This window comes from Chionomys nivalis, chromosome 20 (assembly GCF_950005125.1).
Source record: "Chionomys nivalis chromosome 20, mChiNiv1.1, whole genome shotgun sequence".
Taxonomy (NCBI): domain Eukaryota; kingdom Metazoa; phylum Chordata; class Mammalia; order Rodentia; family Cricetidae; genus Chionomys; species Chionomys nivalis.
Window position 1 is genome coordinate 32164277 of NC_080105.1, and position 71853 is coordinate 32236129.

The 71853-nt window shown below is 41.5% G+C and overlaps 3 protein-coding genes across 4 annotated transcripts in view; all 3 read left to right on the plus strand.

Annotated features, from left to right (window-relative positions):
* Tlr3 (toll like receptor 3) overlaps nt 1–11035 on the plus strand; it is an 11382-nt gene extending 347 nt beyond the window's left edge. Inside the window, exons 1-4 of the mRNA XM_057752891.1 lie at nt 1–97; nt 6066–6257; nt 8677–10529; nt 10755–11035. The exon at nt 1–97 is cut by the window's left edge and continues 347 nt beyond it. Coding sequence (XP_057608874.1) covers nt 1–97; nt 6066–6257; nt 8677–10529; nt 10755–10983 — 2371 coding nt within the window. The 3' untranslated portion in view covers nt 10984–11035. The remainder of the gene's footprint in view (nt 98–6065; nt 6258–8676; nt 10530–10754) is intronic.
* A 13203-nt stretch (nt 11036–24238) lies between these two features.
* Nucleotides 24239–54130, plus strand: Fam149a (family with sequence similarity 149 member A). Of its 2 annotated transcripts, none has more exons than XM_057752881.1 (14): nt 24239–24849; nt 37780–37887; nt 38125–38263; nt 39473–39615; nt 40784–40909; nt 42022–42192; nt 43701–43891; nt 44233–44387; nt 46480–46592; nt 46878–47081; nt 47528–47648; nt 48823–48951; nt 49038–49116; nt 51633–54130. In XM_057752881.1, the coding sequence occupies exons 1-14, from the start codon at nt 24266–24268 to the stop codon at nt 51704–51706; spliced, it is 2337 nt and encodes a 778-aa protein (XP_057608864.1). In that variant the 5' UTR covers nt 24239–24265; the 3' UTR covers nt 51707–54130. The 2 variants fall into 2 exon arrangements, with proteins under 2 accessions (XP_057608864.1, XP_057608865.1); XM_057752882.1 differs by lacking the exon at nt 24239–24849 and adding an exon at nt 34823–35240.
* A 4547-nt stretch (nt 54131–58677) lies between these two features.
* Nucleotides 58678–71853, plus strand: part of LOC130862763 (cytochrome P450 4V2) — a 21780-nt gene continuing 8604 nt past the window's right edge. Inside the window, exons 1-6 of the mRNA XM_057752565.1 lie at nt 58678–59384; nt 63341–63453; nt 67543–67628; nt 68281–68471; nt 68870–68939; nt 70847–70973. Of these exons, the coding sequence (XP_057608548.1) occupies nt 59171–59384; nt 63341–63453; nt 67543–67628; nt 68281–68471; nt 68870–68939; nt 70847–70973 (801 nt within the window). The 5' untranslated portion in view covers nt 58678–59170. The remainder of the gene's footprint in view (nt 59385–63340; nt 63454–67542; nt 67629–68280; nt 68472–68869; nt 68940–70846; nt 70974–71853) is intronic.

A 71853-nucleotide genomic window follows, 5' to 3' on the forward strand; every position in this document is an offset into this window, starting at 1 on the left:
CGATAAAACTTTCTTCTTCTGCAGGAACCTGACAGAACTCTACCTAATGTCTAATTCAATACAAAAAATTAAAAGCAACCCTTTCAGAAACCAGAAGGTAAGAAGCATGTGTTTCTTTTGTTCTAAGAAATGCAAATATTATCTACAGTTACATGAAGTTAAGTTTTTAAGTTACTGAATCATCAAAGTCTATATAAATATCAAGGTAAGGGTACAAATGCTGATCAACCCTCTTCATGACTGCTGGGTCACACCTCTGCATGTGGGTATTGGGATATAAATCTGCTCAAAATTACAGTCTTAAGTCTATTTAAACGTTAAGAGAGCTTCCTCTCTTTCGTTGTCTCATTTGAAATAGGACACACAAGAGAGACATCATGACCAGAAATGCATCTGTCTATCCCATGGGGAACATAGAAAATAAACTCGGGAGCTTCTGAATTTAGGAGGTGAATAAGAAACACAATGAGTCCAAATTCTGACTTAAATACAAGTAACAAGTTGATACAATGGTAAAGCAGACTGTTGGGATAAATACTTTGGAGCTTAAGAAATCTTGGAACATTGCCTTTTCAATGAGTTCTGCCTTTTCTTTTAAATGCTTTGCTTAAATTTTAAATCGGTGACAAGGGTGTGTGTTATTGGCGGGTAACCTCAGCAACCCTTAAGTGCATTTTTTAAACCAAAGTCATTTGCAAATCGATTTATTGTCTTTAATATATATATTAATATATATGTAATCTTATTCCTTCTTAGATGCCGAGGACATAAGGTAGTAATTTAAGCATACTGACAAGCATTGATAAAGTGATATGTTTTCCAGTCTTTGAGCCTTCTTAAACCAGAGAAATTACTAGAGAAAGACATTTTTGTCTTTTTAATGCATACATGGAAGTCTTATTTCTTTAATAGAAATTCCGTTCGATTTTCCCTAACAAACATCACTAGTTTTCCTGCTTTCTGCCTGAACTTGAAGCTTACAGGAAGATGCCTTGGTTCTCTGGCTTTTATAATCTTCTGGCTCCTTCTTCCAAGATGTTCCCTGAGCTTTAACTATAGGGATTGTGTTATTTTCTCTTTCTTTCTTTCTTTCTTTCTTTCTTTCTTTCTTTCTTTCTTTCTTTCTTTCTTTCTTTTTCCTTATTTATTGATTTACTTATTTTAAAAAAGAAACAAACTATCTTTTTTTCATTATATATACCAATTCAAGTTCCTACTCCCATTCCCTGCACATACGACCCCTCCCACCCTCATCCAATCCTCAGAGAGGGTATGGCACATTGTTTTGGGGAAGGTCCAAGGCCCTCCCTACTATATCTAGGCTGATCAAGGTATCCTTCCAAAGAGAATGGGTTCTCAAAAAGCCAGTACATGCAGTAGTGATAAATCCTGGTGCCACTGCCAGTGGCCCCTTAGTCTGCCCCAGCAATGCAACTGTCAACCACATTCAGAGGGACTATGCTTGTTCCTTCCCAGTCTGACTGGAGTTTGTGAGCTCCCATTAGCACAGGTAGACTGTTTCAGTGGGTGAACTCATCATGGTCTTGACCTCTTTGCTCATATTCTCATTCCTTCCACTCTTCAATTGGACCTTGGGAGCTCAGTCCAGTTCTCTGATGTGGCTCTCTGCCCCTGTTTCCATCAGTTGCTGGACAAGGACATCAATCTGACTACAGGGCAAGTCAAGATCAGACCCTCTCTCCTCTACTGCTTAGGGTCCCAGCTGAGGTCATCCCTGTGGATTCCCGGGAATTTCTCCAGAGCCAGGTTTCTTGCTAACCCTATAATGGCTCCCTCAATCAAGATATCTCTTTTCCTGCTCTCATCTCTGTCTCTCCTCCCTCTTGACTATCCCATTCCCTCAAGTTCTTTCCACCCCACCCCTTTCCTCCTCCTCTTCCCCTTCTACCCTCTATTTTCTCCCCACCCCCATGCTCCCAATTTTGTCAGTCAATCTTGTCTGTTTAGACTTTCCAGGTGGATCTATTTATGTTTTCCTTAGGGTTCACTAATTACTTAGCTTCTCAAGAATCATGAAATACAGGCTCAATATCTTTTGTATATACCTAATATCCACTTATGAGTGAATATGTACCATATTCACCTTTTTGGATCTGGGTTACCTCAGTCAGGATAGTGTTTTCTAATTCCATCCATTTGCATACAAAATTCAAGATGTCATTTTTTTTTTACTGTTAAGTAGTATTCTAATGTGTAAATATGCCACATTTTCTTTATCCATTCTTCAGTTGAGGGGCAGCTAGGTTGTTTCCAGGTTCTGGTTATTACAAATAATGCTACTATGAACATAGTTGAATAAATGCTTTTGTAGTATGGTTGAGCATCTTTTGGGTATATGCCCAAGAGTGGTATTGCTGGATCCTGAGGTAGGTTGATTCCCAATTTTCTGAGAAACAGTCATACTGATTTCCAAAGTGGTTGTACAAGTTTACATTCCCACCAGCAATGGATGAGTATTCCCCTTACTCTACATTCTCTCCAGCATAAGATATCATTGGTGTTTTTGATATTAGGCATTCTGACAGGTGTAAGATGGTATCTCAAGTTTGTTTTGATTTGCACTTCCCTGATGGCTAAGAATGTTGAACATTTCCTTGAGTATATTTTGGCCATTTGATATTCTTCTGTTGAGAATACTCTGTTTAGGTTGGTACCACATTTTTAAATTGTGTTATTTAGAATTTTGATGTCTAATTTCTTGAGTTCTTTATATATTTTGGAGATCAGTCCTTTGTCTGATGTGGGCTTGTTGAATATCTTTTCCCATTTAGTGGGCTGCCTTTTTGTCTTATTGACTGTGTTCTTTGCTTTACAGAAGCTTCTCAGTTTCAGGAGGTCCCATTTATTTACTGTTGCTCTCAGTGTCTGTACTACTGGGGTTATATTTCAGAAGTGGTCTTCTGTGGTCATACATTGAAAACTATTTCCCACTTTTCCTTCTATCAGGTTCAGTGTGGTCGGATTTATATTAAGGTCTTTAATCCATTTGAACTTGAGTTTTGTGCATGGGGATAGATATGGATCGATTTTCATTCTTCTAAATGTTGACATTGAGTTAGGCCAGCAAAGTTTGTTGAAGATGCCTTCTTTATTCCATTGTATAATTTTAGGTGTTCATAGGTATGTGGATTAATCTCCGGGTCTTCGATTCAATTCCATTGGCCAACCTCCCTGTTTTTATACCAGTACCAAGCTGTTTTCATTACTGTAGCTCTGTAATAGAGATTGACATCAGGGCTGGTGATCCCTCTGGAAGTTCCTTTATTGTACAGGATAGTTTTGGCTATCCTGGGCTTTTTGATTTTTCCATATGAAGTTGATTATTATTCTTTCAAGGTCCATGAAGAATTGTGTTGGGATTTTGATGGAGATTGCATTGAATCTATAGATTGCTTTTTGTAGGATTGCCATTTTTACTATGTTGATCCTACCTATTCACGAGCATGGGAGATTTTTCTATTTTCTGGTATCTTCTTTAATTTCTTTCTTCAAAGATTTAAAGTTCTTATCAAATAGGTCTTTCACTTCTTTGGTTAATGTTACCCCAAGATATTTTATGTTATTTGTGACTATTGTGAATGGTGATGTTTCTTTGATTTCCCTCTCAGCTTCTTTACCATTTGCATATAGGAGGGCTACTGATTTTTATTTTTTTGAGTTGGTCTTGTATCCTGCCACATCACTGAAGGTATTTATCAGCTATAGGAGTTCTCTGGTAGAGTTTTTGGGATAACTTACATATACTATCATATCATCTGCAAATAATGAAAGTTTGACTTCTTCCTTTCCAATCTGAAGTCCCTTGATTTCCTTTTGTTGTCTTATTGCTATAGCCAGAACTTCAAGAACTATGTTAAAGAGATATGGAGAGAATGGATAGCCTTTTCTTGTTCCTGGTTTTAATGGAATCGCTTTGAGTTTCTCTTCATTTAATTTGATGTTGGTTGTCGGCTTGCTGTGTATTGGTTTTATTATATTTAGATATGTTCCTTGTATCCCTGCTCTCTCCAAGACCTTTATCATGAAGGGGTGTTGTATTTTGTCAAGTGAAATGAAATGATCATATTTTTTTCTTTCAGTTTATTTATATGGTGGATTACATTGATAGATTTTTATATGGTGAACCAGCCCTGTAGCTCTGGAATCAGCCAACTTAATCATGGTGGATGATTTTTTTTTTAAATGCGTTCTTGGATTCGGTTTGCCAGTACTTTATTGAGTATTTTTGCCTCCATGTTCATGAGTAAGATTGGTCTGTAATTCTCTTTCTTGGTTGAGCCTCTGTGTGGTTTTGGTATCAGGGTAACTGCAGCCTCATAAAAAAGTTTGGCAATGTTCCTTCTGTTTTTATTATGTGGAACACTTTGAGGAGAGTAGGTATTAGCTCTTCTTGGAAGTTCTGGTAGAATTCTGCACCAAAGCCATCCAGCCCTGGGATTTTTTTTTTTGGTTGGGAGGTTTTGATGACAGCTTCTATTTCTTTACAGTTTATAGGTCTATTTAAATTGCTCATCTGGTCTTGATTTAATTTTGGTATATGCTATCTATCTAGAAAATTGTCCATTTCTTTTACGTTTTCCAATTTTGTGGAGTACAGGTTTTTGTAGTATAACCTAATGATTCTCTGAATTTTGTCAGTGTCTGTTGTTATGTCCCTCTTTTCATTTCTGATTTTGATGTTCTGAATTTGGATGTTCTCTCTCTGCCTTTTGCTTAGTTTGGATAAGGGTTTGTCTATTTTGTTGATTTTCTCAAAGAACCAGCTCTTTGCGTCATTGATTCTTTGTATTGTTTTCTTTGTTCCTATTTTGTTGATTTTATCCCTCAATTTGATATTTCCTGTTTTTTACTCCTCCTGGATGAGTCTGCTTCTTTTTGTTCTAGAGCTTTCAGGTGTGCTGTTAGGTCACTGATGTGAACTTTCTCCATTTTCTTTATGTGGGTACTTAGTGCTATGAACTTACCTCTTAGCACTGCTTTCATAGTGTCCCATAGGTTTGGATACATTGTGCCTTCATTTTTATTGACATCTAGGAAGTCTTTAATTTCTTTCTTTATTTCTTCCTTGACCCAGGAGTGGTTCAGTAGTTCACTGTTCAATTTTCATGAGTTTGTAGGCTCTCTGAGAGTAATATTGTTGTTAAATTCTAACTTTAATCCATGGTGATCCCGATAAGACGCAGGGGATTACTCCAATTTTTTATATCTGTGGAGGTTTGCTTTGTTACCAAGTATGTGATCAAATTTAGAGCAGGTTCCATGAGGTGCTGAGAAAAAGGTATATTCTTTTGTGTTTGGGTGGCATGTTCTATAGATGTCTGTTAAGCCCATTTGATTCAAGACGTCTGTTAGTTCTCTTATTTTTCTGTTAAGTTTCTGTCTGGTTGACCTGTTCATTGGCGAGAGTGGAGTGTGTGGGGTTTGATTGCATTTTAAGTTTTAGTAATGTTTCTTTTACATATGTGGGTGCTCTTGTATTAGGGACATAGATGTTCAGGATTGAGGCTATATCTTGATGGATTGTTCAAGTTCAGGCAAAAAGCAGGAAAACCAGTGACGTTTGTTAGGGAAAATCTAATGGAATTTCTATTAAAGAAATAAGACTTCCATGTATAAATTAAAAAGACAAAATGTGTTTTTCTAGTAAGGCTGACCACTCTGCATTGACAACCCAATAAGGGAGCTCAACCCAGAGAGAGGCTAAACTTTCTTCTCTTAGCAGCCATTAATACTCTGCAGGTCTTTGTCTAGGGATGGGCCCCTTGAAATTTACCCCTTTCATGTAACATGTCTTTTGATATTGCCAGTCTTTTGATCTTGTTTACACAGCCATAGGAAAGACTGCTTCACAGCAGGCTGGTACAAACATTGAGAAAACACAGGTGAAAAGTTTGTAACAATGATGGTGTTTTTAATTGCAACGAAAGTTATCCTGTCCTTCTGCATAATAGAGAGAAAAGTCAATTTTTTCCTTTGAGATACCTCCAAGATTAATACAGTTGGAGAGAGTCTCTAATATGCATGTATCTATTTTTCACTCTCAGAATTTAATCAAATTAGATCTGTCGCATAATGGCTTATCATCTACAAAGTTGGGGACTGAGGTCCAACTGGAAAACCTCCGGGAGCTCCTCTTATCGAAAAATAAAATCCTCGCACTAAGAAGTGAAGAATTCGATTTTCTTGGCAATTCTTCTTTACAGAAATTGGACTTGTCATCCAATGCACTCAAAGAGGTAAGAAGTCAAGGACAAACTGCTTCCTAGTCTACCTTTAGGTATGTGTGGTCTCTAACCATGCTGTACAGAAGGGAATTTAGGATTTCTAGTGAAACGCAGTGATGAGCTCTGCCATGTCTTTAAGACATCCTTCAACCTTTGTTGTTAGAAGCCACTGTCACGGGCACTGAAGAAGAGTTGAAAAATTGCCCGTTGGTGGAGCCAACTCTGATTCCCCTGCCACTGCAGAGCTGTTCTTTGATTTCTGAAGAGTCTGACTTTAGTTTCCTAATTAGATAGTGAAAATCAAACTCCTCCTCCCGCGATCTCCATACAAATGAAAACACTATGGTGGTTAAGAGCTCAGGCCTCCTACTTGGCTTAGCCACCCCTACTCAGGCATTGTGTTTTGATAATTGGGTGATCAGGTACCTCATTCAAGTGTTCTGGGCTTCAGCCTTCCAAATCTGAGCTCTTAAAGCACTACCTCATGGGACTATGAGGCGAAAGAATTTAGGATTGCATCTGTCCTGCAGCAGTTCTTAGTATAAAACATTCCCTATAATGAAATATTTCTCATCCATCTTGCTCCTCTTTGGCCTGTGGTCTATAGCTGAACTATTTTCATACAAAGCTATGAATATATTACATGCATTTGATAGTCTTATGTTCATTAAATATTGCTCATATGTATGTGTTTAGAACTGACCACGTGGTATTAAATAACCAATTAGGGGCATATCCCTGGGGAAGACTCCCCTGCTCTCACCAGTCATTAACTGCCTGGAACTCTTCATCTAGAGCATTTACAAGCTGTGAGAGTATGGGAAATCCTTAACAAACACTGTTTTACAAAGGTATTTTTCAGATATAAGACACTGTGCAAAAAATTATTCCAAAAGAATAATGAAATCATTTGTGTATGCTACTCACTTGATTTTTAAAATATTTTTTCTGATTAGAACATTTATTGCCATAATCTTATAAAATACATAATCAAGGAGTATAAATAAAAAATCACTTAAAGTCTGCCATCATAAAAAACATTGCTAGTATTTGTGTATATCTATTTACAATTCTTCTCCAAATAAGTATAAGAAAACCAACAACAGCTTAATGTTAGAACACTTAACTCAGTATTAACACTGTGAAAATTATTTCTGTATACTTTGTATGATATTCAGAATATATGACATGGTCTTCTTAACTGATTATTTTTACACAAGAGTAAATTAAGACAAAAAAGGGCAGGTGACAAGGTGGCATTTCTGATATGTTACCCAGGACTATGCTTTTGTAAAACGGCACCAGAGGGAAGCTGGTGGGTGAGGTCCAGAGGCCTCCCAGTGGACTGGGGACAAATAAGCCATGTGGGGAGTTTATTGAGAGAAGGGTAAAGGGGAGAGAGGAGGGAAAGAGTAATACAGAGGAAGCGGAAGAAGAGACAAGGACCAGCCTATCTCTTCAGAAGAGCAGCAGGGGGGAAAAAAAGGAGAGCAGAAATGGGCGGAGCTTCTCTCTTAACAGGACCTTACCTGCCTAGTGATGTAACAGCCATAGGACCCTGAGCTGGCCAGGGTACTGCCTAGGTTCATCCTGCTAGGTGACAGGGACGAGCATAATGCCTGAACCCTAACAATGCTCTCCACAACCATGCAATACTGACTCATGGGGGTAAAATTAATGTCATATCATTGAACATCTCCCACACAGTAATTAATACTAATACTACTAATAAGAATCATAATAAAAACACCTTAACTTTAACTGCAAACAATATTCAGGCAAATGTACCATAACTTAATAATTGCCTGTCTTCATTTTAACTTCCTTTAAAAAAAAGAAGAAGAAAAAAAAAGCACACCTCTTTTCTTATTCCTAGTTAATTTTTGCTCCATTAGCCCAAATTTGTTACAAGCTACATATAAGAAAGCCAAGCCCCTTAGCTCTCAGGTAAGGGCTATAGCCGTCTGGAGTCCCTCTTTTTGTCCCAGGACAGCTGAGACTTCTGATAATGGAAGTAAAATAAGTAGAAGAAAGTTGAAAACTCTACCATAAAATAAAGGAAGAAGAAAGCCTGGAAAGACGAAACTCTAGAATAGAAAATACCATCATGATCTATTCACTTGTGGCTCCTGAAAACAGTCACTCAGGGTCTGGCCCATCACTGTTTCCACACATAGTTTTTTTAAATTCAACTGGACACAGTGTGGTTTAGGTAAAATGCTGGGAAATGCAACTTTACCTGCGAAGCCTGGGAAGACCCTGGAATGTGGGTGGTAGGGAGATGGGAGGGTGGCTACAGGCACAGAGTGAAGAAGGAGCCATTTACTAGAGGGATAGAGTGGGCTGCCCTGCCCAAGTCACATGCTGCAAGGGGCGGGGGAACTGAGCAAAGATGCAGAGCCTGTTACATCTGTTTGTTTTGAACCCTCAGTTTTCTCCAGGGTGTTTTCATGCAATTGGCAAGTTATCTGCTCTCCTTTTGAACAACGCTCAACTAGACCACCACCTCACAGAGAAGCTTTGTTGGGAACTTTCAGGCACAAGCATCCAGAATCTCTCTCTGGCTAACAATCAGCTTCTTGCAACCAGAGACACTACATTGTCTGGACTGAAGCTGACAAATCTCACCTGGCTGGATCTTTCCTACAACAGCCTCCGCGATATCGGTAACGATTCCTTCTCTTGCCTCCCACACCTCAGGTACCTGTCTCTGGACTACAATAATATCCAGAGTTTGTCTTCTCGCTCTTTTTACGGACTTTCCAATCTGAGGTACTTGAATTTGAAGCGAGCATTTACTAAACAAAGTATTTCACTTGCTTCACACCCCAAGATCGATGATTTTTCCTTTCAGTGGCTAAAATGTTTGGAATATCTCAACATGGACGATAATAATATTCCGAGTACAAAAAGCAATACGTTCACGGGCTTGGTGAGTCTGAAGTACCTAAGTCTTTCCAAAACTTTCACAAGTTTGCAAACTTTAACCAATGAAACATTCGTGTCCCTTGCTCATTCTCCTTTGTCCACCCTCAATTTAACGAAAAACCACATCTCAAAAATAGCAAGTGGTGCTTTCTCTTGGTTGGGCCAACTCAGGATTCTTGATCTTGGCCTTAATGAAATTGAGCAAGAACTCACAGGCCAGGAGTGGAAAGGTCTGAGAAATATATTTGAGATCTACCTGTCCTATAACAAAAATCTCCAACTGACTAGCAATTCCTTTGCTTTGGTTCCCAGTCTTCAACGGCTGATGCTCAGGAGGACGGCACTTAAAAATGTGGAGCTGTCCCCTTCGCCTTTCCGCCTGCTTGGTAACTTGACCATTCTGGACTTAAGCAACAACAACATAGCCAACATAAACGAGGACTTGTTGGAGGGTCTTGAGAATCTCGAAATTCTGGATATTCAGCACAACAACTTAGCAAGGCTCTGGAAGCGTGCAAACCCAGGCGGTCCTGTCAATTTCCTGAAGGGCCTATCTCACCTCCATATCCTGAATCTAGAATCTAACGGCTTTGATGAAATCCCAGTCGAGGTGTTCAAGAACTTATTTGAGCTGAAGAGCATCAATCTAGGGCTGAATAATTTGAACATACTTCTACCGTCTACTTTTGATGACCAGACGTCTCTAAGGGCATTGAATCTTCAGAAGAACCTCATCACGTCAGTTGAGAAGGATGTTTTTGGGCCAGCTTTCCAGAGCCTAGATAGTTTAGATATGCGCTTTAATCCGTTCGATTGTACGTGCCAAAGTATTGCCTGGTTTGTGAACTGGATTAACCAGACCCACACTAACATTGCTGAGCTACGCACTCATTACCTCTGCAATACTCCACCTCAGTACCATGGCTTCCCAGTGATGCTTTTTGATACATCATCCTGTAAAGACAGTGCCCCGTTTGAACTCTTTTTCATGATTAGTACCACTGGACTCATGGTTTTTATACTTTCGGCATTGCTCGTTCACTTTGAGGGCTGGAGGATATCTTTTTACTGGAATGTTTTAGTACACCGGGTTCTTGGTTTCAAGGAAATCGAAGCACAGCCTGAACAGTTTGAATATACAGCATACATCATCCATGCCTATAAAGACAGAGACTGGGTTTGGGAACACTTCTCCCCAATGGAAGAACAAGACCAAACTCTTAAATTTTGTCTAGAAGAAAGGGACTTTGAAGCAGGTGTCCTGGGACTTGAAGCCATCGTCAATAGCATCAAAAGAAGCAGAAAAGTCATTTTCGTTATAACAAACCATCTATTAGATGACCCTCTGTGCAGAAGGTAGGGGAATTTGTGAATGTCTTATGTCTGCACACGTTTTTCAACTGACCTTGCAAAATCGCTACATTCACAATTCATAAAATTCGTAACAGCAAAATTGATGGGGGGGATTCTAATTTTTAGTGAAAGTGCAAATAAATTCCAGAAATAATTTTAGATTGTTAAGCTTTTAACTTTTAACAACTATGTTCATTACCTAACTATTCATTCTCATCTTTTGTTTAGATTCAAGGTCCATCATGCAGTTCAGCAAGCAATTGAGCAAAATCTGGATTCAATTATATTGATTTTTCTTGAGAATATTCCAGATTATAAACTAAACCACGCACTCTGCTTGCGAAGAGGAATGTTTAAGTCTCGCTGCATCTTGAACTGGCCAGTTCAGAAAGAACGGATAAGTGCCTTTCATCATAAACTACAAGTAGTACTTGCGTCACGGAATTCAGCGCATTAAATTGTTTCTGTAGATTAAGTTGATAAAGGGATAGATCCAATTTATAAAGGGCCATCAAAAATCTGAGTTTTACTTGAAAGTTTTGTATGTTTATTTATATGCATAGATGGTGATGTTGTATCATAATCAAATCTCGTTTTTTGAAATTTTTTTTTAATTTCTGGTCTCTTGTCAAAAACTGGTTTATTTATCCACTCCAAATAAATACCTGGGGAGCTAAGTGCATCCTCTATTAATATGAATTCACAGTTGATTTCTGAAGTGTATCATGCCTTCTAGGGGGTTTTAAAATTGTCTTTATATGAGTAAAACTGCAAGTTTTATAGGTGTGTGTGTGTGTGCGTATGTGTGTGTATATTTTAAATATGAGGTTTTACTATGTAACTTTGGCGACCTGTAAATTACTATGCTAGAGTCTGGCCTTGAACTCATGAAATCATAAAGATCTTCCTGCCTCTATATTGATGCTTTTTTCTTTTCTTTTCTTTTTCTAATACAAGACTTCTTTCTCTGTTTAACAGCCCTAGCTGTCCTGGAACTAGTTCTTGAAGACCAGGTTGGCCTCAAACTCACAGAGATCCGCCTACCTCTGCTGCCCGAGTGCTGGGATTAAAGGCGTGCGCCACCACTGCCCTCCTTGAGTGATGTTTTTAAAGGCATGCAACACCAAACTCAGTAAATGAGATTTTATAATATTCACATTTTGAGATATTTATAGAATGCAAGATAATTGCTTTTATGGTATAAGGCTACTTCAATGCTAACAAGAATAAAAATATTTATAAACAGTTGGCTTTTATTTTCAGTTGAAAAGCTTTGTATTTTATTTGATGTTTGTTTTGATAGATGTTAGGTAGCTTTTAAATCTGCATACCCAATAGCAGAATATTTTCATAATCTTCATGGTGTAACAGGAACCCAAATGTTAACACGACTGTCTCCATGATGGAAGTACCATTTAGGCCCTAAAATTCAGCATGAAGACAGTACCATCAGCCAAGATGAAAACAAATTCATCACAGTTCTGGGAAATTCTCTAAATGCAGTAACCTTGCCTTTTGGCTTCTGTAGTTCTGCTTCTGGCTAACTACTTCTGACTGAAGTATGTCAACACAGAATATGTTCTTTATGCTTAAAAGCTCACTCTGAGAATGGCTTGGAGCTATCCACACTGGTATCCCAAAAACCCAGTGTGGTCACTGGCTTGCTAATAAAGACTTTCTACTGGCTTAAACCCATGTCCAGACAACCTTTTCTGGTGGATACCTCATAACAGATGACTGTTATTACTTGATAAAATAGATGCTAGAACAAATACTTGTATTTTCCTAATATTTCTGTGTCTTTTGTAAGAGAATTTAAATACTTTTATTAACTATATTATAGAAAGGCTTGTCCTTGAACACTGGTCAATTGATTGCTTTTATGGAAAACAGCATTTTCCTCCTTGGGTCACAGACTCTTGAGGTGACTTTGATCGAATCAGTTGGTCTCAGTGGGGTTCTTGAACTCTTCACCTACAAAATTGTGATATATAAAACCTCAAATAATTAGATGATGATTTTGATATAATATATTGGAATATATAATATATATGGAATATTCATATGGATATGTTATACCATGAGATGATATTCAATAGATAACTTAGTCCCTAAGAAAAGACCGTTAGATTGTGTTTTATTTTTAGTAAAAATAGAGCCTTTACTGTAGTATGAATTCTAATTGGTCTTAATAAAAACACAGAGTCAGATGTTAAGGGATGAAGGTTGAAAGATCAAAGAAGCAGAGAAGCTAGCCACTAGGTTTTACCTTTACAAAATCCTCATACCAAATGGGGTATCCTTCTATACAAGTCCTTAGACTGAATGCTCAGAGCTCTTGTCTCCTCCCGCCTTGTATTTCTCTCTCTGCCCAGCCATATTCCTTCCTGGCTTCATCCCCCTAGTGCTGGGATTAAAGGTGTGTGACTACCAAGTACAAGACAATTGTGAGCTACCATTGTCTGGCTCTGTTTCTCTTTTAATTCAATCTTGTGTAGCTCTGGGTGGCCTTGAATTCACAGAGATCTGTCTGCCTCTGACTTTGGAGTTCTGGGATTAAAGGTGTGTGCCACCACCACTGCCTGGCCTCTGTGGCTAACTAGTGGCTAGCTCTGCACTCTGATCTTCAGGCAACATTGATTTGTTAGATCACAAACAAAATATCACCATACTTTAGTTTCTTTTTTATGATAAAAATAATAATCATCTTGGAAATTTACATTAAATGCTTTTTGAAATATCTCTTGCTCTGGTACCAAACATAAGACAAGGTGTAAATTAAAGTGTTAACGAATATTTTGCTGACAGCATTAGCCATCTTTCTCTATTGTTGGGCTCCTCTTTTCTCATACCATATCCTTCAGGATGAACTGACTTTGGAAATCCCACATGACTTTTAGGTGATGTGGGATTCGCTCTGTATGCTGTGAATACCATTGGTTAATAAAAAAAGCTGTTTTGGGCCTGTGATAGGGTAGAACAGAGCTTGGCGGGGAAAACTAAACTGAATGCTGGGAGAAAGAAGCAGAGTCAGTGAGAAGCCATGTAGCCCTACCAAAGACAGACGGCAAAACTTTACCCAGTAAGCCACGGTGATACCCAGATTAATGGAGATGGGTTATTTTAAGATGAGTTAGCCAGAAATATGCTTAAACAATTGGCCAAACAGTATTGCAAATACACAATTTCTGTGTGGTTATTTTAGGGCTAAGCAGCCAGGAACAAACAAGCGGCTCTCCTACTACATTTAGAGAGAGAACAGTCAATGGTGATCAGGAGAGAGGTTAATAGGTGGTAGAAGACTATAAAGAAGTGGCATTTGCATTGTGCTGTGAGTAGGGGGAGCCTTCCAGAGCCTGACAAGACAAAGAATTGGTAACTATGCTCCTCAGGGCTGAACATCTACAAAAGTCACTTGTAATTCTTCCTCATGGCAACTTTGCTCCGTTTGTCTCACTTGTTCACTTTTTTTTTTTTCTTTTTTTTTTTTTTTGGTTTTTTGAGACAGGGTTTCTCTGTAGTTTTGGAGCCTGTCCTGGAACTAACTCTTGTAGACCAGGCTGGTCTCGAACTCACAGAGATCCGCCTGCCTCTGCCTCCCAAGTGCTGGGATTAAAGGCGTGCGCCACCACCGCCCGGCACTTGTTCACTTTTTAAAGTCAGTATGGACTGAATGTAAACTTGTGTTTTGTGTTAAAGAACTATTGGATTATTGTTTTCTCAAATTATTCAGCACTGGATTTGGGGAGCCCTTCTAGCAGTCATTTGTACATCACCCACCCTGGTGTGTGTGTGTGTGTGTGTGTGTGTGTGTGTGTTTGTGTGTGCATGTGTATGTGTATATGTGTTAAAACTTACTTTTTGGAATTGCATTTTGCTTCAAGGTATTCTTAGATGTCACCTTGCTCCCTGCTTAAGCAATCTACAAGGAGTCTTGGCTCCTTTCAATCAAGAAGAGTATTATTATACCTTGATGTGTTTGTTAGTAAGTGGATGCCTTCTGTGCTTCCAGAGCAAGCAATATGAATGAGAATCAACTCATAGATATGTACATATCTACAATTATTTCCATATCTATACATGTCTAATATGTATATTAAATTAACTGATGTGAATGTTAAAATAAACAGTAGTGTATTTTGGTGTCTCCAACTCTAATTCATTATCACACTGATCATCTTAATCTTCGCCATGCTTTTCTGTGGCTGTCCACTCCAATACAGATCACTGTCTCTGTCCTTAATCATTCAGTTCTATATATACAGTATCAGAATTGCTAAACAATGTGCTGTGGAAAGCAACTTTTATAGCTACAGTAAATGTTGATATGCAAAACATTTTGTATTAGTTTTACATTCTGTTTCCAAAATTGCTTCAGGTAGAACCCCCTCGCCCCCCCCACTCCTTTCCATGAGGTTAATACGGTTTTTTGTAATATAGTTAGATTCTATTGTTACAGTCTGCACTCTACCCTGCAATTTCTGAATCTCTGGAATTATTTTGGTTTTGTTTGCTTACACAAAAGTTTATTCTTTGTGTGATGAGGTATTATGGCTTTTGACAAATGCATGACTTGTTAAACTATCAGTTTGCATTCTTATGGGATAGTTCTCTTACCATAAAACATGGCCTATAAATTATCATTACAAGAGGCCGAAGCAGTAATGTAATGGGTAAGGGTGCTTGCTGCTCTTGCATCTATAACTTCATCTCCAAGATAGCTGATGCCTTCCTCTGGTCTCTGAGGACATCCACATGCAAATGTGCATATACATATACATACACAGACATATAAATAAAAATAAAACATTTAAAATTATCTATTCAAATGTGGCTTCTCTTGGAACTCTTATCAACTACTATAGCCTATTAACTAATTTTGTAGGTTGATGTTTTATATAATGTCATATGAATAAAGTCATAGTATGTAGCTAAAAACTGCTGAGTTTTTAAAAATTGACTTATCTGGAACATTGTTATTTGCTGAATTTAAGGAACAACTTGCTGACACATGCAGGTACTTGGATGTAAATACTTCAGCACTCTCAGGATGAACAGCATCAAGGCAGACTACATGGCAGACAGAAAACAACAACTGCATGACAACCACAGGCTGATGCAATAGATTGGGTCACAATAGAATGCCACATGGCCACTGGAAACCACAGAGAGTAACCTGGCCAATGGAGATGACTGCTAACTGTCCTTTGCTTCTTTATAATCTGGTCTCCAGTCGTTAGCCAGTCCTGCAGAATTGTCTGTTCTCATCGTTCACTGGGTGCCATGACTCATCTGAAAATCCCACTTGAGGACGGAAAGGGGGCATAAATCCTATCCCAGGAATTCCTGTCTTCCATCCACCTTAGTCATGAGTAATCTCCTCCTTTACCTTGACCATATGATGCACCATCTACACACCCAGCAGACGTAGACGTATGCACTTTGAGAATGCACTTGTGCCTTAAACATGTGCTTTTGTTCTATGATGAAGCTTCCAACCCCTTCTTTTTTGTCTCTAGAGTCTTTCCCAGTCTGTTTGAGACCCAAGAAACACTGAGTAGGAGTCTCCCTCTCACCCGTGTCTCTCTCTCTCTCTCTCTCTCTCTCTCTCTCTCTCTCTCTCTCTCTCTCTCTCTTCTCTGAGGAAACCTCATCCTTACCCCTTATCAACTCTTAGTTCTGAAGGAGTCTACACAGTCTGAGCCTACAGTCATCCATAGCATGACTCTATGGAGAAAGATTTTAATTTTCACAACATCCACCACCATTACTTCTTAATACTTATTTCTTCAGCATTTTAGGTGAGATTTATTTTTTAGTGCAACAGCCTCCTCTATTTGGGCATCATAAAGCGAACATAATACTTCTTAAACACAAATACAACTACCTCTCATCTTGGTAATATTGTGTGTGCTGTCTCTCAGAATGTTTTCCTCTTCACTTACATATTTTCCAATTGTTTTTATAAATTATCATTGAAGAGGCAGAAAAGATTTTTGTTTTTATTTTCCTGTCTGCTTTAAGATGGCTGATCAAATGGCCACATTTAAACTGAATTCAAATATAATTTTTTTACTATTGCTTAATATTTAATAGATTAAGACATAGAGAGCGACTTGTTTAAACAAATACAAATAAAACTTTAAAAAGGTGTGGAAATTCTGACTTGCATTTGACCTGCACAGGAAGCAACATTTTAATGTCTGTGTGCTATCCTTTATAATGGTCCTCAGGAGGAGTCTTCATCCCTTGGGTTTAAGACAAAGGGATTGAAGAAACGGATGTTTGTCTGACCTCTTATTCAGTTTCTGTAGAAGACTTGTCTTATTTAATGCTCTCAGGTTCCCACCATGCAGTCTTTACTCCAGCTTCTTGTTTGCAAAACAAAACTCACCTGAATCTATGTGGAGTTTAAATTAATTCCAAGTATTTAGGTTTTGCATAAAAATGATATCCTTTTGAATTGAGCTTAAAAAAAATAGGATAAATTTTCTTTCAAACCACCACAGCACTAAAGGGAGTCTATTCTCAGGTTCTCCCAGCTAACTCTAGCCTGGCGGTAATAAGGAAAGCATAACTTTCTGCAGAGGTAGCTTTCTGTACTTCCGCAGCGAGAATCTGTGTCACCCTACAGGAAACCCTTGTGAGTGACAGGAGAACACCTGAGGGCAAGTTCCTTCAGCTTGAGGCTATAAGACAGAGGAGGAGGGGGAGGAGGAGAAGAGGGGGAGGGAGAGGGGGGAGGAGGAGGGGGAGGAGGAGGAGGAAAAAATGATTCAGTTGGAAATGACAAGCTGTGTAGAAAGAGAACATTGGAGCTGACTTTAAGAAAGGTAGGATAACTGAGCTGTTTGACAAAGGTTGGAGTTGACCCTGTTTACACAGAACAAAATCCAGATAACTGAGTATATCATTTAGTAGGGCTTTTTCACAACTTCATGGAAATCATCTCTTTGCCTTGATTTTTATTTTTAATTGTAGCTTATTCATTTTCTCCTTTTTTGATTAAATGTGCAGTTCTAAGAGTGAGTTCAAATGTCCAGGTACTATCTTCTCCTAGAATTCTTTTGAATCACACCTGTTCTTTGGAAGACTCATTAGTTAGACTTTAACATTGGGTGAGATTGACACACACACTGTTGTTAGTGCAAGGAACCACCCAACCCTGGCTACACTTTACCTTGGGTGTGTCACTTTGGAGGCACTGGGACCATGCCTTCCCCTTTTATCTCCCACCCCTGAAAATAACCATTCTGCGTCACAGGCTTAAAGAGCTGTTCTGCTCAGTCTGTTTTGGCAGAAAATGATCTCAGATGGAAAAACATTAAGCCAAGTGAGATCGCCCTTCTTTGGAGAAACTGTTTCCTAAGCAGTTGTAGGAAACAGAGTCCCTGCAGACTTTGCTGATAACAGTTCAATCTGGCAACTCAATGATTCTACAGTCTCTTCTGATGTCACCTATCTCAGGTGGCTTCTGTGATACTATGTGGTCTGGAGGTTTGTTCTCTTCTATCCTATCCCAGTTTAGAGGAGAGTGGAGCCAGCAGGATGGTCCCATCTCCACATATTCGCTTGTTAGGGATGCTGGTGGCATCTCAGCACACCGAGAGAGTATACAAAAGAGAGAGATGACGTTTACCGGGTGCTCCAAGGCTGTGTCCAGGGTGCCAGGTTTCCTGTTGGTCATGGCATAGTGGATCCTAACACTGTACCTTTGAATACATCCCAGAAAGTGTCACAGCACACACTTCAAACGTTAAGGATAGAATCAGCAGTTTTATGCTATCTTTCACAATCCTTTTACTCTTACCTCATTTTATTTATTTAATAATTTTTTTTCTGTTTTCTGTTTTTCTAGATTCACTTATGTCCAACTGGAGACATGCGGCTATGACTTGGCTGTGTTTCTGAAGAGTCTAAGTATTCAGAGACTTGCTCCACAGGAGAACAGTATTAAGAGATACAGTGACACATTTAAGAGGCAGGTCCTGGCAGAAGGTCCTTAAGTCAGGCTTTCAAAAAGGACTAAAGTAGTTCTTATCTGACTCTTTTGTGGTTCTATATAGAGGGCATTTATGAAACAAGACCAGCTCCTTGTGCTGTCTGATTCCTTGCTCAAAAGGGAGCCTTCCTCCATAGAAATTCTTCCAACCACCATCTTCAGACACAAGCACCTCCACCATGTCGTTTTGACTCCCAGTCTTCAAAACTATGAGTGAAATAATCTTTTCCCTGCAAAACGATCCCATCTCAGTTAACTAACATTTGAGAAGATCCTGGGAGGAAGCAAAGAAGCATATGAACATAGCAGCTATTATTTTATGACACCACAGAAATGCTATGTGTGCCATGGCCAGTGTCATCTAGAAGTGTGATAGTTGAGTTTGAGAAGATTTGATGAGAGGATCTGAAAGGATGCAGAAATGCTACTTGTATGACTGATGTTGACAGAGTATAAAGAGAGCTGTGAATTAATAGTTTCCCTTCTCATCTGATAATAGCAGACCATCAGCTACCCACTGCTTAAGTAACAGAGCTCAAGAGAAGAAACATCTCACTTGGCTCAGTGCTTATTTTGGCAAGAGTTTTCTCAGTGCATCAGACTGAATGCATCTTGAAGGTGCTTTCACCTGCAGCAGCTCCTGCTTATTTTCCACACAGTGAGCGCCTCTGCCTCTCTTACTCTGTAATGCTTAGACTGTTGAAGTGGCAATAGGAGGAACAGGGGAGCCCTCCTCTGATGCTTGGGGATGCAGCTGGTCATGCTAATTCTCTCTATGCCTGTCATTAGCTCAGGAAGGGCTTTGATCTAGTTCTTGACAATGAGGCCTGAATGGAAGTTAGCTTAAGAAACTTCTGGAAAGTATTTTTACTCAAAAGACCGAGTAAACTAAATCTTCCTCGTGCTTAAAATGTAACTATTGAGGGAAAGATGGCTGGTGTTGTAACACCCTGACAGTGTGGGAACAAAAAAAAGAGAGAAAGATTTTAAGTCTCTGGTGACATGGATAACTTACTTCAACAATCCCAGAACCAACAAAGGAAAGGTTTCCTGTCCTGTGGGTGACTTAAGTACATGGTTTTCAGAGCTGTGTAGATAGGGACTTTCTCTATGACATGGACTTTCTCTATGACATGGGACCCAATGCACCTGGATGGCTTGCTGGTCTGGTCCTTTGTCCCTTCTGCTACATTATATCTACTGGGGCATCCAGTGTATATTGTGATCCACAAGTAACTTCTGTCTTAATACAGCTTGTTGATGACCCCAAATGTGTTTGTTTCTTGTTAATTTAATAGTTTACCCTTGGTGGAACACACAGCCTTTAATCAAATATTAAGAAAATTATCCCAGGGCTTTGCTAAAGTTTACATTTGATGTGTTTATCATGGAAAATAGACACACTTATTGAAAGCAGTCAATTTGTACGAAAATGAATCAACTTAGAAGTGAATGTAGGGCTAGAGAGATGGCTCAGAAGTTAAGAGCATTGGCTGCTCTTCCAGAGGTCCTGAGTTCAATTCCCAGCAACCACATGGTGGCTCACAACCATCTGTACTGAGATCTCCTCCTCTGGTGTGCGGGCATACAACCGAGGCAGAATGTTGTGTACATAATAAATAAATCTTTTTTTTTTTTTTTTGGTTTTTCGAGACAGGGTTTCTCTGTGGCTTTGGAGCCTGTCCTGGAACTAGTTCTGTAGACCAGGCTGGTCTCGAACTCACAGAGATCCGCCTGCCTCTGCCTCCCAAGTGCTGGGATTAAAGGCGTGCGCCACCATCGCCCGGCCATAATAAATAAATCTTAAAAAAAAAAAAAAAAAAGAAGTGAATGTAGCTGTGTTTCCTTACAGTTCTTTGTCTTTGGGTATTCTCTGTCACCTGGCGTCACAAAAGAAAAGTTAGCCAAATAAAAGTCACCAGCTAAGCTCCATTTAATGCTCTCTACCCCAAAAAGAACTGTAACTTCCAGAAGATGTTCCTATTTGAGATTGACACTTCATAAACAAATTCATTTCTCTTGTTTGTTTTGATCAAATGTCAAATTTCCAGAACATAAAACTTTTTCCTAGAAGTACCATTATAATTTCCTAATACTTTTTCAATGCCATTAGCTAAGCATCAGGAAAAAAATAGAATCAAACACTTTGCCCTTCCTAACAGCCTGTCTAAAATGAGTACAGTCCCAGAACCCGAATGATTTGCTTTCATTGCATTATTCTTGAAATAATGGCTTCAGGCAGAGCACCATGGTCCACTGCCTAAGGCTCACATCATGAAAACTGCATGCTGCTTGTAATTAAGGATTGGCCTGGTAGCATCTCACATCTGTCTGAAAAGCTGTTGATGGATGAACAATGGGTGTAAAAGACTCAGCATCTTGCTTAGAAGGGTTTGCTATGCTTGCAATTACAGGTGGTTTTCAAAAGCAGTACCTGCAAACAAAAGGATCAGTCATTCATCCATTGTCCCTTTTTCATGAAGTTAGCTTTTCTGGAAGCTGCATCCACCAATTAACTGACAATGGTACTTCCTACAATGTCACCTCCCTTCCAATTGCTTTAGCTCTGGATTAAAGACCATTGTTATCATCACTTGAATTTATAGCCAGCTGTTTAGAGCCTATATACCCACTGAATGCTATTCTAGAATTACAAGTAAAATAGTGCGATTGTGAGGCGTTCCTCTCCAATTAATTAAAACCCTAATCATTTCCTAGGGTTATCATAAGAAATTGCCATTACTGGATGGTTTAAAATAGCACGCATCTGCAGACTACAACGCTACGCTGGGTATCTGCAGAGCTGTGATCCCTTTGGAAATCTACAAATCAGGATTTTTCTCTTCCCCTTTCATCCTGGACAGTAATTTTCAGCTATGGTGGTGTTCTACACCTCTGTCACCACAGGGCTGGGGTGTTCTTTTCCAAGTGACTGACCTCAAACCATTTTTTCTTCACAGTAAATCATCCTATTTGATTAGGGTCCATGCAAATCACCTCATCTGAACTTGATTATACTATAGTCCTGTCAACCAGCTTTTCATCTTATGGTTTCAGTTGAGGTCAACTGTGATCAGAAATATTACTGTAGTATAAATAGAAATTATATGAGTATATGTATGCAATATATAATTAATATGTTATATCTATCAACTATCTATCATCTATCTATCATACACACAGATAGATAGATAGTTGATATATATATATATACACATGATATATATATATATATATATATATATATATATATATATATATATACACACACACACACACACACACAGAGATAGATATAGAGAGAGTAAGAACAAAGGACCAGCCATTCACCCATTCACATACATTCATTGCAATTCTGAGGAGCTATATGAAACAGCTCAATGCTCTGATGAACCTTCCACACTTTGGGGACCACCTGGCAAGTTGCAACATATGGAAAATGCCAAGAATATGGGAAGTGGTGATTGGACAATGCCAGTCTGCTTCTGGTGGTCTTGCATCATTCTAGAGTTGGCACAACGATGTGGGATATCTCTCTATATGCTGTGAATATGTTTTATTATTGGTTAGTAAAGAAGCTGATTTGGCCCATGGCAGGGCAGAATATAGCCATGCAGGAAATCCAAACAGATATCGGGAGAAAGAAGGCAGAGTCAGGAGATGCCAGCAGCCTCAGGGGAAGCAAGATGTAAGGTAATGAGCCATGAGCCTCATGGAAAAATATCAAATAATAAAAATGGGTTAAATTAAGTTGTAAGAGCTAGTTAATAAAAAGCCTGAGCTAATAGGCCGAACAATTTGTAATTAATATTAAACATCAGAGTTTCAGGAACTGGTGGACAGGAAAGAATCCTCCAGTTACAGCACAGCTTTTCTGGTCTGGCTCTGGCACCTCCATCTCTAGGGTCCGCCACTGCTGCTCTTTGTTTATCTGCCACTTACTCATCCTGATCCTTACTGCCAAGCTAGCCATGTTGACAAATACATATTCTTTGTATTCTCAGAATCTGAGACTGGGACCTTATTGCTCACTCTTTCTTTTTCTCTATGCAGATGCTCACTTAAATGGTGGACATATGCTGTACGTGTTTCTCAGGGCTTTTACCGGCCACACTATATGATAGATAAGAAATTGGTTTTTTGTTTTGTTTGTTTTTCTATACTTAAGGAAGACCATATCTCCTTGCCTCTCAGTGCTTAATGAATCTTGAATTTGATAAAAGTGCTTCCGGCATGCTTATTAGTAGGGTTGGAGGCAGTAAAATGATGATAACCGTTTTCAATATGAGAAGCACAAAATGAGCTGCCTATGGGAAAACATAAAGCTTGGCACTCTTATTGTGTTACACTTTGAGAAGAAATACCCTGAGAGGTCCCTGTGCTGAGGGCTTGGCCCTCATTGGAGAGTACTATTTTGGGAGGTGCTTGAAATTTAGGAGGTGGAGCCTGCCTGGATGTAGTGGGTTTCTGGTAGCATGTCCTCAGGAGTTCTGTCTTGCTAGGATCCCTTTGATTATCTGTTTCTTGCTACCAAGAAGCAGTGTCATTCTTCCAAATGTTCCTAGAGATGCTGCCTCGTCTCAGGCCAAAATGATGGGAACCGAGCAACCATGACCGGACACCTCTGAACCAAACTCCTTTAAAGGACTTCTTTTAAAAAATGACATAGTAACAGCAAGTAAAGAAGCAAAGCAGACTAGTAGGCTAAAAGCATGGATCAGAAGACCACTTGTTATCTTGCTAAAGACTAAAGTATACAGAGGTCAAAGCTGAACACTCCTCATATCAATGGATAAACCCTGCCCATGGCTTTTGCAAAACCTGCACTCACACAGACCACACCCTGATGCAGGTGTTCACGTGCATACTCAATGTTTCATATATATTCTATTAAAAGAAGTGAAACACCATCCACATAAGCTCTTTTAATATGCCCAGTGATAACCATAAAATAATCTCGGGGAAAGGGAAGTGGACCCCGTTTAAAACATCTTTCCTCAAATTGCCTTCTTGCTCACCCTTTCCACACAGAAGAACGGGCTATGAGCGTAATGCATTTGTCCTTGTCAAAGGGAATGAGTTCCAGAACATTCTGGAATGGATGCTTATGCTTACGTTCAATGCCCTAGCTCCCAGGCACTCTGAAGCTGTAAGGATGACGGAGAAATTTGAAACTGTTTCTTTAAGGCGGGAGTCAAGGAGGGGAGCTGGTGTTTCTATTGTGGTTGCAGCCCAGGCTACAGTCTGGAGTCCAATTAGCAGAGAGCTTAGCAGGGGTTTTGTTTAGCTTAGCAACCGCCTGTGCTGCCCCAGGGGCCAGACAGGGAGGGAATCTCCAGTGAGCTCAGGCCATAATCTGTGCACTAAACACTAGTCCTCTTCTTTATCTCCATGACCCTGGTCCCTTAGAGGTCTCAATACTCTGTGGGACAGGAAGGATTGCTACTTAAAAAGGGTGACCTGACTCTTGTGTCTTGGCCGCCACCGTTCACAACTTGAGCAATCTGTGGTTCCACTGAGGAGGATCTGTCAGACCCCTGAGGAGCTAAACAGGTGCCTGTGGTGGAGAAAGAAGCCTCAAGGGCACTGCTTACCAGGACCCCAGGACCCTGCTCTGCCCCAGGGCTGCCTGGTCCAGATCGCTGCAGGTGGTGGTGGATGGAGCCCTGCAGCCCAGTGTCTGGTATCTTTGACTTTCCGGTGGTGGCAGCAACGGTGGCCTCTCCAGGATCAAGGCATGAAGGTCGCTGTGTTGGACCTGGGGTCTCTCTTTGCCAAGATTTTCAAGACCTCGGCGTCCTCTGCGGCCCCCAGCCACCCTGGAAGCTCCACCGCCACAGGATCAGTGGTCTCTGATTCCAGCGAAGCAGCGACATTGACTCTGCTCCCATCTCTGCCTCCAGACATTACGGCCTCACGGGAGCCCTCCACACCTCTGCACACTGCCTTGCACCCCAGGAGCTCCGCAGTCACCCGCAGGGCGGAAGCAGTAGGGTGCCCGGGGTCTCTGCCTGGCAGCCCGGGAGCATCCAGAGCGCCGCTCCTAGGCCGTGGTAGTGGCTCTGCGGGCTCCATGGCATCAGTGGCTTTGCCCAGCCCAGGCACTATCTGGGCGACCCTACCCTCTGTTACCATCCCTGTGGGCAGCAATAGCAGTGCAACCTCCAGTCCAAGGACCCCTCGCCAGCTGCTGGGTCCCGGAGAACGAGAGCCCAGTGCGTGGATGGCCCAAGGACCTGTCCCCAAAACACTGTTTTTCACCCTGCCGGACATTGGGGAGGAGTGGGCCTCCGACAGCGACTCCCAGGAAGATCCAGAAGGGTGAGTCGCAGTTTGTCCATCCTCTTGATCCCCACCTCTGCCTGCTACACATGTCTTCCCAGGTTCATTTCCTCCCATTCCCAGACTTTCTGGTCTTTTCCATCACACTACGAGAAACTTTTCCGTAACATCCTCGGAGTGAACTTCTGTTAAGGTGGGGAGAAAAAGAAGGGAGGGAGAGGACTGTATGCTAGGTCTTTGCTACCGAAAGCGTTGAAATCTAGACTATGAGTTTTCACAGGGCTTTCTTTCTTCTAGCACTGGTCCTTGCGACAGGAGCTGCTCAGGTGACCCACTCTACACCATATGGATGGATTTTAAGAAACTGTCAAACAGCGCTTACATAGTGTCTAAGGATCAGCCAATGTTTTTCCGATCCCAAGTGGAATGGCTTTCTTTTCGGTGACATCTAGTTAATTTACATATGCATCGCATCATCCCTCACAAAGGAGACCTGTGATGCTTAGGATTAAGTCTCCCTGAGGTCTAGAGTTCCATCTTGGGGCCCTGGGTTACTACAGAAACATGTGCTGACTTCACCATAAATGGGAATTGGAGGCTACTTTCCTCAGCAAATGCACACACACACACACACACACACACACACACACACGCCCCTTTTAAAATCAAAAGCACAATGAACACATCATTCTTACAAAAAATCTAGACTCTAGAATTACAGTGGATTCTATTTTTTTTAGTGAGAAGAGCATATTGCTGTTTTTAAGTGCATGCAATTATTTTTTTGTCGTTTTGAATGCTTATAAAAGAAAAGTAAAATTCCAGATCCCAGAAGCTCCTTTTCAGACAGGTTTTGGCATGAAGAGTTGGGTGGTATAGCTCAGGTATTTGCCATTGTCACCTAACAACGTCCCTACTAAATCAAGACTGATTCTAATTCCTTCACAGTATAAATAGGTACAGTTTCACCAAAGTGCCTGACATCCTCATCAATGCTTAAGCCAGGAATTGTGCCACGGTAAGTTAAATTAAGTCATTCATTTGAAATACTATGTTACAAAATTTGTTCGCCAACCAATCCCCACCCGGAAGGAAAAACAGTTGCACTTGGAAAGCTGCTCCAATTACCTAAGGAATTAAGCCTTTGTTATTAGCAACTGGTCCTTAACAGTCATACAATTAATGTTTTATGAGCAAACAGACCTACGCAGTGACCTTAAACTCGAGGCTCGGTGCTTTTAGCAAACAGACACTGAAACAGGCAGAAAATCCAGGAAAGGAAGTGTCTTTCACCTTGATTCATGCACACATTAGTTCATATTTGTATTTTCCAAAACCTTTACAATAACCATTGTTTTCAATAACTGTGCATTTGGTGTGATTTGCAGAAAATACTCTGCAGCTGGTTCCTAGGGAAGCATTTTTCTCCACAGATAATTCTAGTTTTTATCAGCTTGATGTAATATTAGCCAGCACATCTACTTACCACGTGTGTGCTATGTGTAAGATGGCCAGAACAGCGTATTAGACCCCCTGGAACTAGAGCTATGGCCGATTTTAAGAGGCCGCGTTGGTGCTGGGAATCAAACTCTGGTTTCTGAAAGAGCAGCCAGTACTCTTAACTGCTAAGCCTTCTCTTCAGCCATTCTATTATGCTACATTTTGATTTAAAAAAAAAATCCACTAAATACATCCTGCCTATGTCTGAGAATCAAATCATCAGCGGTAGGAAAAAAAATGTTTTTTTTAACCCCAGGAAGTGTGATGGCATATGCCTCTGAGACTAGTTTTGGGAGGCAGATGCTAGGATATCATGGTTTGTGGCCAACCTAGGAAACATAAAAGAGTGAAGTTTAGTAAAGTCTGAGTTTTTTGTGGGGTATTGCTTTTGAGACAAGATTTCAGTGTGTTCCCCAGACTGGCCTCAATCCCCACCCACCCAAGTGCTAGTATTGGAGGCATGTGTGCAAGCTTCTGGTTCTTTGCAAAATTTGCTTTTCTTTTATGTTCTGTTATGAAGAGAAAAAAAACACCTCAAATTATTTACAATACTTGGTCACTTTGAATGCCAGCTTTTCCTTCTTTTAGATTTGCTCAAAATTTTATGAATCATGAATATTTATGGGCTTATATAAAAGGAAAAATACAACCCCAGTGAACTCCCCAATGCTATTAGTAAGTGATTCCACGGATCATTTTTCTGCTTGGCATTTAAAGTCCTCATTTCTCAGTCACTATGTTCTGTGCTGGCGAGACACAGCAAGGCGGTGTCGTAAGAATGTGTTGAGCATCAGAGCCACAGCTAATTAATCTTTAAGTTGGCTTTGCAGCTGTGTAGGATCAGGGTCCATGTGCTGCTGTTGAGGGGTTTGGATAATGTGTGTTTCCCTCTTGTTCACTCGTTTCTAGCGTGCATATTGGTAATGATTAATCAGATATCTTTGTTACTTTCCTATTGCATTGTGCTGATAAAACTCCATGACCAAGGCACCTCATAAAAGAGAGCATTTAATTTGAGGCTTCTGGTTTGAGAAGGTCAGAGTCCATGACGGCGTCAGGGACAACTGGGGACTCACATATTGATCCCCAAGTAGGAGGTGGGAAGTGGCGGGGAATGGCACAAATCATATGAACCCTTAAAGTCTGACTCCAGTAACACTCCTTCTCCTATAAAGCCACCCTCATGTCATTCCCAAACAACCACACCAACTGGTAACAAAATATTCAAACTTGGGGGCCTACGGAGCCTTTCTCATTCCGACCACTACAACATGTGTAATATCCTACATTATTCCTAGACTTCTTTCAAGTTGGAGATACTCTGAAAGCTGGGAAGTATATGTATGTGTATGTATATGTATATCTGTATGTATGTATATATACACACATACATATATATGTGTGTGCGTGTATGTGTGTGTTGTCCTGGAACCAGTTCTTGTAGACCAGGCTGGCCTCATCCTCACAGAGATCCCCCTGCCTCTGCCTCCTGAGTGCTGGGATTAAAGGCATGCATCACCACCACCCAGCTGGGTGGTATATTTTTAAACTGCGATAAATACACATATCAAAAGTATTATTTTAATCATTTTTAAATGTAATTAGGGAGTTGGCCAGATTTTAGTGCTGTGCGACCACCATCACTAGCATCCATCTCCACACCCTTCCTCTCCCCCTCCCCTCTCTCTCCCCTGGAAGTACCATTCTGCTTTCTTCCTCTGCCTCACAGTTGTAGAACTATGTGCCACTTTTTTCTTTCATGTCTTACTTAGTTTACTTAGCATCATGCTTTTTCAACTTTAGTTTACACTTTTGCGTTCGCTGTGTGTGCTAAACCGAACATAACGGATTCATGTGAAGCAGGAGCGTGGTGGCGGGGGCAGATGACCTCTGCCAAGTTTCACGACAAGCACTTCAAGGTTTGCACCCAAGTGTTTGGTGTCCTGAGACGCTATAGATGGTAGACACACCCCAACCTCCCAGCTGAAACAAGAAAAGCTGTGGCCCTTATTTTCTATTTCCAACCTCTTAAGCATTTGGTGGTTGTCAGCTAGAAAGAAAGCATTAAGTAAAGTAGTATTTGAAATGTTTCCAGGCCTGGCTTGGTCGAAATGCTGTCTGTGCACAGTGGGGGAAGAGTGGACTCTCACTTCTCATGAGGCAGGAAGCAAACACCAAGAGCCCAGTCACCCCTGGAGTCTTGTAAACTTAAGTTCTCCTTTCAGCTTTGCTCAGCTAAGGGCCCCACAGCAAGAAGAGGAACTTCTGTGTTCTCTCAAGCGTACTTTTCCTGAGCCCGGCGTATTCCCTAGCTACCCTGGCCTGATGTAGAATCCAACAGTTCTGTTCTGTGGCTGGGAAGGGCCTTCTGCAGCTTGTGTTCCCACCCAAAGGCAGAGTGGGTTTTACTTAGGGAGATGGTCGCCAATTATTTCAGGAAGCCTGGCTGAGCACTTCATATGCTAGAGCTAGGGTTCATGTGCCTGGCTTGGAGTGACAGGTTGTGGGCCTCATTTTCTTCTGTAACAGAAAAACTCAGTGAGATCGTCTTCAACGTCTGTAATCAGAAGTCTAGGGGCTGGCAGGATGGTTCCGGAGGTAAGGCCGCTTGCCGCCACTCCTGAAAACCGAAGTTAGACTCCTGGGACTCAGATGGTGGAAGAAGAGAAGCAACTTACACAGTCGTCTTCTGACCTCCTCATGTGTGTGCACTGGAATGCTTGTGCACACACACACACACACACACAATTAGCAAACAAAATACAGTAATTAAGCAACTAATATGTATTGAGAGGCGAGAACAGGACAACAGTGACACAGTTCCTGGGCTCGAGTGCTTTGAGGAGTAGGGTGTGTCTGTGAATTGACATGAGAACTATCAAACACATGAATAGGAGCCATGGTTCTCACAGTCTCAGCTTGGGCCCACAGAGGGCAGGACCCCTGAGATTTGGTGAGAAACCCAAATTCTCACCCTGTAACTGCTGAATTGGAAAGAGTAAGGCAAGGTCTAATGACTCGCATCTGACCCGTGCTCAGGGGATACAGGTGCAGGTGAAAAACCGAGGCCCTACAGAGCTCAGTTGTAATCTATGAGAGCAGAAGTCAGTGGGCACATCGGATTCTGTACGTGGATTCTTAGACTAACTGTAATGTCTATGTTATCTCAATTTTCAGGTTTTTGGAAGTATTTTTGTGCTTGTCTTATTATTTATTATTATTATTATTATTATTATTATTATTATTATTATTGGTTTTTCGAGACACGGTTTCTCTGTAGCTTTGGTGCCTGTCCTGGAACTAGCTCTTGTAGACCAGGCTGGCCTCGAACTCCCAGATATCCGCCTGCCTCTGCCTCCCGAGTGCTGGGATTACATGTGCTTGTCTTATTTTAAGAAGAGTTTGAAGGTAAACAATTGTAAATGAAATTGGCATTTCATTTGTATTTTAATAAATTAGGCTTGTGTAAAGATCAGAGAGTCAAACAGCTCCACTGATCAGCCTTACAGACGAGGCAGTGGTAACACACATCTTGAATCCTAGTAGCCACACTAGTTGCCATAGAAACCGGGCAGTGCATGCCTTTAATCCCATTCCTAGAGAGGATTATAAAACAGGAGGAGACAGTTCTCAGTCACAGTCCCATTCTAAGATTCCTGGAGGCAGGATCGCCATTTCAGACTGAGGTCAAGATAAGAGTCAGTAGCTGATTGCTTTGCTTTTTGGATCTTCAGGCTGAACCCCAATTTCTCTCTCTGAGCTTTTATTAATCATGCACCAAACGACAGAGTTTGAAATGCTTATATGGTAATGGTTATAAGTATGAATAAAAGTACAGAGTGGGTCTCCTTATGCCCTATAAAGATGTCCCACAGAGTTATAGTGAGGCCAGACAAAGCACACCAGTATGAGGAATAGGTTTCCTAGGTTTCCAAGAGCCAGTCAAAGTGTTAAGGACAGCCCCTGTTCTCATGGTTACGAGTCTCACAGTTCACAAGTAGAGCAAGCTACACAACTGGCATACACACACACACACAGAGAGAGAGAGAGAGAGAGAGAGAGAGAGAGAGAGAGAGAGAGAGAGAGAGAGAGAGAGCGCCTAGGTCCGGTTCCATGTAGGCTCCCTGGTTGTTGATTCAGACTTTGTGAGTTCTTATGAGCCAGGTTAGTTGTTTCTGTGGGTTTTCTTATTATGCCCTTGACCCCTCTGGCTCCTAAAATCCTTTCCTCCCTCTCTTCAGCAGGATTCTCTGAGCTTGGCCTAACGTTTGGCTGTGGGCCTGCATCTGTTTCCATCAGTTGCTACATGAAGATTCTCTGATGACAATTGGGGTAGTCACCAATCTGATCACAGGAAATGATCAATTCAGGCTATGTATCCACTATTGCTAAGAGTCTCAGCTCTTGTCATCCTTGTAGATTCATGGGAATTTCCCTTGCATCAGGGGTTCCTAAATTCCACCCTATCAAGACATCTTTCATTGTTCTCCCTCCATCCACCTTTCCACCCAATCCCTCATGTTCCCATCCCCACCCGCCCCCAGTGTACCCAGGAGGTCACTTCCACTTCCCTTCCCCAGGGAAATCCATGTCCTTTTTGTTACCTAGCCTCTCTGGGGCTATGCGTTGTAACCTGGTTATCCTTTACTTTACAGCTAATATCCACGTATGAGTGAGTACACACCATGTGTGTCTCCTGGATCTGAGTAACCTCACTCAGGATGAGTTTTTTTTCCTAGTTCCATCCATTTGCCCACAGATGTCATAATGCTATAGTTTTTTAACAGCTGAGTAATACTCCATTGTGTAAATGTACCACATTTTCTTCTGAGATACCATCTTAGACCTGTTAGAATGACTAAGATTAAAAACACTGATGACAACTTACGTTGGAGAGGATGTGGAGTAAGGGGAGCACTCATCCATTGCTGGTGGGAGTGCAAACTTGTATAGCCACTTTGGAAATCAGTATAACGGTTCCTCAGAAAACTGGGAATCAACCTACCTTAAGACCCAGCTGTACCACTCTTGGCCATGTACTCAAAGAATACTCAATCATATCACAAGGACCTTTGCTCAGGTGTGTTCATAGCAGCTTTATTCATAATAGCCAGAACCTGGAAACAATCTAGATGTCCTTCAGCTGAAGAATGGATAAAGACAAATCTCTATAAAGTAAATATCTGAGCTCAGAATGTGTCGGTTTGGATAAAACTGCTAGCTCTTGGAAATTTTCAAAACGTTGCTGACCTTGTTTTTCTTTTCTGTATAGGAGAGAAGCGTCACTCAGGATAGTTTTGAAACTTAGAAGTAGAATACTTAGTGAATCCACCCATAGTAGATTCTAATACTAGGACATTTCCTGCCTGCTGTGTTTGTCAGATAATTGTCTCAGAAAGGGTGATTCCTGATCTAAACAGGATTCTCCATCTATTCTGGGATGAAAATCTCGTGAATCCCAAATCTCGAAGAAACAAAACAAAAACTCAAAAGAAAAAAAAAAGACAAAACAATAAAACACGTAGTTATGTTTAGTGCAAGGATTATGACAAAAAGGAACATGGCGCCATCTACTGGCTTTCTTCCAGTGTTGGATGACAATATTTTCATACCAGTGTCTTGGATAACCAGCAATGAATAAGGAAGGTTAGTGTATGTAAATGAAGACTGTTCCTTCATTTTTCCCGTCGCCCAGACCCCAAATAATCACACAGAAACTATATTATTTACAATACTGCTTGGCCAACAGCTCAGGAGTATTCCTAGCTAGCTCTTATATCTTAAATTAACCCATTTCTATTATTTTATATTTTACCATGAGGCTCATGGTTTGTTACTTCTTGCTTCTTGGGCGGCTACATGGCATCTTTCCAACTCCACTTACTTTCCTCCTCTATCTCTGCTTGGATTTCCTGCTTTGCTATATTCTGTCCTGCCATAGATCAAAGTAATTTCTTTATTTATTATTGGTAATAAAACATATTCACATCATACAGAGGGGATTTCCACACCAAGTGTAAATGTTTTTAAGTATATTCAAATTTTACAATGTCTTCCTATAAGAATGCTCTGTTTTTAGAATCTGTTACTGTAGTAAATTTGTCACAGAGGCAATCACCCTAATGTTGCTATTAACTGGGCTCATTTTTTCTGATTTCACTAGATTATTAGTCAGTGTTCTTCAGAATAATAGAATGAATTGGAAGCACACATGCATATGTGCACATGTGTATACACATGTGTGCCTGTGTGTAGCTGTGTGTATAAATAAGTATTCATTTATAAATGTGTATTCACTTCTCATCTGGGCAGTGGTGGACGGTCTAGAATCTAGACTCCAGAATCTCCAGATCCATTGAATGATAAGATTTTATCACTTTATTACTTAAGCAAGCGGTGTTGCTCTAGATTTTGAAATTGGAATAAAGATAGATGTGAATGAAATGTCATAGATAAAAAGAGATGAATACGGAACTATTTGAGTGTTGAACAGTATTCACAGGAAATAGGAGACAGGGCAAGAGATATGAATAATTAAACAGCCCGGATCTAGGCATGGACTAGATGATGGTTGTCTCAGCTCAGATCCTTGCTCCTCCAGGGTTTGGCTTGTGAAGACCTCAGAAACAGCTATCGCACGGTCAACATTTATTCCATCCCCATCCCACTGTTCACTCTCTGTGTAGGACGCTGATGGCTCCTTTTATAATGGGTGCTTTCAGGGCCAATGCCATGGTTGTGGCAGCAACGGTAGGCTCTGCCATTCATTCCATGTGCCAGTTAAAGTGAGTAATGGTGAAAGCAAAGATGAGTAACGGTGGAAAAAACACAGAGAGAAATTTTATTCAGTGTGATCACATTGAGAGGGGAAACCAATAAAGGGGTCCGTCTTCTGGATCCCAACCTGAATTTCATATTTTAAAAAGAAGAAGTTGAGCAAGGACCAAGATTGAATAATTAAGCAACCTTGGTCTAGATGCAGACTCAATGATCATTGTTTCAGCCCAGAACCTAATATTCGGTCCTCTCAAATAGGTATTTAGAAATAAGAACTTTCCATAGAAGTATGAGTGACCTCACGTGGAGCAGAAAACAATCTTGACAGCATATCTGAATTCTATAGGTTGTGAACATGGGAAAAGGAGTTTTTATAATTTTAAAAAATATTTTTTAAAGTTAAAATACAATTAATATGGTTTACGGCCATCCATTTTCTTCCCCAACTCTTCCCATAAACCTCCTCACTCACGCTCAAATTCATGGCTTCTATTTTTTTAAAAAATGATTGTTACATATGCATATAAATGTATAAATAAATAATCCTAAGTATATAAGTAAAGCCTGTTCAGGCCATATAATCTTACTTGTGTGTCTGAGTTCAGGGCTGAGCATTTGGGATTGGAGAATGGACTTTTCGCTCTTCCCACTCTCACCATTGTTTAGTTGCCTGTTTCTCTGAGGTTGACAGCAATGGCTATGCTAATACAAAAGGGGGCGGGGCTTCTCGTGGGCCTCTACCCTAGAGTTTTCAGTTTGATTTTTTTGTCATTGGAGATTGCCCTCAGGGTCTTATACATATCAGATAAGCAGTTTACCACTGAGTTGCACACCTAGAACCATTACTTCATTCCAGTAAATTAGCTGTGGATTGGTATTCAAAAGTAGATATTTGGGCTGGGTGGTGGTAGAACATGCCCTTAATCCTAGCACGCAGGAGGCAGAGGCAGGCAGATTTCTGTGAGTCTGAGGCCAGCCTGGTCTGCAAGAGGTAATTACAGGACAGGCTCCAAAGCTACACAGAAACCCTGTCTTAAAAAACCAAAAAAAGAGTATACACACACACACACACACATGTGAATGAGATAGCTCACGTTTATAATCTTATTGGTCACTCAGGAGTCTGAAGCAACAGGTCTACTAACTATAATTGGAGGCTAGCTCTGGCTACACAGTGAGTTCCCAACCAACTGGGGCTACAAAGAGTGAGACCTCATTTCAAATCATGCAAGAAAACAAACAGTGCATTAAAACCTAATGAGTCAACCAGCAAGGATGCTCTTTGGTTTACAGTAAAATGACTGGTTTGCGTGACTTTAAGCATCTATTTTGCAGAAAGAGAGACAGCACAGGAAAGGATGCTAATCTTGCGTGTCATCAGACCCAAAACTCCAACTAATTGAATAATTAATTGATCACGCATTTACGAGATCTGGGCCTTGGTTATTTTAAACCTCTCTTGCCTTCTCACTTGAAACCTTGCTTCTTGTCGATGTGGGGAGGAGGGATGTGAAAATCTCTTACAGTTCTTTGCCTTTCTCTTCGGAATCTATATGCTCTTTCGGAGAAGCTAGGCTGGAAGCACCACGGCTTGGGAAATCCAGATTTTAAAGAGGACTATGGGGTTGGCCCTGGGAGGCCACCAAAACTGTCACTGTCTAAAGAAATCTGTGATCTACCAAAACAGTGGCCCTGGCCAGAGAGGGCGGAAAGGGGCGGGGAGTGTTGGCCACGATTCTGCCCACTCCAGTCCGAGCCGAGGTGTGGGGCAGGAGAGATCCAAGGGTCCGGAGACCTCGCTGTGGCATCCAGCCTCCGCTGGACCTGACGGTCCGAAGCGGGAAGCCGTGCCCGGAGCCCCGCGAGCCGCCGCTTCCATGGGCCCCGCTGGTCAGGCAGGGAGCGCCGCTGGCTGCGTCTCTGCGGGCTCGTGGGTCCCGGGCGCGCCGCGGTGGCAGGAGCAGCACTAGCGGGGCTCGGGGCGCAGGGCTGGGCTGGCGCGGAGCTGAGGCCCCGGGATCGCGGGGACATGCAGCGGCCCTCGCCCCGCGTGGGGCCGGTGCGGGGAGTCACCGCACCGTGGTGCCCAGGCCTCGAGGCTCCGGGCCCGGCCTGTGGGACACAGAGCAGAATCTGGGGCTCATTGTGATTGGGTAAGTTCCCCATTCGAGTTGGATGCAGTGAGTTTTATTTAGATCATGGCTTCTTTTTTTTCCTGAGAAGTGCGTGGTGTTTTCTGAGGCCGGCAAAGGCGAAATCCACCCGGTCCGGCATTCATTCATGAAATTGTGCCGCGCTGACATCAGCAGGCCTCCCCAAATGACGTTACTTCTTTGCTTCTCCAAGGAGCAGTTAGGGTTGCTTCTTGGGCTTCGGTGGGGGGGGGGGGGGGGGTACCACCCTTTCGTGTGTTTGTTACAGAATCTAAAATCAGATACTTGTTGGCTTTAATTAGTGGGATGGAGCGCTTGCTTAACATGCATGAGGCCCTGTGCTCAACACTCAGCCCCGCATTAAAAAAAATAACAACACTGAAACTTTACTGTTCTATATTTTGATGTAGAGATTGTACTTATTATATTCATTTCAAACACTCCTCTCAAATGGTGTTTTGAACACTGTGTGGATTGTTAACATTTGAATTTCCACAGTACAGTTCCACCCAAGTTTGCAGTTATCAAAAATCAACCTTAAAAAACAAAACAAAACAAAACAGAGGAAGTCAAATCTCTGGATGAAGTACTGAAGAGCTAGCTATTCAGCCCTAACTTCGATGTGCCCGTAAGTTAGTTAGTGCATTGTGGTTCCATTCAGTCCACCCGAGGGAGCCCACCCTTTGGTTTCAAATGTAGATGCAACAAAACTGTTACTGTCTCTAAAACGTAAGCTTCAGGAAAGAAGTAACATAAGATTATCAAATGTCTAAATATTAGATATCATAACAGACATTGCACGGGATGTAGGTTTTAAAATAGTTACAGCATAGGATATGGCCCGTAAGTTTGCATATTTTTTTTTTTTTAGGCTGAGTAGACTATAGAGGAGTTGGCAGTTTACAGGGGAGTAAGCCAGCTGCTAAAGCTGTGCACAGAGTGACAGATCAGCGTTTGGCTAGAGAGAAACATAATAATAATATAATATAAGAAACAAAGACCCTTTGTGACTGTATTTGGAATTCATGTTAGGACTTTATGCTCCCTGAAAGCGTTCATGTTAGCCATCCTGTGGTGAGGTCACTTCCATCTTCTCCACAGCCTTGGAGTCAAGGCTTCTAGGGAGGATGGCTGCTGTGTTGTCAGTTGACAGAAGTGGGTGTTGAGCTCAAGTGTCAGCGGCGGGTCCACCGTGAAGACGGAGTCAGGAAAGGCTAACATTAAAGTCATCCACCACACCAAAGTTTTAAAGTTTCTGGATGGCGTGTTAGCTCACATCTAAATTATATTCCTTAAGGCTCCGAATACATCTACTTGCTGCAATATTGGCTGATCTTGAAATAGCTGGTTTGTGAGAATTTCTGTGATTACCTAAGAGTTGAATCACAATGTGAGTGATTTTAAAGATGATTTAGACACAGCTGAACAGGGCCAATAAAAAGTGGCTTATTGGTGTAAGATCTTAACAGCAGGTATGGCTCAGTGGCAGAGCACCTGCCTCATAGAAAGAGTCTCTGGGTTCAAGTCCAGCGGCAGCAGAATAAAGAAAAGTGTAAAACCTTGCACTGTGTTTTGTCCTTTTCTCTGTTCCCCTTTAACATCTTTGCCTGAGAATTATTTAACTGTACCTATGAGATATAGGTACACAAAATAGAAAATAACACAATTCTATTAATCATTGCTGTGCAAAAAAGAAAAAATCAGTGGCAGGTAGATGACCTTGACTAACCTCTGCAGACAGTGTTAATTTTTACGAGAACCCCCTTTGTGATAGAGGACGATAAGTATGTAGGGAAAGGCAGGGTGTTTTCCATGTATATTAAAAATACAAATGTTAAAAGGTAGGTACTGTTTTTAATTAGAAGCAAAGCCAGCTTTTGTTTCTAAGGCACACTGAGTGGTGTCTTTCTCTCAAACACTGAAAGCTGGAGTCTTCTTCCTCCATCTTCAGGCAATATGTGTTTTATTTGTATAGAAATTTATGATTCCTACTAACAAGCAAAAGTGGTTCCCTGCTACACATGCAGACGATGTTTTGATGAGGAGGAAACAAATATTCCGGGAGGTTCATTGAGAAGGCCTTTTAATGATTAACACGAACTGTACCAGGTCGGTTTAATAGTTTACCTAGATTTTACATGTTCTAATTTTCCATTTAACTTTAACATTTCAGAAGCCTTTAAAATGCAGAATGCATACCAGACAACAACACAGCTCATACTCCACTTGCCAAGCTCTAGGCATTGGAAAAGAACAGTATCAGAAGTACGGCCAACTATTCAGGCAACTTTGTGTTTTCTGACTTCGCCGCAAACAGTTGTTAACTATGTTTTCAGATCACTTAAATATTTATGTAGGTTATTGGCAACCTTGATTCTAAGAAAGAATTAAAATAAGGAGATGAAAATAAGGAGTTCCTAGGCCTCAGCAGCAAGGGGAGAGGGCTGACTCTGGACAACAGGGGCATTGTAAGTCAATGAAGGGCACATGTCACCATGTTGGAGCCTGTTCCGACTTCTTTGGCTTCCTTTCTTTCCAGACGGAGGCTTTCAGAAGGACCCAGGAAGCACAGCTCCGCCAAGAGCAAAGATCCTCTACCCACAAATTTTACCAGAAATGTGCAGAAAGCCATTGACAAATACGCCAGGTGAGAAGTAATCATTTTAAATGCTTCTGGTGTCCCAGGCAAAAACGTGCGTAACAAATATGGGGGAGGGCATTGGCAATGCGGATACATTACCAAGTGATTGTTAAACCACGTTGCTGTGAACTTGGCAAATACACTTAAGAGAACAAAGAAGAAATGAACCTAGAGAAATCAAGCCCGTGCCGAATGTCCGCTCTTCCCAGCTCACGCGTCTGTCATCTGTGTTCCTTCCTGCAGTGAGTCCCTCTCATCCTTTTCATCCAGTGGGAGCCACACGCCCACGGAGGCCCACAATTCATGGCCTGGTTCTTCCACACAGAGTTCCGCCACTGGACTGTCCACAGAGAGGAGCTCAGTTTCTTCTTGGAGAGATGATGTATGTCTTTTTATAATTTCAATAACCTGTGGGTATGGTTTATGGGGGAATAACCTTCTAGTAATTTATTTATTTGTGTTGGGGGTGGTTCGGTGGATATACACTCAACTGTGATGCCCATTCAGAGGTCAGAGGTCAACTTTGAATATCTTCTTCTATCATTCTTTGCATTTTCCTCCCTTAGACAGGGTCTCCCACAGAACCTGGAATTAGCCCAGGGATCAGCCTCTCTCTACCCTGCCCCTGGCCTGAAATTACAGGTACAGGCTCCCACACCCAGCTTTCACTTGAGTACTAACTTTACACAATGAGCTACCTCCCCAGCCCTAAGAATTCCTTTTCTATGTTCAAAAAGAATCTATTTACAGTTATCTCATCAGTATTAAGTATATCATACATATTATAGATATGTACATTTATACTGCTATATGTGAAAGTATCAAAATGTCAAAATATAGAGAAAAATAAATTTTCTGATTAGCTCATAGTCCATTGTCTTAGCTGTTGTTTATTTTGTTTTCCCCATACTACAACCCTGCCTGCTATTCATTGTACTTGTGGCTAGAAACTTGAGATAAAGCTTCGACAGCTAACACGAGTAAGAGAAGGTTTGGGAAAGAAAAGACTATGACGTATCTCCATGGTTAGAAGGACTCTGACACCCCCCATGTCCCCTCCACCAAGTCAGATATTTCACTTTTGCCTTCTAACCTGGAACAAGCCGTCAACTTTAACCCGACTTTGGGTATTTTATGACTGTGGGATTCTCAGATAGGTGAGTTATTCAGCTACTGTTCTGGTTTTGCTAAGATTTGCAGAATCCTTAGTCTCCTTTGTCCTTCCCCTAACCCCATCCCTGGGGAGGATGGCTATGTAAAGATGTGTGTCTGTATCTATGAGGATTCTTAAATGACTCTCATAACTGATGTTGCAAACCTCATCTTTATTTAGCAGTTAATGAATGAGAAGCTTAATATACGATGTCATTGATCAGAAAGTAAACACAGGTACACTGGTCTATCTGGCTACAGAGTTCACAGTTTTACCTTGTTTTACTCCTTCTTATTCGGTGGTCTTCAGTTTATAAATATTGACTATGAAGCCCATGTTCCATGACTTTTAGAGTGGTGTTGGTGTGATGAGATCAAACCCTTCAGGGTAATGTGGTCACAAACTAATGGGGTATTTGAATATATGCTTCTGTTTCAGGAATTTGACCGAGTCAATGCTCAGAAAGTCCAGCAGCTGTTTTGGGAGGTCGAGGAAATGCTATTTGAAGGGAAAGTGAGCCCCCAGACCCAGAACCTTTTGGCCGAGTGCAGCGAGTGGGCAAGGAGATCCCTTCATCTCAGGTACAGAGATGACCACAAACAGCTGCTCGGGTGGGGGTTTGATCAGCACACAACTGATTTCCGTTTATTCAGCCGCACAATTGATTTATTTTAATCAACAATCCGTTTATTCAGCCAACGCATTGTGACTGAGAGCGTTTACCCAGTCAGAGTATTTCTCTGGAACACAGTCCTTTCTTGACAAGTCACACCCAAAGAAACCTTGACAATGGTGGAGTCACATGCCTGTAATTTGTCAGAAGCAAATCCGGGTCATTCTCAGAAAGATGTCATATCCATGGCAGATGCAAGAGTCCGAGGAGGGACCCTTTATCTCCACATTCACTCTGTGTGAGTGGCAGGCATCTGTCATCACTGAGCCCATGAGCGCAGGGGAGGAGAGGTGGGTGGTCGTGGTGATGCTCCAGAGACCGGGTGTTCATTTGCTGAGAAACGGGCTAGATGGTTCTATTCTCGCTCTATTTTCTTCATATCAGGGGGACATTTATTATGCTTTTTATAAACAAGATGGAAAAATGTACATTTGTTGGAACAGAAGCATTGCTTTCTTCAACCACCTTTGTTACTTAGGAGGAAATTCGTTTTAGAGTTCTCGAGCTCTGAGCTGAGGAGAATAAATTAGAATGCTAACATGACTTTTCTGATTAGTTTGCCAAGGGAATTTTAAAAAATGCCTTAGCTAGGTGTGGTGATGCATGCCTATAATCCTGGTGTTTAGGAGGCTGACAGAGGCATTGTGAGTTGAAAGCCAGCCGGGGATACATATAAGCCATGCGTATATGTTTATGTCTTTTTATCCACTGGGCCTATGCAAATTACCACCTGTAGCAAGTTTCCCTGTGCCCTTCTTTGCCCTAGACGTTCAGGGCAGACACACCTGTGAGGTAAGTACGATTCCAATTTGCACCTGACCAATGAATAAATGAAATAAGTGGCGAAGGAGCTGGATACCTCTGCTCACTGTCCGGACTCTGAGAGAGCCATGCTGTCCTCTCCAAGCCTGAGCTTTTTCTACGACACCATGGTGACTCTCTTGACCTAGTGCACGCTACACCGCATCCCGTGTGTCTTTCAGAAGCAGCATTGGATCCTGGTTAGAATTATGAAACATTTTTCCTTTGTCTGAGAAAAGGAAATCCTCAGCTTCTTAGCTTTTCTTCCCTTGCAGGGTGTTAGGAAGACAACTCATTCCGCCCAGTGATGAAGGTTTTCGACACTTCCAGGGAACCCTGCCTCGTTCTGCTACCCATGAACCCTTGCCTCCTGTTTCTGACCACATCAGCAGTGTCAGAGAGTAAGTGTGTGTGTGTATCTTGCATTCATACATACATATCATATTATCATATTTGTAGCCAGCATGATAGTGCACACATGTGATCTGAGAACTTGAAAGGTACCAGCAGAAGGAAAAAAGAATTTTCAGCTATTTTCCAAACCTGAGGCAAACGTGGGGCAAGCCTGGGCTGCATGAGACTCTGTCTCAAAAAAACTTAACCCCAAAATATTTGTTAACTTTATCATAGTTCTCCTTCCCATGTTTAACTCTTCCATGACTCTTGGCTTCAACTAATTTGCATGCAGATCCGGAATAGTTGGGGACGTTTTTCATGAGATGCTTCTGATCCTAGATCGATGCTTGCTTTTAGACGTGTTTGTGTGTGCACAAACATGCATGGAATAAACACATAAACACAGGAGAGTTAATGTCAGCGTTTGTTTCAAAGACCCTGAAAGGTAACCTCATGCACAATCAAACCCCTCGTTGTGACGGGTTTTAAGCTTCGAGGCACCAGTGGCAGAATAAGATTGCATCCTGTTGTCTTTCGGTCACTACCATATTCTGATGACTCCTTTTGATGCCACTGATGCACACGGGAGGCTGTGCTGTCGCATCCCTTTAGAACTGCAAAGAGATGTAGCTATATATATACTGGTTTAGGATCTTGAGAAGCCTTTAAATGTTTTTATGATCTCTGGGGTTAAAAGTCTTAGAAAAAGGCTGGGTGTGATAGTAGGTACCTGTGATTCCAGTGCTAGGGAAGTGGAGACAGGCAAATTCTTGGAGCTCATTGGCCAGGCGGCCTATTCTTCCAGGCAAGCTCCAGGCTAATGCCAGAACCCATATCAAGATACACGGTGGACATATCTTGAACTAAGACCCAAGATTGCCCTCTGGCTTCCACATTCACATACACATGCAGACACACACACACACACACACATCTGTTTGCATAGACATGGAAACACATGCACATACAGATTCAGAAAATGGTTTTGTCAAATGTAATATTTGGTGTTGTTTCAGGGATTGTGTACCTTGATTATAACTTAAAAGTCTATCACTGTCGTACAAGTGTTATATCCTTTTGTTCTTCAAACTCTCATGTGCAATGTTTTTGCTCCTAGGCTGTGTATCTCTGGCTCTCAGATAGTCCCGGAGGCACTCTCAGCCCCTACCCTGACAGATGCTGATGGCACAGAGCTGACTGACCCCACGTCATGTTCATCCCTGAAAGAAGAGGTGTACCACATGGATGGAAGCATCGAAGAATATTTTGCTTTTGACAGAAAACAAGAGTAAATTGAATTTTATTTGGCATACTTCATAGTATAATATCAATAGTATCACCATATGCTTTTAATATTTTGTGCTTTTGTTACTTATGAAAGATTTCTGTTCTTTTGAAAGACAAGTATCTAAAGGTTTTGGATCCCGGCAGGGCATGGAAATGTTAGAGCAGGGCATTACTTTCTTCTTGACACTGGTGGATGGAAAGCCAGAGTTTTGTCTAGCATGTTTGAGCCTCATGCCTTGGCACTGAGGTTCCTTACACTTAGCTTGCTGGGGGATAGAGAAGAAGTTCAAATATTGATGATAAATAAATATTTTCTTTTAAACAGCAGTGACATAGCATAAAAATTTGCCTTATGATTGAAAAGCAATACATTAAAAAGTAACTGAAGGAAGTCCTAGCAAATATAGGAAGTCACAGTGAGGGTCCTTGCTGACCACCAGGGCTGTACAATAGAAACCGATAGGAAAGCCAGAAAATTCATCAAGAGAGAAATTGGATAGATACTCCCAAATTGTCAGTCCATCTCAAGACAAATGGAGATGGGAACACAGCACAGCAAAACTGATGGCCCCCAAGAACAGCAGCTCGAATAGAGGGTGTTGTAGTGCTAAATGCTAATGTTTAGAAATAAGGGGCTGGAGCTGGTGAGAGGGCTCATTGGGTAAAAGAGTTCACTGTGCAAATCTAATGAACTGATTTGATCCCTGGATCCTGTAGTGGAAGGAGAGCGCCTACCCCTGTTAAGCTGCCTTCTGACCTCCACAGAGATGCCCTGGCACACATGCCCACACAATGCACATTATAGAGGCAGACAGTAAGAAGACATAGTGATAAAGAGAGACCTTCAGGACGCTAATTTCATACAGGAAAAAAATAGAAGAAGCCAAGCCCCCAGATAGTTAAGGAAATAACAAAGATCGGAGTAGAAATAAAAAAAATCAATTTAAGATAAAAAGAATAAAATATCAGTGAATTTGTCATTTTCCCACTCTGTTTTGTCTTTCCCAGTTCTATTTACTTTTAATTGACAAATTAAAATTGTGTATTTTAAAAATAACAATGGGATGTTTACAAGGAACATGGCATACAGGATAGATATATAGAAATAGGTAGATATGTAGATAGGCAAATAGATAGATAGATAATACATAGATAGATGAATAGATAGATAATAGGTAGATAGATAGATAGATAATAGTTAGATAGCTGGTTAGCTGATAGGAAGATAGATAATAGGTAGATAGATGATAGGTAGATAGATGATCGATAGATAATAGCTAGCTAGCTAGCTAGCTAGCTAGCTAGCTAGCTAGATAGATAGATAGATAGATAGATAGATAGATAGATAGATAGATAGATAGATAGCTGGTAGGTAGATAATAAATAGGCAGATAATAGATAGGTAAATAGATAGATGATAGGTAGATAGATGATAGATTAAAAACACGTAGATAATTACCTCATCTTAACCAAGGCTATTCTAGTAATTAGAGTGGGTTTCATCCTTAGTGGAGATGAGCATCTGGAACAAAACCCAACACTCCGTGACAGGAAGTGGCATCGACACGGGCTTCCTCCCATCTCCCCTCATGACTGCATCAGAGATGCTGTGGCAGCAGAAGTGTTCGATCATGTTTGGGCCAATGTGGTAGCGATACTGGAAGATCTCATTAGGAAAACCTGGGAATCAGCACTCACAGGTACTTATTTACCGAGTTCGGCCTCCTGGACCATCCCAGTACAGCTCTCTCCCCACCTTGTGTTTGGGTTGGACCCAAAACATGGCTGAAACAAGAAGTGACCATTCTGCCTTCTACATGGGCAATCTCTGAGCCCGTAAAAGGGACATCATCATTCTGGAGAATCTGCTTTGTTCCACTACATAACCTGTTTTTCTATCACTGATGTAGTCATCACAGTAGCCGGTTGTCCACTGGAGTCTTTGCCCTCTGCCGCAGGGCTGTTGATCAATCAGCCTCTGTAGCGTAAACTCGTGGCTGCTCAGGACATACATTCCGTGTTGATTTTTCTGTTGACCCAGGCAAAAGAAAACATCAAGGGAAACCGAAAGCAGCGGAAAATAGAACGCCACACGTGCTCGTGTCTCGTCTTAGCACTGACGTTTCCAGCGTCCCCCCATCCCGAAGCTCTGAAACTCTCCACACGTCCTTGGCCTCCCACTTTAATCCACCCCAGGTACTGACAGCCTGTGTCTCTGCTCCTTCATTTTCATGCCTTCTGCATCTGTGTGAGAGGAGCGCCATTTTCTTCACTGCTCTCTCTCTCATAACCTCGCCCCTGCCTGTGTTTGAGGACACTGGAGAGCTCACATCAGTGTTTGATGGTGTCTTAAACAGGAAAAAAAAATCACTTAAGACAGCAAAGGTTGCCCCAAAAGGGTAGTAAATAGCTTTTTGGTAAAGTATTTGTGTATTTGTTAATGAGATTAAAATGTAATATGATTGTTTCATGGTGTCTGAGAGAACCACAACATATTTTAGTGCACACCCAAGCTTTGTTTGGAGATATGGAACTATTTTCTACATTTTAGGAGAGCAAAAATTCAAAAGCAAAATATTTTTCCCTAAATATTTAGCTGTTACAAGTGATCCCCATCGCTTATACTAAAGTAACAAACATATTAATGACTATTCACAGGGTTCATAAACCCTCATTGTTTATGTTACATGTACCCCATTATTTATATTTATACTGTTTATAGTACATGTATCCTATTAGATGTTCTGAGGAAGATAAATGGTTGAATAAAACTAGTCACTAACCCATTGAAGCAAAACTACAGCCCAGGGTCAGATGCCAAACATTCTGTGAGGGACGGGGAAGGAAAGAAGAAAGCGAGGAAAGAGAGAAGGGGGAAAATTAAAGACCTGAGGACAGAATCGTGTGTCTTGATTAGAGATGGAGGGTTGAGTTTTTTGGAGGTGACACCTGAGCAGGGATGTGAAGAGATGAGTGGGGTTTGGGTTAGGCCAATTCAGACCCGGTAGAGTTGTGTGTAAGTGAAAAACGATGTATCTGAGATCAGCATTTGGACTGAGAGTTTAAATGACAGAACTGGAAACCACAGGGCACTGGAGCAAACTCGGGGTTTGGAGTTAAGAGACATGTGTGAGATCTTGTTTCGGAGGTTAGCTCATCTACACATCAGTCTCCATATGTGTTGAGAAAAAGGATTTACGGTCTAAGAATTGTTCTCAGGCTCACATGCTAGGAATATGAGAGAGCTCACAGTACAGACTCTGGACACAAGTCCTAAATGCAGATCTCCATGTTTCATCTTTATTTAGAGATGGAGTCGCAGGTGAGGCTAGAGAAGATTGATTTGTTCATAGGATTTCTTCAGGAAGTCTGAACATGATGCTTGACTCAGCCCATCTGTGTTGGGGAGCAGAGTAAAAGGATCCTTTGTAGTTTGTGTGCATGAGGTACACTCCCTTACCCCTCCCCCGCCATACACACATACAAGAAGAAGCGGCACAGTTGCTTGTAAAGTGGCCAAGGGTTTGTGCTTTACACTAGGGTTCACGTCTGGAGCCTGACATAACGTGAGACCCTTTCTTGCCAAACCTCATTGTCATCTGTGCAGTCGGAAGATCTAAGAATGAATGGAGTTAAGCCATTTCCTGGTGTATTAAGTAGACCCTTGGTATTGGCGTCTGTTATAATCACATACTATTTATTTATCCCACCTGATTAAATTGCTTTAAGTCATAAGTTTTATGGGGTCCAGAGGAAAAAATATTTCATGTCTTTTACAAAGTTGTGTAAGCCTAAATGATGAGTAAGATTTGTTAAACTGAGAAAGAAAGAAAAAAAAAAAACAGAAAACCAAAGCAATAACAACAAAAAGTAAAGGAGAAACACGCATCTGGCTTGGAGTACATAAACTGAAAACCTTATAAGACTGAACAAAAATGTATTTTGTAGTTTGGGATGAAGGTGTTTCTGCTGTGTTTGCTGTCTAGCGTAAGGCCTTTACGATAACCCTTCTTCACCTTTGCTGTTTGGAAATAACTTTTGAAGTTGCTACTTGCTTGCTACTGCTATTTGTCTCTGATACATTCAATATGATATTCCTTGCTTTGTTTCATATGGATATGAATTCTATAAAGATGGCATCTATTGTTATATTTATTTATAAAATGCTACCACTGTTAGGTTTTCCCTCTCACTAGCTAATCGATGCCATCTGCTATCTGCAGATTTCCAACAGGCATCTATTGACAAAATGTCTGGCTATTGATTAATGCTATTATTCTGTTTTCAGTTTTCTCAGCCCCATCGCTTTTCCAGCAACTTCTATAGTGACTTGAGTGGTGTAATGACGATTCAAGCCAAACCGCTTCAGCAGAGACCCACCTATTTTGCGGATAAAACACAGTAAGTATTAAGAAAGAATTACAGAGCATGCAAGGGCAGAAGCAGGTTATTCCAGTATCAGCCACAAAATAATCTCTGTTGTGTATTAGTTTAGAAGTGACGAGGAAAAGGAATCATCTCTTGGGCTCCATCCACTATTGGATTACCAATCTTGCCGCTCCTGCTCTTTCCTCATTGACAGAGCAATAGAAATGTTCATTCTCTGGAGACTGGGTTCTGTTGCTGTGTGTTTCCTATCTTCAGGAAACTTAGGTGTGAGTCCTTAACTGGGCTTTTCTTCCCCAGGAGTGAGCAGGATGACAAACCGTCTGGTGGAGGGATCGGTACATCTTCACGTCACCGACTGGGCCGCATCCCAGACTCTCGGGGACCGCAGACTTCTGCCAAGAAAACACCAGTTCACAGGAGACTACCTTCAATTGCTTCAGACCCACAGAGACTGAGAACCCCCATTGTCTATAGTGATGAAATCCTGAGAGGAACCAAACTGTGAGTCTTGTTTCTTTCCTGGTAGAATGGTGGCCACAAGGGCCAGGGGTGCTTGTCAGTCAGGGTAGATGAACTGGTCCATCTGATAAAAGGGTCCTCCATCAGATTTCACACCTTATTATATGTTGGATCATACTGCAGGGTTGTATGGCTCTCACTTGCATTTGTCATTAACTTGTCAGATCCTCGGGGAGGATCTCTCCTGAACACGGAGAGTCTGCACACTTCCTAGCATGGCGGTGCACTCAATAGATGCAGCTTGATATTTATTGCAGAGCGCAGTCAATGTGAGTGCCGTTGCTTGCCCTGGCTTCATATTTGTCTTCCTGAAATGCAGCTTGCAGTCATGAGCACTGTTATTGGAAGCAGCTGCAATCATTAGCACCGACTGTCACCGTCTCTTCTGGGTCCTCCGGTGTTCACTTGTATACTGCTGTGTTTTACAGGCAAACTGGCATTGACCACCTGCCCTCCTCAGCAGTGCCAACCTCCCGGAACCGGTTACCCCCGATTGGCTCTGAGGCTGGGGAGCAGAACACAGGAGCTTCCGGATCCCGCCCTGTTTCTGTAAGATGAATTCTACTATAATTGCAGCTATTCAGATAGTCTATGGGAAAACAATCTTGGCACTCAGGGAAGTCAGTCCGACTGAATGTGATCTAGTTAGCTGTGTTTAACATGCCTTCATAATCCGCTTCTAGAAACTGAATGGCTTTTGAGAGTCTAGAGAGAGAAGATTGATAAATTATTTTATGAAGGAAGCCTCAGCTTGAACGAAATTAGAAAGTCCAGGCGTCAAGGAAAGACTGGAAACTGACAGGTATAGTGAAGTCAAGAGCACAAAGGGCAAGAGGCAGACAGCTCTGCACTTCAGTGCGACTACGTAGATCCTGTGATTTGACACAAGTTATTTCAATGGCCCCAAATGCCAGTTCTCACTTCTTTAGGGGAGTAATAGCCATTCCCGTATGAAGGAGTCCTTACAAGCATTAGATGTGTTCATAAACTTTAAATGCCTCGCACAAAGTAAGAGCTCGGCAAATTGTAACTGATGTCCTTTAGATCTGCTTCCATTTTTATTATAGCTGACCTTTTCCATATGTGTGCAGGGCAGAGGCCAAGAGCTCAAGCCCAGCTCTACCATGCAATGTGACAGGGCTGGGGAAGAAATGCTACTGGCAGTGTGTATAGCCAGGCCTCTCCTAGGCTTACAGAGGCCCCCGCTCTACTCTGATGTAAACAACTTGTCCCAGGTGTAGGAATGTAAAGCTGAGAGAAAGAAAACAAAAGCTGAGTTCATCTCACACACATCTTAAACAGCATTGGGACCCATTCCCATAAAGCCAGAGCTGTGCAGCTAGACTGTTTAATCCTAGCATAAAGTCATCAGTGCAGGCAGGTGTCACATAAACAAGTCTGTGTTTAAAAAATGCACTATTACATTTCTAGCACAATTAAACATGTACAGATTTAAGTGGTTAAGGTCTCTGGACCCCATTTACATCCTATTACACTATGGCTTTATTGAATTTAGCGATATGAATACATACTCCACAGACAGACTCATGTTTAGATGTTTCCACAGCAGACCTTACACTTAGCAATGTGCAAATCAAAATGTTTGATAAGCGGGTGACTGAATACATAAGCGAATAATCGAGACACTTGTAGGTTTCTTTCGGTCGTTATAGGGATTGTGTTTGTGTTTGTTCCTTTAAAGAACATATTATCTTCCATTCAGTACAGGGGAAGATATCCACAAAACCGTGTGTTCAGTGCAATGCCTGAGAGCGTCGAACGGTCACCCCTTCGAGAAAGAACCATTGTCCTGGAACAGCTTTCAAGGCCCAGCACCACACACACATTCCGGGTAGGTTCTGTGTTGTCTCTGATTTCAACTTTAAATAAAAACTGAAAATAATACAGCTCACCCCATTTTTCTTTTTCTCCTCACAGTCAGACACACCAAGAAAAGGCTCCCTGACTCCCATGGAATTTGTTGCTCACACTTGGACAGGGCAGAGTATTTTGACAGGTAGGCATCTTTCCCACATAAAGACAGTGGTATACGCTGGGTGTGGTGACACACTTCTGCCATCTCAGTGATCAAGAGGCTGAGGGAGGAAGTTGGAAAGATGGAGGTCACTCTGGGCTACACAGTGAAGGTGTCAAAGAAAAAACTGGGGAGGGGAGAGAGAGAGAAAGGAAGAGAGAAAGAGAAAGAGAGAGAGAAAGAGAGAGAGAGAGAGAGAGAGAGAGAGAGAAAACAATGGTGCTATTTAAAAATGTCAGAAAATGGAATCGAAGATTATCTACCTCAGTGTCATTGCTTTGACCACGTAGGAAGGACAGCAGGTCATGTAGTCCATGGTTGGCCCGACCTCAGACACCATGCCAGGTTATCACTTACCAGCTGCTGAGTGCCAAGTGGCAATGGGACATATGCTCTTAATTAACCAGGACCTCACTCTCCTAAAACGAAGACTGCCTTTGGAGGGGTTGCAGTCTCTTTCTCCCTTTGTGTTTTCATTGCTTCTAAATTAAACCCTTATTCTGGGTCCTCCCTGGAAATCTAAAGTGACAGTACTTGAAAAAAATTAATAGAAGCTTATTAAACGTTTTCTAGTGTAGGGTTTTACATAAAAGTACTTATTCTGGGCCTAGTGTGCTAGTGGCCAAGGAGGGTTCTAGTGGGGATAAGACCAGTGATGTTTTGATTTTTAAAGTGTTATCCTGTTTCTGTCCATGGAGGAAGTATAGCGTGTGATATAAAGATCTGTAAGCTCAGGCATGTCTCAACCTCTCTGGGCGTTGAGACATCATGACATGTGGGTAAAATAATTACTGGAAAGTTCATGAAAAGGGAATAATAGTTGCTAGTTTGCTCGGAATTATAAACTGTTTGTGTTAGGGAAAACTGAAATGTGAAGGAAATTTATTGTTTGAAAAGAAACTTTTAATAAGTTATAATTCTAAAATTAAATTAGGTTAGCATTGTATAACACATTTAATACTGTTTTATATCAGCCTTCCTTATGTCACAGATTTCAGAATTTTTGTTTTAATTAGGGGACAAACCCAGAGTCCTTTATGTATAAGGTAAAAGGGCTATCACTTATCTATACCCTAAAACTTGCTTTTTGAGAAAAGCTATATAGTCATGCTATATAGCCCAGGCTAGCCTTGAATTTTTAATAACCTTTCTCTGCTTTCCCAGATCTGGGATCACAGGCATGTGTCATCGTGTCTGGAATTTTCTATTTGGGATGGAATCCAAACTCAGATCCCAATGTTAGCATGAGAAGCACTTTAATGACTGAACCATCTCTCCAGCTCTACAGTTACTGCTTTTAACGTAATTTGGATTGTGATGGGAGAAGTAGCTCTCCATGTTTAAGATTAAATAATGATGTATCAAGGACATACTCTGTGCCAGGAATAAAGGCTGGTATTGAGCATCAAGCATAGGTCGGGGGATATGGCTAGCCTCGAACTCATAGAGATCCACCTCTCTCTGCCTCCCAAGTGCTAGAGTTAACAACAACAACAACAAAAACCCCAATTTTTGATTGAACATATTTTAGCCTGTGCTTTAAGAACCATTTAGTCTGATGGGAAAGATGGAAAAGGCCATGAGAGAGATGAGCAGGGTTGCCTCTCTCAACAGTCAGGTGGTAAGAGTCACAGGAAGTTTTCGTGAAGATGGATATCACCTGGGGCCTGAGAAGAGCGTGAAGGCTGGCCTTGACATTGAGCGGATGGTGCTAGTCTGGGTGGTGAGGACAACAGGACTAAAAGGATCTGCTGAGCTCTCTTTGGAGATGCCCTCTGCACCTTGTCTAGTAGACATGTCTACTCGGTTGTTAGGTACAGAGAGGTTGACATGAAGGGAGAACTGGGCTCTGGGTTGGCTTTAAATATGAACACCTAATCTTTCAAACATTAAGTCAGCATATTCTCTTATTGATGTTTAGGGTAATTATTATCATTGGCGCTTAGAGGTTTTTGGCATTTCCACAGATGTGCCCAAAGGTTCCTCGGGGCCATGTTCCTGTACTTGTAAGGGTTTCTTTTCTTTTTGTCTGGCAAGCAGGCATCTGACTTGCTCTGTTTCCAGAACAAAGAGCACCAGGAGCTGTTGTCTTAGCTTTCTGTTTGATCTATGGTTGGAAAAGAAAATAGAGATGAATGTCTCCAATAATGGGGGCATTTCTTTCATGGCTGGCTCCATGGTTCACAGATACCTTCATTCTCATCATCCTAAGCTTTAGACAGACTTCTGAAGAAAATATTTTTGTAAATCCCTCAGCTGTGGGAGAATGCATCCCAGGTCCTGGGTTTTGTTACAGGGTAGGGTGGGGAATTCCTTCTCCTTACTCAGGATTCTAGATGATGGTGTTTGTATGTGTCTACTTTGTAGTTTATGTAAATATGACATTAGATACAATGTTTCTATTGCTCAAACTATGGTCTGCATGGAACAGACAGCGCAATCTCAGGAGGCTGAATTTTAATCTTTTAAGGTAAAAGCCTGTGTGTCTTGTGTTTCAGGTTCTCAGTATCTACCTAAATCTTACCAGAGGTCAACTCTGACTGCAAGAAAGAGGTTCCCAGTGGCATCGTGATATCACTGCTCTGGAATTATGGACTTTCTGGAACGTGTGAAGCCTTGGCCACATCATTTGTCACTGGAAAAGGAACAAGTATTACCTGGTGCATCTACTCACCTCTCTGTTTGACAGCAGGAGATGGTAGGGTACCGGAGAGAAACACAAGCGAATAAGTAACTTGGTTGTGAACACTTTGCTTTGTAAAGAGAAAAAAAGGTGATCTCGCTAATCCCAATGGGAAGCTTGTCTGAGGCTTCTTGGGCTCTAGAGCTCTGCTCAGAAGACCCTAGTTTGTCCCCGGATTCTCTTTCTTCATTGCTTATACTTAGAACTAGTCTTTACACGATGATCATGTGGGTGCGGTCTGTAAGAATATGCCATTTTTTTTTTAACATTTTAGTCTCATTCTTTTAATGATGCTGTCAAAACTAAATAGCAGTCATATTTGAGACTATTTGTCCATTTGAAAAAACATTCTGGTTCTTCTGTTCATCATGCCGACTTTAAAAATAATTACTGCATATGCAGTGTATGAAGTGATGGGTTTCATGCTGACAAGATTTCTCACAACTTTGCTACCATGTGATTAGTTGCGAAGAGTTGAGAACCGTCTTGCAAGCCAATTGTGTTAAAGCACAATGTTAAACTAGTTTTCATTGTCAGATTTAGACGGTGCATTTAAGAGTATCCCGTATTTAAAGCTGAATATAAGCATTATCAAAGTCGTTTGCACACAGTCCTGACATTAACATTTCAATTGGCGTGTTTGACACCTGGGCTGGGGGGATTGGGGCAGCAGCATTCTTGCTTCCAGCCTAGCGTTTGCTCTGACGTCATCTCTTCAGCAGAGCCTCCCTGAGCCCTGGCTGAAAGCAGCAGTTACCCCACCCACCCTCTGCGCATATCCCCTCTTTGTATTCTTCAGACCATATGTCCACTTGACTACTGGCAAGGCTCCTTTCTGGGACATCATCCTGGCTCATTTTCATGTACACACATTCCAAATCAGCACACTTTCTCTCTTTTTAAATTAGATATTGACACTACATCATCATAAATCTCTCTGATCTAAAATAAATTTTACATGCATGCACATGTATGTGTATACCATGTAAACATGATAAATTATTTCAGCACGTTTCCTGCTGTAAGAAGTGGGGAGATGTTTGGAAGCTGGCCCATCTTTGTAGGGTTGGACCTGCTCTCTACAGAGAACGACCAAGCAGAAGTGACTTGGCTTTTCCCCTCACTCCCTCCACTTATCTCCTGCAGCCCCCAGGGCAGGAGAGAGAATGAACACCCGTCAAATGTCTATATTGAGCCTTCCTTTCAGATGGGCACTCTGAGCGCCACCTCTTCCGCCTAGGGAGTGTGTCAAACGTTCAGTTTCTCACTGCAAACTGACCAAAGCATTTCAAGAATTATGTGAACCATTTCTCACCGTAAGCTCTGGAGGCTCTGGAGAAAATATCAGTTTAATGCAACTGTTCTCCACACAGAGGGGTGTCTGGACTGATGAGTGGCTGGAGTCCTGTCCTCTAGGTGCCTGGCTGGCTGCTCTGTGCTCCGTCATTACCGGTAGGGGAACCATAGGCTCTGATCTCTCACGGTCATTCAGCCCACTTCCCGTGAATTCCTAGGTGCCCTCCAACTGTTTCTCCCTCAACCCAAGGTTTAAAAAGGGAGGTAGCGAATAGGGCATCTAATCAGGTGGTGAGTCTAAGATAAGTTACTGTTTTGGAGCCATGGGAGCGATTGAATAGTGGCCTCGTCATGTTTGCCTTCAGAGGGCTGAAGTTGGAAATATATTGTTTATGTCAGCAAAGTACTGCAGGACAAAGAGAGCCAGGGACAGATTTTAACTTCCAGGCTTATAATTGGGAAGCAAAAGCACGGCTAGAGGGTGTCTTACAGATTCTAAAAGAAACCTTCTCCTGGAATTTATTTCATGCCTGTGTTAAAGGTATTTGCTTATGTGCAAAATTAGATTTGTAAGTTAGTAAATGATGCTTGTATGAGTACGGTGCTGTTTAGACTGAAAAGGAAAGGTCAAGGGAGAGCTGAGTCTTAACTTAGGCTCTCTCTGATAAAAATTGAAAACAGGAAATCACTCCTGAGAAAAAAATTCAAATGCGGGTTAGTGACTCCATGAATTAAAATATCTTTAATTTGTCCCAAACCAAAGAAAGGGTGAAATAATTTAAAAATAATTCAAGAAAATATACTATTCCATGGAAAATGACTAGATTAATAAAGGATATAAAAGGAAGCATGGATCTTTATGTTTGTGTTACCCTGATCTAGGATGGAGTTTCTTTACTAATTGTGAGGTTCACTTTTAACGCCATAAGTCATTTCAGTATATTTTTATTATCATTGCTTTCTTATAATGATGGATGATTGTTCAGTAATTTTAATCATTTAATTTTTAATAAAATATAAAATATTAAGAGTTCTCAGAATTTCATTAGATTCATAAAAACATCCTTACATTCCCAGTTTTATGAGTTCTGTAACTATCTTTCACTTTGCAGTTTCTAAGACACAGACATTTGTTCTCTCTCTCTGTCTGTCTCTCTTTCTCTCTCTGTCTCTTTCTTTCAAGTTAGAGTCTCAAGGAATCCCAGGCCGGCTTCAGATTTTCTATGCAGATGACAGTGGCTCTGAACTCCTGATCCACAGATCTGATCTCCATGGCCAAAGTACTAGAGCAAGAGCAGCAGAGCAAGCATGGGAGAGAGCATGAGAACGAGAGATTGATTTGTGGAAGTTTCTTTCATAAAAAATACACCAAAGAAAATTTTGTTTTAGAAGGTGACCCTTCTATGTTGTTCTCATCAGAAATATATTGTTTTTTCAAACAGTAAACATTTTGGTTAAATGCTTTTCTTACTGGGCTGAATGAGACAAAGGTTTTGCTCTCGGAGAATTTAGATTCTAGGGGACAAGATAAGCAAGCAGTAGACAAATTGAATAGACATGTAGGGCCAGCCAGTGATCAGCGGCACAAAGAAACAGGCAAGAGAAGGCGACCGGGCACACAGTTTCATGTGGCGCAACCATCCAAGGCTGTACTTCTGAGGTCGTACAGTCAAAGGCCCAGAGATGAGAAACATCAACCGTGGGACTATACACGATAAGTCCGGCGGGAGACTTAACACGCAGGAAGAACACTGGCAGTACTCGAGGAGCAGCAGAGAGGCAAGGAGAAAATGGAGTATTCATGGAAGAGGAGGGCTCAGAAGACGGCATCAGGGAGGTGACGGGGGTCTGAGGAAGATGCCTTCGCAGCATCATGAGTAGTGGTCAGAAACGTCAAATTACTTAGGTTCTGAGGATAAAGGGGTCAATGGCAAGAAATCCTCATGTTTTAGGTTCGATGGCAGTGGCTAGACAGAGGAGAAGCTGCAGGGTTTTAGATCAACTTTGAAATTGAGCAGGTAAGATTTGATGTGAAGTGTGGTTGCATAAAGGATCAGGAATGACCCTTGAGCCTTTGCCTCGTCTCTTGGAAATACAGTGGAACTGGAAAGAGAGCAAGAAGGTAAGTTTTGGAGCATGTTAGAACACACTGCGCTCTAGAGAATCAGTAGAAGGCTGAAGAGAATGTCAGAGCGTTTGGGTATCTGGAGAAGCACAGGCTGGAGGTATACAGTGAGCGCCTGTCCTAGACCCCACTGAAAAGGAAAACCTGATGAGGAAACCATGGATCTAATTTATCTACCATACCTGTTAGTTCTCAGGACACTGACATTTAGCCTACTGTTATGTCATCTCATGTAAGGCCGTATTCAGTCCCTCCTACAAAATACTGAATACCTGGGTCCAAAGTGTGCCGGCAATGCAGAAATCCAGAAATAATGGTTGTCTGTTCTTATGCCAACGCAGCTAAGCCTGTTACAGTTACCCAGCATTGTACGAGACTTTTCACCAGCCCTGGAAAAGTTGAAACTTAAAATTCAAGTTTTAAGTTTCTACCAAATACTTTTTTTTTTCTGTTTTGTTTTGTTTTGTTTTGTTTTTGAGACAGGGTTTCTCTGTAGCATTTTAGTCTGTCCTGGAACTTGCTCTGTAGACAAGGCTGGCCTCAAACTCAGAGATCCACCTGCCTCTGCCTCCCAAGTGCTGGGATTAAAGGCATGTGCCACCACCACCTGGCCAAATACGGAATTTTTAAAGCATCATTGTAATGTTGAAAAATCATTGCCAGGCAGTGATCATAGATGCTATTATATTGTAAATCTACGGGGTTACCCAAGAGGATGCAGCCATGATCATCAGTATAGTCCACAGATGCTGTTATATTGTAAATCAACGGGGTTACCCGAGAGGATGCATGTGGAGAAGTAAGGAGACCATTCTGAATCTTGAACCTTTGAAAATCTGGTTGCAATGATGGTGTTATATTATAAAAGGGTGGGATTGCTTAGGAATTGTCTTTAATACTCAATGCACTGGTTTAAGGAGGGGAACACTTAACGCATCAGTGAAAGTTCTATCAAGTGGAAAAGCCCCCTTTTGTATCAAATGATCTTAGGGAAGGGAAATGACTAGACCCCTCCGTGTTTGGTTGGATTAGCTTTGTGAGTGACAACCTCTCAGGGGTGGTCATTCACACATGTCACAAGTCCACTACCTTCATGTGGGCAAAGCAACCACAGGCCCCAAAGAACACCACTACACTTCCTGGTGGGGACTCTAAGGGCGATGATATTGTGTTGTCTCCTGTTGTCCTGCGGACGGGTATTACCACACATTTCCTACACATAGTCTGAAGCTGCAGTATTCGAAGGCCACGGTATGAGAAGAATTGTTACCTCAGAAGAAAAAAAAAAACCACCTGGAGAACTGATGAAGGGAACAAAGCTTTTTATTATATTATAAATTGCCCCATCTTCAATATCTCTCTTGCTGAATGTCTACAAATTGGCTCACCTTCCCCACCCTCGGGTCACATCTTCAAATCCACCCTCCTCACTAGTGAAACACTGACAAAGCTCCTAAGCTTGCTGTCCAGTCTCTGTCTGTTCCTCCTAAATACACGCATACACTTGAACTACCTTCCTGAGGAGCATCGCCTGCGCTCCAAGGAGGGACCCTGAAGGTCTAGCAGAACTCAAGCCTTTCCTTATTTGGGAGCCTCCCTTTGCCCATTTCCTTACTTGTCACTTCCTTGAGGCACACCCCACTTGTGTTTGAAGAGACAGGTTTACCTTACAATGCTTGTTTGTCCATAGAGATTAGCAGCAAATCACGTAGAGGCATATCTTCTACTCTGAGAGCTGTAATTGACCTCAAAGCTCAGCCTTAGTCCTTTAGAGGGGAGGAAACTAAAACCCATGAGACAATACTTAACTACGCTTAGTAAACATATTATTTCTTAAGGAAGTCTGGAAGTGATTCAATAACGCAGAAATAAAAAAGAAGAAGAAAAAGAAGATGACTAAGTTCCCTTCCTCCATACTACTTCCTTTTCATTGTAGTTGCAAAGAAAAATTTTCTCCCATTTCATTTATATATTAGTGATATATTGATGTATGTGTATTACATACCATAAAATATAATAAATACAGCAAATTGGTGCAATTCTTGAAAACAGGCGATTAATATTAAGGCTGAATATATACATCATCTAGCACTCCTACTCCTAGTCATATTTATTCAAATGAAATGCATACATAATTGAGTCAAAAGACATCTACGAGAAGGAACATTCATAAATATTACAGCACAGGAAACTTGCAAACAATGGACACACCTATATTTATTTATATTACTATGTTTTATGACATACATTAATGTTTTACATTAATGAATGAATACATATGCTAGGTAACATACCACTTTAAATAGTAATGTAATGATAATATAATAAAGCTTATTTTGCTTTATCACTTATTTTCTTTTGCTCTTTCGCTTGGTAGTTTACAAACTTCTCTTCATATCGGTGCCTACCAATGGCTCTCTAAAAAGTAACTGGAGGGAAGAGAGAACAAGAGGGCTCAGCTGGTCAAAGAAAGAGCTCGCCACCAAGCTTGACCACTTGAGTTTGATCCCACAGAACCCACATGGTAGAAAGAAATCAATTGTCCTCTGACCTCCAAATAAATAAATTTTAATTGAACTGGAAAAGCCCCAGGTTTGTTTTCTCTACATCACAGAGGCCACGTAGGCATCTGGTGGTAACCCGCGAAGTCTCTAAGAAAATAACTGAGAACAACGGGAATCCAAGACATTCTTTTCTTGTGCAGGAAGGGACCTTCTACCAGGAGAGGGCACCTCCAGCCCCGCCCGTTTGGTAAGGAGAAGAGGTGGTAAGGTGTAGTGGGAAGAGGAGTGGTTTTAGGACGGGACACCTTCACGGGTAATCAGAAAACAGACCCCTGGGGGAGGGAAATCGGGCGGAGGGAGGGAGCGGATTTCGCTGGCCTTTCTTTTCCTTAGGCTTAGTGATTTTAGCTGCGTTTTGACTGCCCGCCATGGCTATTGCTTCCTTCCCAAACCCTCCGCATCCCTTCTTCCATCCTCTTCCGATCTGAACCTTACCTTTCCAATCTTTATTCCTGCTTTCTGTTTCCTCAAGTTCTGACTTTCCTCCATCAGAGGATTTGGGGGGAAGTACAATCTGCTTTAGCTGCCCTGTCTCAATCGGTCAGCTGACACTCACTGGGCGTGCGGCTTTCCTAAAGGTCTAGGTCACAGGAAGATGGCTGCTGTGCCTAACCCTGAAAGCAGAAACTATCTCCCAGGTCAGCCAACCCTGCCTTAGGGCAGCAGCTGACGCAGGTTGCGCAAGGACAAGTGAATTTAGAATTCCAAAGATTGCGTTTCAACACCCATGACTCCTCACTTGAATTTTTTATAACAGACTGCTCGTGACATCCGTGATCCCTCCACATCTAGCAGGGGGTGTTGCAAAATCCTAAACAGCCCCCACTCCCACCCCCACCCCCCACCCCCGCCCCATATCAGGCCTCAGGGAGCACAGAGCTGGAGATTGACTGTCTAGTTTCTTCTCCAACCAGAAACTGTCCTAAATTCGACCTCCTCTGTCGAATTTCCACACCGAGAGACTTCAAGTGCGTTCTGAATTTCAGAGCTCAGACGCTGTTCCGGGTCTTTCGCTTTCGTCTAGCACCCAAGAGGACGGCCTGGATGACGCAGGCTCCAGCAGGGCATCATAACAAGCCAGAGGCGCTTTATCTTAGCCTCAGAAACTTTGTCCCCAGGGTCTGGGGGCAGCCGTGTCTGCAGAATTACTGGGCTCCAGGGCAGGAAGACCGGAGCGGACCGGACGTGTCCCGGGTCCTCTCGCTGAGCTTGGAGTTCCTGCATCCCGGAGTTCCCGAACTGATCCCCTGACGCTGTCGCTTGAACTTGGAGCTAGACCTCCCTCAGTCCCAAGACCTCCCTCAGTCCGCCGCGCCCCGCAGCGGCTGAACGCCACCAGTCCGCAGCCAGCAAGGCGAGGAGAGAGAGATGTTGTGGTTGTGGCTAGGGCTCTTTGGGCAGAAGCTGTTGCTCTGGGGCGCAGCAAGCGCAGTCTCGGTGGCCGGCGCCACTGTCCTGCTCAACATTCTGCAGATGCTGGCTAGCTACGCGCGGAAATGGCTGCAGATGCGACCTATCCCATCGGTGGGTCCCGCCTATCCCTTTGTGGGACACGCGCCGCTAATGAAGCCCAATGGCACAGGTAAGGGTTTGTACAAGGAATCTATACCCTGATCCGAAGACTGCTAGGCTCCTTGTCAGTCTAGGAAACCTGTCTAACCGACCCCTCCCCATCCTTTGCCATATTGGGGCTCCTCACATCCCTCAGATTCTCTTTGGCTACTAGGAGAAAGTAGAAATCTTTGATCCCTAAAGAATAAATTCCCAGGTCTCCCGATTCCAGGTTCCACTCTGGTGCCTGCCAAATTGCACCGTGTCTCTCCCGTCCTATAATGAGTTTATATACAGATTGCAATATTTCCAGGTACCTGTGGTTCCTTTGGTCTTTTCTCCTGCTGTGCTTTGCAAAGCATTAAGGAGGAAAACCCTGGGAAAGCTGCAAATATCCTCAAACTTAATGCCATTCCTCTTTGTTAAGAAAACAAGAGACCAGAGGTTGTTTGGGGGTTCACCACCCAGACATTGCATGACTTGACCAATATGCAACCAAAATTCTCTTGGCCTTTGTATTTCGACCGTTCTGAGGAAGTTTTGCAGGACTACTTCAGCAAACTCTGCTGCCTGGGCCTTGAGGTGAAAATTACATGGCCAGTTTCAAAAAAATTTATTTAATAAAAGTGATTTTTTTTCAAAACTTGAAATAATCTTTTAAAAATATATTTTATGCAATTTTTTTTGTTCTGCTGATGTAAAAAAAATTACTTTAAATCAGAAAGTTCTTCAACATAGTGGTATTTGTGGTCCCCTATTGGAGTAGTGCATTTGATCTTAATACTTAATTTCTTTGGCCATGTATGTTAGGATGCCCAGAATAGGGGAGATACATCCAGCATGGCACGTTTTAAAATGAACCTGCCTCAGAACCTATCCTTTCTTCATACTAATTATTAATAGTTACTTTATAGGCTGAGCATCAACTCTAAACCTTCTTAAGATCCTTTATTATAATTTCTGTGACCCCAGACAAAAACTGCACCTCATGACAACGTGACATGACTAAGCTGAGACATCATAGGAAAGTATGTACCAAAAATACTTTCTAGCAGAAATCCAAGTAAAGTTAACATTATTACCTAACAATCTATGTAGGTATGTTAAAACCACATTGCTAACATTCATGCTGCTTACTCGCCTATACTCAAAAGAAAACTAACTTCCCCTCCACTCTGAGGCTTGAGAGCTTCTCCTAGCAACTCCACTGTGAAAATCATGACAGACAAAATCCAAAACCAAAATGCCCATTGGGGAACAAAAGAGCTTTTAGTGTAGATACTCAGATTTTCATGAAACCCTTCTGTGTTTCTGGTTATATACGGGGGGGGGGGGGGCACCATCTTCCGTAGAATGAGAGCTGGCAAGGCATTATCTTGAATTTGTCTGTAAGGGGTTTTTCAAAGGAGGTCAGTGTATGAATCTGAGTGGCCCAGCTAAGAAAAATTCATCTTTAACATGGGCAGAATCCCAGCAACCACCCCATCCTGAGCGCAGAGAAAAAATACAGAAAGCCAACTTCGGTCATCAGAAGGCCAGGCTGGCCAGCCTTTAGATTGTACTGCTTAGGCAAATCCCAGCCTCTCCCACCTCCATCTCCACAGTTTTCTAGGCATACACATTACTTCCTTCACTCACAGCTCAAAGACTCTGAGTTCTAATTCATCTTAGGCACTGTTTTCATACGTTGGTCTGGGCACAAGCGCATTAGCACAAGGTTGACCTTTTGAGGAAGCCGTATGTGTGTGTCTAAGAACACTGAGATACCCTCAAGGAATGGGGAGATCTCCATCCACAAAGAACATCTCCTCGAGGCCTCAGCTCTTAGAACATCTGCATTTCATCCATGTCATTGTTACCCTTGTATTGTCTATCATGACATTTCAAACGCCAGCAATTATACACTGAGATGCAAGCCGCTACAATGGTGGTGATATGCATTTATGTATTTTTAACTTTTGAGCAATTTCCTTATGAACACAGTTGATCTGCTTATGATTGTCATTAAGACGTCTGAATGTTTTGACTGTAAAGATATACATGTGATTACTTATTTTATAACATAAAGTGGCTTCTGAGACAGTCTAGTGTTTTTATATGTGTTTCCAAGTAAACCACTTTCTGAAATTTTAGGGAAATATCTTTTATATAATTTTTCAAAATTATTTTTCTGTAATTTTATTTTCAAGGTGCTAGACCTTCAGGGTTTAGCTTTTAAATATTTTGGCCTTTTCTGAATTTCCTCACTTGGAATTATAAATGTCTGGGAACAAAACTCTGCTTGGAGCAGTAATACATAGCCTTAGAGCCCCTCCAATGTCACCCTTGATAAGTCTCATATTTTGGGGAAATGCACTAAGATCTTTAGAAACTAAGAGCAGATGCAAAAGAACTTTGAGCTGATGGGGCTTTTCCGAGTCATTCTTGTTGAAGTGACTCTGAGTGAGGAGGATGGCCACTTAGAAAGGGACGGCTTATTCAGTCCACAAGTACTGGACTTGGGGACAGAAAACCATTGCTCAATTTTGAGTTATGAAACTGACTTTATGTGGGAAGTTGTTGAGAACTCTCCGAGTTAAGGGTTTTGTTGCTATTCTTACTCATTCCATTTATAGAAGAAACTATTGGAGTTAGTTTAGGATTAAAATGTAATTTGAGCCAAATTTCTAGATTACTCTCTAAGATGTACTTGTTTACAGCAAGTCCTTTAAGCACCAACCAGGCATTTACCGAGACCTTTCGTACTCAGCATTGAGCTCAGCAAAAGTGGCTAAGATAGAATCTCTGCTCTGAGCTACACTTATGTAAGAGGCTGTGCCTTTTATTCTGTGGCTAATGTCCAGATACACGCCTTGGTATCCTCCCTCCGAGTGTTGCCTGTAGACTCCCGTTGGCATCTAAGTTCATACATCTACCAGCCTTTCCTGTTAAATAAGACTCCCTCCAGCCACAGATTCAAATGTCCTCATCTTCCTGTCACGTCAGACCAAACCACCCAGAAGGCAAATGTGGAACAGAATGCTCTGAAATCAATGAGTTGATATAGCCCAGGATTGAAAAATATTAATACATTCATACATACATATATATACACACATGTGTGTATGTACATGTGTGTATCTGTGTGAGTGTATGACACATATGTGTGGGTGCTTGTGGAGACCAGAAAAGGATGTCAGATCCCCTGCAGATGGATTTAAAGCAGTCTGCTATTCGTGGTGGGAACTGAACTTTGGTCCTCAGGAAAAGCAATATGTTCTTTTACCCACTGAGTCATCTCTCCAGCTCTAAGTTTTAAAGTTTTAAAACAATTTCTTTATGAACATTTATTTTATTCATTTACTTACTTAGTGCATGTATGTGTGTGCATGTGTGTGTGCATATGTGTGTGCACGTGTGTGCGTGTGCTCACGTGTGTCACAGTGCATGTGTGGAGGTCAAAGGTCATCTACCTAGTTAGAGTCATCTCTTTCCTTCCACTGTGTGGACCCAAGGGATCAAATTCAGGTTGAATGTTGTGTCTACAGAGAACTTTGCTGGCTGAACCATCTTTCCAGTTCTTTCCCTGAAATTTTGACAATACTGACAAGACTTTTTACCTAAGAGATGTTTGCAGTTTCTTTTCTAAGTGTGGTACAGTGGTTCAGGGTCCTGGGACCAAGCCAGGTTCTACTACTTTCCATCTCCATGGCATTGAACACCGATTTATTAAGAATGTACATGTTGCCACTTTAAATCCTAATAATTATCTTATAAGACCTTATATCATTGTTACATTTATTTGAAGGATAGATAGTATTTTTTAAATAACCTTACAGCTACAGGAACATTGCAGCTCATGGGAGCTCCCCTCCCCTCTGTAGCTTCCTTTGATGATGCTCTATCACGTACTTATGTGTTTGTCGAAAGGAGATGATGAAACTTTGCACATTTCAATGAACACATTCTTGTCTCCATTGAATTTAGGACAAAATATTTTTCTTCCAGACTTTTTTCAGCAGTTAATTCAGTACACAGAGGAATTCCGACACCTGCCCCTCATTAAACTCTGGATTGGACCAGTGCCCCTCGTGGCTCTTTATAAGGCAGAGAACGTGGAGGTGGGTATGTAGTCCTACAGGGGACGGTGTGCTCTGGAGGCTGGGATGTAAGAAGTTCATCCGAATACATGGGACAGATACAGCCGCACATTCCCTTACGCTCCACCCAAAGAGCGTTTCAGGAGGCCTGGTGCAAGCCATTCAGTGATTTCTCGCTGCAGTTTACTTGCAATCCTGGGAGAGTAACTCCCATAGCTGCGCGTGTTTCTTATTAGGTCCCTACACACTTGTTCTCCTTTGGATAGAAGCCTTCCGAGGGAGATTTCTGTGGTTGTTGTTTTGGGTTTTTAGTGTTCCGTTTTGTATTGGAGATTAAATCTAAGGCTACTGCATGTCATGCAAATGGTCTTCTGTTTGTTGACAGAGGTTTCTGTTCCACCAAGTCCCACAGTCCATCAGTCCCAAAGAAATGCATAGAGGTCTGCATTAATCATAAACTGCTTGGCCTATTAGCTCGGGCTTCTTATTAATTAATTCTGACATCTTAACCCATAATTCTTGTCTGTGTTAGCCACGTGGCTTGGTACTTTTCATCAGCAAGGCCTTCTCATCTGCCTCCTTTACGTCTGGGTGACGACTGCAGACTGAGCTTTCCTCTTCCCAGAATTCTCCTGTTCTTGTCGCCCCACCTCTACTTCCTGCCTGGCTATTGGCCAGTCAACAGTTTATTAAAAATAATACAAGTGACAGGATAAAAGACTATTGTCCCACAGCATCTGCCCAATGTGGCTTTGAACACATTCTGTAGTTCCAGGCTAACCTTGAACTTGTCTGTAAGTCTCCAGCCTCAGACTCCTGAACAGCCAGTGCAGTGGTCCTGTACCAAGCCTGGGGCACCAGGCAGTTTTAAAAGTTCAAAACACATGACTAATAAAATAGGGGTGTTTTCATCATGGTTTTCAGGGTCACATACTATGTTCGTGATAAATTTATTATTACTGTCCAGAGGATGTGGAGCATAAGGAAAAGAAACGAAGCCTTGGGGTTGTTTGCCTGGAATGTTCTGGGATGTTCCCACCCGATGTCTGAAGCAGAGGCTTAGTTATTTAGTTCTACTACTTGCGAAGAAACACCATGACCAAGGTCACTTGTAAGAGAAATATTTTGATTTGGGGTTTACAGTTCCAGAGGGTTAGAGTCCACGACCATCTTGGCAGGGAGCAGCAGGCAAGCAGGTATGGTGCTAGGCAGTAACTGAGAGCTCACATATCACTCCACAAGAATTGGGCAGAGAACTGGGAATGGTATGGACTTTTGAAACCTCAGAGCCGAGCTTCAGTGGCATATCTCATTCAACAAGGCCACACCTTCTAATCTTTCTCAAACCAGTCCACAAAAAGTAGACTAGACTATATATTGAAATATATGAACATTCTCAGTATATTCAAATATATGGGCCATTCTTATTCACACTACCACAGAGGCCATTTTGTCTGTTTACTAAATAGAGGAATTTTTGTCTTAATCATCTTTTATAGGATTGTCATAAAGTAAAAAATAATTGTTTTTCTAACCCTTTTGACTTAGAATAGCATATAAAGCCACATTATCAATATGTGCCCACATGCTTCTTCCAAAATTGTGTGTCTGTGTGTGTGTGTGAGAAGGTGTGAAGGTGTGTATGGAGTGTGTGTATGTGTTGCTTTCAATATCTTGCTGCTTTCAGGGAATGGTTTTAGGTCTAGTTACTATCAATTGTTCCCCATCAGAGGCATGAGTGGGTTACAAAGAAAAAACAGAGAATATGGTACATTCAAGTCATGCATTCAATGAGTTTACAGAAGTTAATTACATTGGGAATCCGAAGTAGAGTAAGATTGATTTCATTGTTTTTCTTAAAGGCCCATTCTAAACAGGCTGACTGTACGGCGTATGAGCGGAACAAAAGCATAGTCATAAATGATCTTCAGTCACATGGTTAGCTTGTTACAGATGGAGTGGGAGTTTGAAAGTAATGGAAAACTATAGGCAGCATTCTCAGAAAAATTGTTCCTACAATCCTACTCCCTTAGTCGCATTAATTAAAAGACACATCAATCAAGGTGGCCATTGGTGTGGGGTTGGTCACAGTGGAGTGTGTTGGAGGAGTGGTGTGAATTAGCATCACTGTTGGTTCCATCTCAGGAAATGGTCAGAGCCCGAGAAATAAGATGGGTATTTATGGGTAAAAAGGCTGTTTGGGAAATGATGCAATTGTATATGTAGTCTTTATAGGAAAGAGGAGAATAGAAATGTGTCCCCTAAACCCTGGACATGTTATTTCCCATTCTTCTGAGGTCTATGGAAAAAAGTGAAAGTTGCTTTGAGATATGGAGGGATGGATGGTTTTGGTTCAGTCCTGTTGAGTGAAAGTTAGTTTTTGTTGGTTTGGGGAAAAGGCTTTTTTTTTTCTTTTGGTGATTGAGAAGAAATGGCCATTTTAAAACGACTGCAGTGGGCATTAACTGTCCAATGGCTGCTGGAACGGGAAGAGGTGTGTCGGAGATAAATAATCATTGACAAGAAAGTGGATTGTTGTTCCAAGGCTCTGCGATTAACTTTTGTCATTCAAGGTGATATTGTCGCCCTAGGTTAATTTAAGTCAGTGTCCTCTTTAAGAGACACAAAAGGATGTGACAGTGTTGAATTGGGAGTTTCCAAGGAAGGCTAAAACCAATTGACATTGTCTAAGAGATGTTGAAAAGAATTTTAACATTATCTTTGTGAGGGGAGGGGTGGAGAGACACTTGTCATTTGATGAGGTATAATTAAAGAATTAGTGATAATATATCCAAGACAACCATATGGAACAACTGAATTTTGTCTGGGGCAAGCAGTAAATAAGTTTGATCATGAAGCTTGCAAATCATTTAAAACAACTAGATTTGTGTCTTTAGTAGAGGAAGCTAATAAGATATCCTCCATATAATTAAATATACGTAAGTCTTAGGACATTTGTGTCAAACAGGGCGTATTGCCTGATTTGCCCACCATGGGCAGAGGTGGGGGTATCGATCTTACTGAAGGAGAACGCTCCAATGCACCTGAGACATAGGTGCTAGATAACAGAGCGGGCACTGAAAAGGCAAATATTTCTATATCATCAATGTGTACAGGAACAAACAAATCTTTAAATAACAATAACGTTTGTTTTGAGGGATCATGGCAGGGAAGAGAGTTTGGGGGACTAGATGACCACTAGGCTGCTGACAGAATCTGATTAATATCGGGGATGTTATTTTAAGCCCTTGCGTGGTTTAGCTGGTTTATTTATTAATTAGTGGGATGGCAAGTTGCTGAGCCACAGTTTCTAAGTTTCCTTTTTAAAAGTTACCGTTTTTAGAAAGATAAACAGACGGTAAAAAGCTTCTAAGTTTGCATCCACAGAGAAACGTCAAGCCCGCCTTTTATATCCCAGGTGTCCCACTGTGTTCAGGTGGAGATTAGTCTTTAGCTCAGGGTGGACTAGCAGGGCAAGGGAGGGTCAAAAAGGATGGAGGATTGGTCCATGAAGTGTACGTGGTTCAACAGGAGGTGGGGGTTGTTTTTTAGTTGTTTTTTTTTTTTTTTTTTAAAGTTCTTTCTTTTTCTCTTGATAAGGCTGTGTAACTAGTCTAATTTGATTCTAAAGAGTGAAGTGGGATTTTTTTTCTGTTTTTCTTCTCCAAGTTTCTGAACCAAGGGTTCCATAGTCAGAGTACCAGGGACAAGATTTCCAATTGTTTAATGTTTAAAAGCTCATAAATTGACGTTAAGGATGCCTGAGCTCCAGTTCCTTTAAGGAAAGCGATTAAGGGCTGTGTGTAAGTTTAAGTTCCGGAGACAAAGAACTCCCTGTAACGAAAACAAAAGCCAAAGATAATTAAGGGATTCACCTTTTCATTTTCCTCACCTGCATTTGGTCCCCAAGTGTGGATAGAAAATCATTTCTATGAAATAAATATTTATTTGAAACTTCTAGCAACTTTCTTTTAGGCATAAGAATTAAATGAACCACAGAGAATAATAAACATTGATAAAATATTGATCTGAAAAGCAGACCTAGTCTGGTGTTCTTATAATTACAGTTATTTTGATGTCTAAATCCTTTTTTTTTTTTTTCTTCTTAAGGTAATTTTGACCAGTTCAAAGCAAATTGATAAATCATTTCTGTACAAGTTCCTACAGCCATGGCTGGGCCTAGGACTTCTCACAAGGTAAGGGTTGTCTGAGGTTTTTTGATAGATAATTGTCCAGCTACCTGGTAGCGTACAGCTATGGTAAATAGGCAGTTCCTAGCCAGCCATGCCTATAACAAGAAGTTGTGAGCTCGTAAGTGTGAAAAGCACTCTAAGAACTAAGAGGTCTGCAGTAGAGGGAAAATGTGTGGTCAGGGGGAAGCCTTGAAAAGCTAGTGGAACAACCAGGCAACTGCAGATACATACATAAATCAGCCTTGATCTGACACCTGGAAATAAGCCTCTCCGCCAAGAGAGGGTCAGCCAGGAATGAGTATTTAGTAAACTGTTTTTCAGGCTTCAAACAGTTGGCAATAGGGTCATATGAGTGTCTGAAGATCAAGCCTGTGGGGGGGGGGCTGGTCTTCAGAAATTCGTCTTAGAAATGGACAAAATATTCTCAACATTTTCTATTTCATAAAATTAATTTTAACTATTAATATCATAGAGTGAGGTCTAGATATCGACACTGTGGGAATAAATTAGACTATATTATGTGGCTCATTTGAATGAGATCATTGCGGCACCGTGGTGGAGAATCTTTCAGATTCGCCCTAACGAGGCTGGGCTCGCGGCTGCTGCCCGGTGGCTCTACTCCTCTTGAGTTTATTATAATGTGTCCTGCTTTCAGTACCGGGAACAAATGGCGCTCCAGGAGGAAAATGTTAACGCCCACATTCCATTTTACAATTCTGGAAGATTTCTTAGATGTCATGAACGAGCAAGCAAATGTATTGGTTGGCAAGCTTGAAAAACACGTCAACCAAGGAGCATTTAACTGCTTTTTCCACATCACTCTTTGTGCGTTGGATATAATCTGTGGTAAGTACGGTCAGTTTATACCGTGACAATAAATGGCCGAAATAGGGAATAAGATTCCGTGGGTTGGACGAATGAGGAGATTGATAGGAAAGGACCCAGGATCCTTCAGGGTAGTGTTCTAACTCTCCCCAAGAAGCAGCAGTCATTGCCGGGGCGCGTGTGGCGGGGAAGGCGGGGGTAAAGGGGTGGGGGGGGATGGGGGGTCCAAAGCAGTCACCATATCACCTTGCCTAGAAGGTCAAAGGGAAAGGATGACAGGAACTGTAAATAAGATGTGCCGAAGGTAAAAGAAGGGGCGAACAGAAGAGAAGAGAACAGGATCCACCTGTCTCAGCGTCCCGTGTCACAAGGCAGACACAGCTGGCTGTGTAGGAAATGTTTCTCTCTGTATGTTGCAGAAACAGCTATGGGGAAGAACATTGGCGCTCAAAGTAATGGTGATTCTGAGTACGTCCGGACAGTGTATAGGTAAGTGCGTGGCGTGCGTGTGCAAGCATGTGTGTGAGTGTGTATGTGTGTGTGAGAGATAGAGACTGTGTGAGTATGTGTGTGCATGTACAAGCGTGTGTGTGTGACTGTGTGAGTGTGTGTGTGAGAGAGACTGTGTGAGTATATGTGTGTGAATGTGCAAGTGTGTGTGTGTGACGTGTGTGTGTAGTCTTTAAATATTTTTTAAAATTGCTATTGATTTGGGCTTTAAAACCATTGCTAATCACATCTATCTATGTGGTATTTTGATTGTGTTTGAAATAAAAATTTAAACTAAAAATTCACTTCATAATATAGGCATCAACTTTAGTAACGGGCAATTGCTATAAATTTATTGTATGTCTGAGTGCTATAGGAATTTAAAATTTCTCATAGCACCATGATGTCACAAGGCAAAAGAAAGATAAAACAATCCTAATAGCATGCAAATTATTACTATTTATCCATTATTTTTAGGAACACTCTATAGCACTCTATAACTTCTCAACCCGTGTGCTGTGACCCTTTGGGGGTCAGATGACCCTATCCCTATCACATAGGTCGCATATCAGATAGCATGCGTGTCAGATATTTACATTGTGGTTAACGACAGTAGCAGAATTACAGTTACAAAATAGCAATGAAAAGAATTTTATGTTTGGGGGTCAGCACAATATGAGGAACTGTGTTAAAGGGACGCAGTATTGGGAAGTTTGAGAACCACTATTCTAGATCTATACCACAATGCTAGCGGTGGTTACTGCTGTTCTCTGTGTGCTTTCTTTTTTATTGGGAAAATTTTAATACCCATGTATTTTTTTATATCTTCTGCATTGATTGTATGGTGATTTTGCAATTGAGGTCATCTTTTTGAAATTTAAAAGTTCGAGGAGTTATTCGCCTATTAAGAGATGGGGATAGAATTCTACCTGATTTTTACTATCTTCCTTTATTGCTCAATTAATTTCATCCTAACAGATATTTACTGAACATCTATAGTCAGCCAGGCATCATACAGTTAGTTAATTACCAGTTACTTTAAAATTAACACAGACAACAGAATAGTGTGAGAGATGGCCACTGAACCAGGAAATAGAAATTTAGGAATTTTAACAGTTGTTGACAAAGAAAAGATCAAGTTGTTATCAGACTGCAAAGCATGGTTATGTTCTAGAATTGTGTTCAGGAAAGGCCGCCTTCAAAGAGCGGTCACTTAGACTGTCCTAAAGGAGACTGAGCAGAGGTGTGTCTGTCCTGTCATTTAAAATGAGAGGCAGGTGCTGGAAACAGCTCTATGACAGGTTGCTGTTTAATGTGCAGTTTCTTGTAAAGACTGCTTATTTTTCTCCATCACACGTATCTATTTTGTGTGCATATGCATGAGTTGAGAACTCATGCGGAAGTTGAGAACAACTTGTAGAAGCTGAAACTGCTTCTTTCTTCCCTTTTGCCATGTGTGTCCCAAAATTAGACCTCAGGTTGTCAGACCTGCTCACAGGTTTGTTTAGTTGCTGAGCCTTCTCACTGGCCCCAGAGTTTTTAATGTCCTCAGACGAGTGACTGAGTAAGTGCACAGAGCCTAGAGGCAGATTTTATCTAAACCTTCAGTATAAAAGCTCTCCATTCCTGGGAAATTGTGAACTTGCACTGTAGACATAAAAACACTGGACAAAGACATCTGCAGGTTTCAGAGCGGAGTTTTCAGTTCCCCAGAACAACCATTATTTGCTTGAAGCTCCATTATATGTGCTGTGATCTATTATTCCACCACTGAGCATTAAGCATGGATCTCTAGCAGCTTCAAACACAAATCAGCATCACTTTATTTATTACCGTTATCGAGGCCGGGTTCCAGAGGTCAGCAGATAACGTTTCTGACATCAAAGGTACTGTTATCCTGTTTATAGGATGAGTGATATGATATACCGCAGAATGAAGATGCCCTGGTTTTGGTTTGACCTTTGGTACCTTCTGTTTAAAGAAGGACGCGAACACAGAAGGGGACTCAAGCGCCTACATACTTTCACCAACAACGTAAGTTGTGTGAGTGTGTTTGTGTGTGTGTGTCACTGTGTGCATGTGTTAAAATATGCAAAGCATAGAATCAAGTGGAATTAAATGACTTCACAATGTTGTGCAGCTATTACTAAATATGAGAATATTCTTTATTTTATCTACTTATTTATTTATTTTATTTTTGTTTTTGTTTTTTTTTTTTTTTGGAGACAGGGCTTCTCCGTAGCTTTGGACCCTGTCCTGGAACCCACTCCGCAGACCAGGCTGGCCTCGAACTCACAGAGATCCACCTATCTCTGCCTCCTGAGCGCTGGGATTAAAAGCGTGTGCCACCACCACCCAGCCCATATTCTTAAACCCAAAATTGTTGTGTTTTTTTTTTAAAAATATACCCAAATGTAGGATCATGGCGTAAAATATATTTTCTATAAAATTTAAATAGAATAGTAATGTAAAAAATGATCAATATTACATCAAAATTACATATTCAGCTGGCATAATGAAATATTTGCTGTGTGCTCCACACTGCAGCCACTGCTAGAAACAGAGAAATTAATTAGACAAGCATGTTCTCTACCGTATTGGAGAGTAGTCTAGGAGGGGAGGTTATCCATAACCGTAATTACAGAACGTTCTGTGGACTTATGGACTTTGAGCATTTATTAACAAACAGGGTTCTGGATAGAAGGAGGAAGGGGACTGAGATCTGTGCATGAAATGTTTGCGGTAAGGCAGCAGCTCTCATAGGAAAGGACAGCTAACATAGTACATAGTATAATTCAGTGACCATTAATTTGGTAGGACTATTTTCTTTCCAAACTGAAAAATAAGCAGGTGATAGGAGTTTTGTTTAAAACACCTCTGGGTTGAAGACATGTTTACCAAAAAGCAAGGCTTA

Bases quoted from the DNA above. Each gene is read 5' to 3' on its own strand.
- Fam149a (XM_057752881.1), top strand. From the start codon at position 24,266: ATGAAGGTCGCTGTGTTGGACCTGGGGTCTCTCTTTGCCAAGATTTTC. The intron at 42,193-43,700 runs GTAAATTGAATT...TTTCATCCTTAG, and splicing joins GCTTTTGACAGAAAACAAGA to TGGAGATGAGCATCTGGAAC. The intron at 48,952-49,037 runs GTAGGTTCTGTG...TTCTCCTCACAG, and splicing joins GCACCACACACACATTCCGG to TCAGACACACCAAGAAAAGG.